General features: G+C 39.0%; 1 protein-coding gene across 1 annotated transcript; it reads right to left on the reverse strand.

Moving 5' to 3' along the window:
* Positions 1-6,173: 6,173 nt before the first annotated feature.
* Positions 6,174-44,738, reverse strand: C/EBP (chorion specific C/EBP). The gene is made up of 2 exons (XM_028173695.2): positions 43,699-44,738; positions 6,174-6,739 (listed from the first exon to the last, which is right to left on the reverse strand). The coding sequence occupies exon 1, from the start codon at positions 44,536-44,538 to the stop codon at positions 43,705-43,707; it is 834 nt and encodes a 277-aa protein (XP_028029496.1). The 5' UTR covers positions 44,539-44,738; the 3' UTR covers positions 6,174-6,739; positions 43,699-43,704.
* Positions 44,739-70,042: the final 25,304 nt, after the last annotated feature.

Raw genomic sequence — 70,042 nt, forward strand, 5'->3', positions numbered from 1 at the left:
ATAAAATTGCATAAAAAATGTTCTGTTTGTATCCTCATTTATTTATCATACACACACAGCTCCCATATTCGTCGTGTTGAGCATTAGTTGACTTAATTTTTTTTGTCAATTATTATTATCTATTTATCTATCCTTAATACATACTTAAACTTTTTTTCGTTTGGAAATTTATTATTTCTATGTTCGTGATTACAAGAACGTAATTTATAGAAAACTAAATTGACGAAGAAAGAAAAATTAAAGATAAAAAGACTTGTGATTAGAACAAGAATGTTTTTTCATGTAACTTTTTCTTTTTCTCCACCTTATCCCATTAGGTGAGGCCGGCACAGCTAATTTTTCTCTTCCATTCTCTTTTATCAGCCGTCATTTTCCCCTTTTTTTTAATTTAACAATGTTTGTACAAAACTTAATTGACGAAGAAAGAAAGAAAGGTAAGAATTTTTTTTTAATTAAAGTTAAAAAAATTGATTTTTGTTTAATTTCCCCGAAAAAATCTACTAGGACATCATGAAAATAAAGAACTAATGACATTGAATCGATGAGCGCACGTCAAAGATGGCGTGCACGCGGCGAAGGAAATAAAACTCTAATTCTATTGTTTACTCGTGATAATAATTAATGATTTTATTATTAGTTCAGACGAGGCTACGGGTCTTCCGGGTTTTGACGCCTCCTGAATGATTTGTTCCTTGTCATGTGGCGTACTGTAATGGTAATTTACTGAGGAAAATTAAACCAGAAATTATGATTTTCTTTCGATAATCGTGTAGATTTCAATGCCAAGTACTTTGCTGGACAATAGTGTTTAATTTCATCTTTGATTTTATGATCGTGGGCTTCTAGTTACGAAAGAGCATCCAGGGATTTTCCTGATAATACTTCGCTGTCGACAATAGATAAGTTAAGGCGCCTTTAAGCAAAATTCAAAATATTCTTGCAGTTAGATTATTTATTGCGACATCTCGTGTAAGAAACATGATTCTTCAGAACCAAAATTGTTGTTATTTACATTTTGTCAATTTTATTTGCAACAAAAACAAAATTTATTTACACTTTTGAGGAATACAAATTTTAATGCAGTAATTAATAAATTGCGAACTAAAGATTGAGGAATATTTGTCTAATATATAAATAGTTCCCAGTATATTTGTTTAGAATGTTTCTGATGTTGGGTTTCAAATCTCTGTCATATCCCATTTTTTATCTAAGTTCACGAATTGGTTCTGTGGTGAAGGAGTAATGCCGTGCAATAAAATTCAAGCCCGCGTTGGTTAGGATTATGTAACCAGGGTTGGTAGGGCACATAAAGATCTGACACGACTATCCTATCCATATTTGCCTTGAAGCATACACGTTTCGACAATATATGCAGGGCAGCTGCCAGGATCTGGATGAGAGAAGGCCAGAATTGTGCTCAGTGACGTGTTCAGAGATGCCTGTGACCATAAGTACATTGATATAGGCTGATGATGTGACGCGCTTGCCAACATGAAGGGTAATTAACACTGATGCGCCACGTTATTACGGATCCTCCCGATCCAATGACGGTTATTTTAGGTACCTCAAGCACCGGTCACCGTCCTTGCTGAACCCGTCGCTTGCGACGAAGGGCTATACGAGTAAATTAACACACAGACACAGCCTACTGAGTTTCTCGCCCGATTTTCTCTGTGGGTCGCGTTTTCGATCCGGTGGTAGATTCAGCGAAGCACTGCTCTTGTTAGCGTTAGTGTTATAAACACTTCCGGTTTGAGCCCCGTGAGCTCATCTACACGTTTGGGTGAAGCTGAAATAGCCTCTCAAGGCTATCAGCCTTAGGTAGGAAAAAATGAGAGAGAAAAAACTTATGCGATTGAGAAATAGACGAGTCTGCATTACCACTTAGTGTAGCTTATATACACCGCAAGTCGAATATCACACTCATTTGGACATCTGAGAAATTTCGTCCATTTCAACCACCTAAAAAAACTTAAAACTGCAGTTGGAGGTCCCCTAAATGAGTGCAGTAGAATGGCTTCGAGCAGGGAGAGATGGCGGGACATCGTGAGACGCATCAAGTCTGCCCCTTCCAACACTACATGACGATCACGACCACTCTGTCAAGAGTGACACGATTGAGAAGAAGACGAAGAAACCAACCACTGAGGCTTGGCCTCCCATCTCAACTCATTTGCCCATCCACATGGATCACCCCAATTGGCATTCCACATGTCTCCGTGACGTCAATGTTGCAAATAAGGTGACAATGACATATAAGGTGCAAACGGCAGCGAAATTGGTTTCTTTATAATTTAGCTTCAATTAATTTGCAACTCGCCAACAATTTTTAATAACGCTTGAAAATTGATTATAAAATTAGATATCTTGACTCGTTTTTCGACATTCTAAGCATTTTTGCGCCAAACAGTAAATTTAGCTAACAGGATCGTATAGACAATAAAACGTTGAAAATATTTAATTTATATGATACAACCCTAAGTATCAGAGCTGCGGTCCAATCATCCTATCAACTTCTAGTTTAAAATATATATATTTTTTTATGAAGGAGGGATTACTGGTGGCCCGGAGGTCTCTCCATTTTTACCAGGGCAGGTGGACGAACAAGGGCTGAGCCAGGAGGGGTGGGATTTGCTGATAGCTGCCCGAGCCCCTCCAAAGGAGGCTTAACAACTCAAGGGCTGCTGCTTCGCGAATGAATCTACTACCGAATAGGAATCGCAATTCGCTGTGAAGATCCGGCGAGAAACTCAGCAGGCTGATGCATGGCATGGGTTAGGTTGCACGTCAAACTTTTTGCCGAGTTGGACGAGTGTGGTTACTGGGGTTCCTTAGCCTGCTCCCTGTGTTAGAGTTGAAGGCGTCTGATGCAAGGGTCTGATGCAAGGATCAAGGTAAGATCGTGTCTTGGGCGTCGACGGTGACCTCAAACTATATTCCATTCTAAAGAATATAATACCTAACTATAATATTCAATTTAAAGTATTCTGTTTCGTCTGTAGGCTTCAGTAAGCTTAGCACGAGGTGGATCGCGAGCTCATCAATCTACTATTTTTTTTTGTTGCTTAGATGGGTGGACGAGCTCACAACCCACCTGGTGTTAAGTGGTTACTGGAGCCCATAGACATCTACAACGTAAATGCGCAACCCACCTTGAGATATAAGTTCTTCTCTTGCCCGCGGCTCGAATTAAGAAAATAAGCAACACTTTTAGGGGGCTGGGTGTACAACTTTTCAACAAGATCCCACTAAACGTTCAATTACTACCTGTTGATAGATTTAAGAAAACTGTCAAGGAACGTTTGTGCAACAAGGCATATTAAAAAGTTAAGGATTATTTACTAGATGGCACTACGTGGGAATGAGGCGTTTGCTCCTGGCCTTTTCATTTTTCATTATTATTATTTTTATTTATTTAAAAAAAAAAAGAAAATATTTGAGAAAGAACAAAAAAAAGCCCGCTGATTTTGTTTCGCCGGTTCTTCTCAGGACTGTGGCTTTTTTTGGAACCGGTGGTAGAGTTAACATTGTCTATACTAATATTATAAAGAGGAAAGATTTGTTTGTTTCGAATAGGCTCCGAAACTACTGGACCGATTTGAAAAATTATTTTTCCATTAGAAGCCGACACTGTCCCTGATGAACATAGGCTACTTTTTTTTTTTTTTTGTTTCATGTGTGTTTTAATGTTTCCGAAGCGAAGCGAGGGCGGGTCGCTAGTTATTTATATTTTGACATTCAACAATTGTGTCATACTGACATCTTAAGTTGAAATAAATGATTTTGATTTGAAAATTTTGAATTTAAGATCTCAGTATAGTTACAACGGCTGCCCCACCTTTCAAACCGAAACGCATTACTGCTTCACGGCAGAAATAGACTCACAAGAGGTCCTACCGTCAGTAAAATTGACATGTCAATAGAAATTCGTAGACAGCGGCCGGGCTGTGCTCACTGGCATTGCTGATATCCACTAGCATCGGTCGCCACTCATCATCAGGTAAGTCCAACAATAAAAAATCGCTAGTATTTTCATTTAATAGAAACGTATTGTACCTGGGGGTCATAAAATGAAAGAGTTCCAACTGAAGTTTCATTAGATCGAAGTCTTCTCGCCTTATTATCCCCCGTCAGATCGTGTGGGGTTCTGATCTGGTCTCCAAATTGCACTCGAAAGAGTCGCCTATTTCGTCACTTTGACTCCAAATAGAAGAACTGTCTATGAAGCACCGCCCAAAAGTAGAGCGTTCCGGAGCCCCTGCTGGTTACAAAAATCACTTTGGCCTGTAACTTTTTCCTTGCTTGTCTGCATCCACGAGTGAGTGTACTTACTGGACACATTATGCAAAAACAAACATTTTCTTTTTGAAGAGCAAACCTCCGGACCACTGTTATTTTAGTTTTTAGTAAAATTTTGACGCGGGAATAAATAAAAGCGAAGAAAATCATTAAATATTTATATATTAAATATAATTGCACCTATAACATCAATAGAATTTCCACTTATTACTAATTATTGTCGGAGATCATGAGACCTCCTTCTTATACAATAATCATAATGATTATGCGGTTTTTTTTTCAAATAAAAAATAAGTAGACATTTGTTTATGTAACTGAGAATGTACATGCGTCTCTCTTCTTAATCCGAGACATTCGTAAGTGCGAAAGAGACAGAAAATAAGTAGAATTAATATAATTTAGTATCAAATGTTTTATCTACATTCTGTAATATACATTTGTCTAGCAAAAATATTTTATCTCAAAAGTTCTCTGAATATATTTATGTTTTTGTAAAATTCTAATTATTGGACAATCTATCTGTCTTTGGCTCAGAAATGGAAAGATTTAATCTTGTAGCACCATGTGGACGAAAAGTTAGGAAAATAAAACACAAAAATAATAAAACGTAAAAATAGTCAATATTAGAGTATAAATTGATAATAATATATAACAAATAAAATAACAAACATTTTTGTATATCTGTATGAGCCTCAGACGTTACATTGTAAAAATATTTTCTTTCTATAAGGCCAGAAAGTTAGCTCGCCTCGTAGTGAGTGGCGTTACAAAAATATGACATGTTCCATTTTATTTATATGCATTACAAACAGGTCGTATTAGGACGGAGTGAACCTATAAAATTAATCTACACACTTCACAAAATAAAATAAAAAATAATATAATACCATCCATCCGTAGAATTAGTTTGAAAAAAATAAAAATTGTAGAGTGACATTTCTATAACAGAACTGTCAAATACTACCTATTCCGGATCAGGTATTATCGTTACACAGGCAATACTCGTAGATATTTTTGTGTCAGTGTGTAGATTTAAAATCTTAATCATTAGACTTGTAGGATTCAGTTTGGTAACTAAATGTTTCAGGACCCGTTTCGGAAGGGACGTCAGAAAAATAACTCAATTGTTTTTTTTTAAATGACGCCCTACATTTTTCATTTAACAATAAAATGTGTGATAAGAAATCTACAAACCGCGCTTGTAGCTAGCGACCCGCTATATTAAGTAGCAAAACATTAACTAATCGAAACAAAAGTGTCCCTTTTACGTCAAAAATCTTATCAATATAGAAGAAATACGTAACAAAAAAAAAACACGAAGGTACATTAATAGGAATAAAAATTTTAAGACTTCAACAAAAAAATAATTAATAGTTAATATTTTAATTCAATCGCTTAGCGTTAAACGTACAATTATATACATTAATTTAAATAATAATAAAAGTTAAGAAGGTATCAACAATAAAGTTACGGGAAAGAAAGTCGATTTAGAAATATCTAATGAAGTTTTAGGACAGATGCGTAATTGGCATTTGGTACCTAGTAAATAGTGTAGTAATAGGTGTTCTTACTTGTTATACTAAAGTGATATGCCTATTAATTCACATTAATATCATAAGACGGAAAACTATTTAACCCTTGCCAGAAAAGAAGAAGAAAAAACAATTATTCTATGGAAAAAAACATTCGATAACTGATCCAATATTATATACAACCAATTTACATTAAGGACTAAATTAATCTATTTACAATATAAAATATTCTTATCATCTAATAGAGGGAAACAGGATATCAAAAGTTATATATTTTTCTTTTTATAAATTTTCCATTATCATCTCAGTCATTTTTCTTTGACCAACAATGTACAAACATTCTTTGAACTGCTCATTATTATTATGTATATAATATCAGTCTCAATATTCATGAATGCATGACTGAAACAAATAGACCTATGAAATATTGCGTGATTTTTTGTTGTCTAAACAAATCTGTACGTACGTTTTACGATTGTGGTCGATCTGTTGAAAATTTAGCTAAACTAGCATCGTTTTGGCTATTATGAAATGATATGATGCGCGGTGAAAATCAGACTCTGCGTTGTCATAGACAGGGTTTTGTTTACAATGGCAGTGATCGTGCGAGAGCAACTCGTCCACCGGCCAACACTTTTGAGATCACTTCTTTAGGCCGAAGACTCGCTGGTCACATACAACGATAAGTAAGTAAAAAACAAGATGATTCTCTTAACTTTTTAGCCTCGATTAACAAAAAAACTTATCCGCTGTATAACCTAACCATGTATATGTAAATAATAAAATAAAAGTAAACAGTAAAAATCACATAGTTATAATTTCTTTAACTAAACTTGTCGTTTGCATCGAGTTTAGTTAATACTTTTATCACACGGAGGCGTCCATGAGGCTCCGCTGTATGACTCCATCTGAAGCAAAACAGAAAAGGTATCGTTAGAGAAACGCAAGAAGTCTTCAAAGAACAAAACAATATGGCAAACCTTAACAATCTGCTAAATAATTAGGTGACAAATGGAGAAAAGAAATTAATGTACCAGGACTTAATAAACAATAACAGCTAAAACATTGGAACCGCGAATTTGTTGGTAACCGAAAATATACAATACTTTAATCACTAAAAGAATTTGTAATCGACCGATTCATTGTTATTCGATGCAAAAATCACAACCATCGTAAGTAGGAAGTGAGCAAAATTCTTACCTAATAAATATTTCGGGGTTTTGGCGCGATTCGTAACACGAATTGACCGCCACAGACCTACATACTATTAACGGAGCTCAAAAACCCATGGTCCGAAAACAGTGTCAGCCATTGCATAATCACGGAAGATTGCTGACACACTTTCACAGGTTATGCAACTCCAAAATCTGTTTACGTAACAGCCCCAAAAACCTAATGTCCCACTGAGTTACATCATATTCACACTAATATCTGACGTCTAAAGTTGAATGTTAGTAGAAAGTATGCCGTGCGAAGCGGCAATACCTATCTATTCACATTGGCATAGATTTAAAGATCACTCGGTTTTTGTGCAATCTTTATGATTTAGAGGCGATTCATGGTTTGATTTTTGATATTGCCGAATTACACATCCGATGTTGTTCAAGATATTGGTGTCAATAGGATCGCTTAAGGTTATCTTTTACAAGCACTTGATAGGGCTATTTTGTAGGGAAGATAGCCACGATCTCCTTTGAAAGTAAATTCATTGTATTTCGATTTTTGAATAGAAATAATAAAAAGCAGGTATGTAAATAGGTTATGTCAGAATTACTTACTATCAAAGCACGTAAAGTAAAAGTTAAAAATATATTGTAAATACTTTAAATTGTTTTAATTTGATGTAATTTTACTGAAATTATTGTTTTTCTTTAAATAATTTAAAGAATGAAAGCACGAAATGTGAACAATGCCGCGTGTATCCGAAGTACCAGGGGATCATAATATAAAAGAAAGTAACATAAAATGGTATACGCTATCGGCTATCCCGGTCGAGTATGCACACGAGTGCATTACCCGCTTTCGGGTGCCGACCCGAGGGCGTTGAACCCGTGCTATGTGATTTTTTTATGAGTCCTCTAGTTGTGAACAACTTTTGAGTTCATGGCGTTTCTCATGCGGCGTAATTTTGTACAACAAGATCGACTTGTTCGCGTTATGGTTCATATTTTAAATAGCTGTTGATAAAGAAGCTATAAATAGAGTTACGTTTTGAGACACTAAGAGGTTTTAGCGGTTATTTTTAGTTCGACCTTGTGTCTAAATTGAATCACGATGTTCTGAGAGATCGTAATATAAATATGAAAAACAAGTAATCTCAGGATCGGTTGTCGCTATTATCAAAATACATAATTGTGCAGTAGATTATCCTCTCGCAGGTCTGCTGGAAGAGATTTCTTAAAGAAATAAGCAGTGCCTTTGTACATAATTTTCCTATTACTCTGTACTATGTCTTCTTTTCTGTGTGTACATAAATAAATAAAAAATAAATAAATAGATTAAATCGTTAAGAAATTTGGTATAAATAATGCTTCTTTTTTTCTATCAACAATTGTTTTCATATAAATACCCAAAATTTCAATGTAACGATAACGATTCTAAGGTACGCATGTGAATTGTTTATTCCACTATAATCTTAAAGTGTCAAAAAAGATCGGTGTCTATGGTAGCTAGAATCTTTACTTATACTCGAGAGATATTAACAGTTTTTTTTACATTATTTTTCGCCACGACGTTTTTTCCATCCACTTACGTTATGTCAGCATAATCAGGCGAGTAGGTGAGCTCATGGGGCTCTAACCTGATGATGTTGCTAAGACTCTAACACTAGCCCTAGCAAGAGTATTGCTTCGCAGAATCTGCCACCGGATCGGAAACGTGCTCACTGAGAAGATCCGGCGAGAAACTTAGTGGGCTATCAGTTCCATAGACAGTTCAAAAAGGCGAAAGGCGGCCTAAAAGGCACGAACGAGCCCTTGAGAAAGGATTAACGGAGGAAAATCAGAAATTGATCTACTAGGGACAAATGAGCGACAAGGAAGTATTAATGACTTGCGGAGATACATACTGAATAAAACCGAAATAACATAATTATTCTAATAATTAATAGTACTAAGTATGTAGCACGAACCCTCGAGAAAGGAAAATCAGAGGAGGAAAATCAGAAATTGATCTACTAGGGACAAATGATCGGTAAGGAAGTAGTTAATAACTTGAGGAGATACATATTGAATAAAGCCGGAATACTTCCATTATTCCAAAACAGATTTCACTCCGCTGTGACTGTCGCACGGTATATAAAAATTATCGCGTGGATTTAAAAAAAAGTATTCTATACAAGCAAGGGAAGACGTAGCGTGGGACGCCCACTGGCTAGGTGGTGCGATGACCTCAAAAAGTGGACAGCAAGAGGTGAATGAGGAAAGCCGAGACCAGGCTCAGTGGTGTAGATTGGGAGAGGCCTATGTCCAGCAGTGGACGACTGTGGGCTGATGCTGATGATGATAATGCCGATATAAACTTTGAACTTAGCGTCGGCACAACAAAAAATCGGTCAAGCCATTCTCAAGCGATGTCTTCACTCTCAAACATATGTGCCAATTAATTTTAAGCAAATCCAATTAATTTATTATATTCTTATCCATGATAAAAATTGTCCCATATGTTAATCTAGGTTATAAGATATTTATAAAGTATCTTTGTTCGAAATTTCATTCAAATACATTCAATAATTTTTACGCCATTAAACAACAAACATACAAACTTTTACATCTATAATATTATACACAGTACAATACATAGATTAGTAAATATTAGTATGTTATAAATTAGTATTGTTATGGATAATCTATTGCTAGTTTTTTTCTAACCCCTTTTTTTTAACAAAAATCATGAATGCAAGAATCGAATAAGAATAGGTTTAGTGGTTTTTTTAATTATATCTCCACTGTAGACATACGTGTCTATGGCCCACCTGATGGCGTATGGTTACCGTCTCTCGTTGACCTCTGTAATATCACAGCTAACCTCGATGTCTACTGCTGAACTTATATTCTCCGAAAATTTCTAACGTATATTTTATAAGCGGACGCCCCGAGAAATCGGAGTTCACATAATTTTTGTATCGACGCGTCACTGTCATCAGACCAGCGCGAGTGATGACGTAATCACGTCACACAAAAATAATGACACGCCTACTGTGCATCACGTATGATCGACATAGAATAGACAGCGCAGATGCGGCAGGTTCGTTTGAAATATTCGAGTTTTTGTGTAATGTGGCATCCGGCATACTGGTATTAAGTTTGATGTCAAAGCTGGTAGGTAGCCTTGAGAGACTATGCCAGCGTACCTAGCGAGTAGGCGAGTTCTCGGGTCTCTAACCAGATAACGTTGCTAACACTCACTCTAGCAAGAGCAGTGCTTCGCAGAATCTACTACCGGATCGAAAACGCGACCCAATGGGAAGATCCGGCGAGAAACTCAGTGGGCTATGTCTACGGGCTAGTCTACACGCGGAAGCTTTCGTCACAAGCGACAGCTTTGACGAGAATGGTTACCGGTGCGTGAGATTCCTAAAAGCACCGTTGATGACTACACTATTTCTAGATTTAAGAAGTCTTCCTAATTAATTACCGTTTACAATTATATTTACTGGTTAGTATGAGCATGGCTTAGTCATACGCAAGTTTTACCCGTAACTATGCCGTGCGTCTGAGATAAACACTAAATAAAGTCATAGAACCAAAAGGTCATAAGTCCATCGCCGACGTCACTGCAATATGACTCATAAGTCGTTTGAATACAGTGGAAAAAGGGAAGTAAGCTCTGTTTGCATGTTACAGTATTAAAATAAAATAAGGCTTGAATATTTTTAAATTAAGTTTAATTTGAATAGTACTAATTGTAAAGATCAAAAGGATATCCGAACTTTCAGATCTGGCATCAATATCGTTTATCGAATTCAAGTGTAATGAGCCTTCTACATATAAGCAGCTATTCTATAACACAGTGAAAGTGCGACGCGGTGATGCAGTCAATGTTGTCATTTGAGGCGCGTCGTCCCACGCGTTCGCACGTGTCGCGCCTTATATAATACGAACATTAATTATGTATGAAGGAAAAACTTGTCGTCCAATTTATTGAAGGAACATAAGAAACGATCTTTCGTCTGGTCATAGAATAAGACGACGATAAGATCACGATTATAAATTTGATAAGATTCGGTTATCAGACTCAAATAAGATCGGAATTATAATTCTTCAAATTTAATTTTTCATTTCAATGCTCCTACCTTTTTTGCTCTACCTATGCTGATAGCCTTGAGAGGCTATTTCAGCTTCTCCTTGACGTGTAAGTGAGCTCACGGAGCTCTAACCGGGAGTGTTGCTAACACTGGCCATAGAAAGAGCAGTGCTTTGCAGAATGTACCACCGGATCGGAAACGCGACTCACTGAGAAGATCCGACGAGAAGCTCAGTGAGCTGTGTCTATTGACTGATCAATAATGCCTTAGATATTAAGTCCGTCAATGTAAATATTACTTGAAGTGTAATAAATAAATTTTGCGTAGATACTAACGTAAGCCCGCATATTCTGTCTAGTTTGGCTACGAAGCGGCCCAGCAGCAAATAGCCGTAATCCGCTACAATTGGAACCCCGGCCTTATGTTTAGTTAATCCGACATTTTGAAGAGAATCAAAATCATTTCGCACTGTATTTCTTTATTATTATTCTATTTCATTCTCCCTACAAATTATCAGTATACCCAAAATATTTGTAAGGTGTTAAGGCATTCAAAGATTCCGTTACATAATAAAAATACATATGAAGTTAATAAAAGCGTATTGAAATTGGATCGATGTCCTTGGACCGTGGTTACTAAATAGCACAATGCTAAGTGTATAATAAACATGACTTTCAGAAAAACCTAAAAACAGGGGCACTTACTCAGTATCGAACCTGCGACCTTCTAAAAGACAAACACTATACCGCCGAACCACATGCGTGATTGCACAAAGAGGGAATGAGTTGCTCGCTCCGGGCATTTCAATATTGCAATAATAGTTACATTATAATACTCATTGTAAAAATGAATATTTAAACAAAATCTATTTAAAAAAAACTATTATTTAAAAAAAAAAGACATGCCCGCTGAGTTTCTTGCCAGCTCTTCTTAGGACGGAGGTTAGTTTTTGTGAATTGGCGGTAGTTCTTTTTGACGTTCAACAAGTATGTACTTTCATTTATGATGAATAATTTATTTATTTATTTTGATTTGATTTGATAACTGTAAGCATGAACGTATAAGAGCTGTTACAGAGACCTCCAATTCAAAGTGAGTCAAAAGCTTCAAGTCAAAGAAAAGTACAAGGGAAAGTTCGCGAAAAGCTCGCGCGAATAATAGACATCAACGCATGACCTTTTGCAGAAACGATAAACCGTCACTCACCTCCACTGACGAAGAACATCAAGGTTACTTAGTTAAGAATTTACTATTTATAAAAAGATTTTTTGTTAAGTTAGAAAAAGGAATGAACTCACAGAACTCTTTGTGTTAAATAATTACCGGAGACCATAATCGCAAAAATCCTCCACCCTGAGAAATCGGATCACCAAACTGCGTCACTTCACATAAGTGATACTATTCCTATTATATACTATTCCTGATATACTATTCCTCCGCCCATCAGACAGGATAGCGAGCGACGAGTCCAGCTTTCTCTAGCTGCTATGTCATTAGCTAATCTTCTCCAGTATCCTCCCATGTCCATTGATAGGGGACCATGAATATTCAATCCGAAGTCATCATTTTTTTTATTGCTTAGATGAGTGGACGAGCTCACAGTCCACCTGGTGTTAAGTGGTTACTGGAGCCCATAGACATCTACAACGTAAATGCGCCACCCACTTTGAGACATAAGTTCTAAGGTCTCAAGTATAGTTACAGCGGCTGCCCCACCCTTCAAACCGAAACGCATTACTGCTTCACGGCAGAAATAAGCAGGGTGGTGGCGAAAATCTTAGGCCAACTTTGTGCTGACGGCCTTTATACAATGCTACACCTCAATTGGGAACAATTTGTGTCTGACTGCGGGATTTCAACACTGACACAGTCGCATCAGCCGATACGGGGCGTCTTATCTGTTAGGCCACGGCGACTTCTGACTTTCCTTTTGTATTCTTTTCTTTTAAAGCCTATAAATAAATTTATGAAGTATTCCAACTATTTTCTCGTAGCGTTCGATACGCTGATTGTACGTATGGTTTATCAAATGCTAATGACCTAATTATTGGATGTTGATCATTATCCTACGAGGAATTCTGATGACAAAACATTGTAGTCTTCAACAAGAGTGCAATCTTTCAACGACGCCAACAAAGAATAATTCAGATAAATTCCGTGGTTTAAGGCTATGGATCACATTTTAGATTTAATATTTAACCGACTCTGTAGACATTGATGAGGTCAGAGACAAATTAAAAAAAAACGAATCGTTGCCATTATTGCAAGTATTATAATTTCTTTAACTTTGGAAAATCGAAGATATCATAAAATTATTTATATTGGCACTATTTTTTTATTTTCTAGCATAGATGGACGAGTTCACGGCCCAATTGGTGGTAAGTGGTCACTGGGGGCCGATAGACGTCAACTACTTCAATGCTGTCGCCCATCTTGAGACTAACTTCTAAGTATATGCTTTTACAGTACAACCCTCCCTTCAAACCGGAACGCATGACTGCTTGACGGCAGAAATAGGCAGGATGGTGGTACTTACCCGTGCGGACTCACAAGACGTCCTACCACCAAAAACCACATCGTATCCAGCATTACGAGAATCAAGTTCTAGAATTTTCCATTTTATTCACTAAAACAATATCATAAATGTATTCTTATAGATAAAACGGATCAACATATGACTAATGTGATTCTATAGGAATGCACTGATAATATGTCTGCGGTTTATTTCCATGAGGTCGCGACGTCAATTTTTCTCGTGACATTCAAAGGGAATGTGATAATGTCGTGACGACAATTTATCGTAAATGTCCAACAGCATTATAACTTTACAAAATTACAAAAATAACCAATTAAATGTGAATTCATATTTAAATGGTTCTATTTTTATTTGTACCAACTCAGATACGATACGACAATTTTATCGTGACGATCGAACGATATGAATCATCGATCGAATAGAAATGTGCACAAATAATTTTTATTTTAAACTAGCTGACCCGGCAGACTTCGTAGTGCCTTAATCGAGAAATAAAAGAGCTAAACTTTTGTATAAAATGAACTTAAAACAAACAAAAGGAATCCGTCCGACGGGGGATACATCAAAGGAAAAACAAAATTGTTATTTTTATTTAATTCCGAGCATTTTCATATTTATCTGGCTTTTAAACCTTCTCTGGACTTCCACAAATAATTCAAGACCAAAATTAGCCAAATTGGTCCAACCGCTCTGGAGTTTTAGCGAGAATAACGAACAGCAATTCATTTATATATATATAGATTTCAATCTAGTTGTATGATCTGAGAAATATCTGAAAAATTTCTCGACTCAGTCGATATTTTTTTTAGAGTTCCGCATTGTTTTATAAATAACTATTTTATTAAATAATACGTTATTTTTTTACATAGATGGAAGTTATGATTGATTGACAATGTCCCTGATTGACGGATCTGAGGAGTGGATCAGGGAATCTTTGAGTTGTTTAAACAAGCCATTACTGGTAGCGCGTAATATAAAATCTGCCCTAAATACTACTGGGTTCCGCTTTGAAAGGACATACGAATAATAATATGATATTTGGGTTCCGTTAATCAATTTTCCGTCGGGTTGTTTTTAAGAGCGCCCGTTCAGATAAAAATGAAAAAAGGTTTAGAAATCGAGATAAAAATGTGTATTCGCTCTTTGACCGCTAGACAAAAATGTACTTACAGTCGAAAAATTACAGACAAAAGAAAAAACAGACATTCAAAATCGTGATCAGTTCTATTAAGTTGTATGTCAATTTTGTGAGCATTTTTAGAATTAGTTTTATTTAGAGAGTTGATCTAAAACTTTGAGTTACAAGAATAGAATCAACGATTTTTAGTCTTAAATCATTGTTCTGAATAGATTGTTTATTGTGTTGGATGAGCCAGTTTTTGGTTAACCTGGGTTAATGTGGTTAGAACTCAGAAACCTTACAACGAAAATTCATCAATTTTCTCTAAGACAACGTCGGAGTCGGTATAAAATCAGCAGTCTGGATTCATGTTGTCATTTCTGTTTTGCGCGAAATGAAGGCTCTATGTGTAATGTCCATTTGGCTTATTGCTTAGAATGAAGTAGTCTGTAATGAAAAATCTGGTAATACTAAACCATCGTGTGGGATTGTACAAAATCTCTCAAATTCGCTATGTGACGACTGTCCCAATGATCACAAACTCGCCCTGCCAATAAATGATTGAAAACTTATTTTCTTCTTTAAGTATGCCTGTCTCAATACGAAAGTATCAATGAGATATGTTTGTTTGTTTGCACTGATAGTGGTATGTGTGTCACTGTTATCACAAGTTGCCCTAAATTTACGAGTGGCCACTTCAGTATAGTTTTTTTTATATATATATAAATATCGCGTAAAATAATAGTTGTCTGTTAATATTCCTGTAAGCGTATGGATTTTTGTTAGAGTTTTAAAGTATTGTTTAAAGTATTTATTTATTTATATTTATTTATAGATGGGTGGACGAGCTCACAGCCCACCTAGTGTTAAGTGGTTACTGGAGCCCATAGACATCCACAACGTAAACGCGCCACCCACCTTGAGATATAACGCATTACTGCTTCACGGCAGAAATAGGCAGAGGTCTTACTACCAGTGATTACGCAAATTATAATTTTGCGGTTTTGATTTTTATTACACGATGTTATTCCTTCACCGTGGAAGTCAATCGTGAACATTTGTTAAGTACGTATTTCATTAGAGAAATTTGTACCCGCCTGCGGGATTCGAACACTGTTGCATCGCTAGATACGAACGCATCGGACGTCTAATCCTTTAGGCCACGACGACTTCAAGAAGCCTAACCGACGTGGTGTTGATGTTTCAGAAGTGGCAAATAAAATTGTATTATTTACTGGTTGTGTAAATCGATTTAATGTTCATAATGACGTGTCTACATGATTCCTGTGACTATGAAAATGAATTTGATATCGAATTGTGAAATTGACCACACGGTTCTCGATTCGGACCTACATTTTTTTTAAACCATAGGTGTATATAGCAATTACAATCGTAATTTTATTGTACATGAAAAAAAAAAGTGATAAATATACTAGAGTAACATCCATTAATAATTTAATTGGCCATAAAAATCCAAGCCGCCAATGGCTAGGATTTTTATGGCAATGTTTAGGTCACAGATTTTTTTAATTGATTATGTTGGTGGACGAGCTCACGGCCCACCTGATGTTAAGTGGTCACCAGGGCCCATAGACCCGTAAATGCCGCCACCTACCTTGAGATATGGTCTCAGTTTTTACAGTACAACCGCTGCCCCACCCTTCAAACCGAAACGCATTACTGCTTCACGGTAGAAATAGGCAGGGCGGTGGTACCTACCCGTGCGGACTCACAATAGGTCCTACCACCAGTGATTACGCAAATTATAATTTTGCGGGTTTGATTTTTATTACACGATGTTATTCCTTCACCGTGGAAGTCAATCGTGAACATTTGTTAAGTACGTATTTCATTCGAAAAATTGGTACCCGCCTGCGGGATTCGAACACCGGTGCATCGCAACAACGAATGCACCGGACGTCTTATCCTTTAGGCCACGACGACTTCGACGAGTTTTTACAGTACAACGGCTGCCCTACCCTTCAAACCGAAACGTATTACTGCTTCACGGCAGAAACAGGCAGGGCAGTGGTACCACTCACAAAACGTCCTAAAACCAGTAAGCAATTCGTTTTATGTACCAGGATAGCATACAATATTAGATGTAGCGCTTTTAAAAAAAATTCCAAATAATCTCATTCCTTTTTACCGCCTTCGTATTACGTTCGAAGCTTCCAGAATTCAAAACAAAACGAACGAGCTACTAACGAAGGAATAACAACGGCCTCATTTCGTTTAGGGAAATATCGCAATTGTCAAAAAGCTGTTTCGCAGTTGGCCCTCATGCTCGACTCCACGTGACGGGACGGAATGCGACCGAAACGTGCACCCCGGATAAAGTTGAACCGGATAGGGAAGCCTTGCGAATATCCCGAAAAAAAATATGACCAAAAGAAATTTCTCCGCCTCTTTCCCAACACCGCGTCGGCGCGGGTCATCCTTAATCGGTTTTATCACTTATAGAATTTTGAACACGTAACTATAAATAATAATAATAAATAAATATTTACAATCACGCCACGTTAACTGGTCCCGTGATAAGCTCGTAAAGAACTTGTGTTACAGGTACCTGATAACGGAAATAAATGTAAGATTTTTATTATACACATACATATATTTAATATACATCCATAACCCTGGAAAAGCCATTTAAGTATATTTACCATATAAATATTTTCCCTTGGCGGGATTCGAACCCGTGACCCCCGTGTGTTGTGACCATGTCACTTACCACTACGCCAGACGGCCGTTAAGTCCTATGTCCTTAAGTCAAGGCACATCGATTCTTGAAGGTCACCGATGATATTTTGTGTATATAAACATCGCTATACCAGACGTCCGCTGTAATTAAATCCAGGAAAAATTTTCAGGGAATTGCCGAATAAATGACGTGATTTGAACTATTCTATATAATTATTAATACGTGAAGCAAAAACTTTGTATCCCTTTTTACGAAAATTGCGTGGACGGAGCAGTATGAAGTTTCCTATACTTATAAAGAATATAGAGAAGAAGTGCAGAATACTATTTTTTTTTAATTATGTCTAAAAAATACATTAAATCAATAAAAAAAAAACATTATACATACTAGCAAGTATTTGAGACAACACAAACATAAAAATATACTCTTTGTTTACTGTCAAATGTCAAATTTTTGTTATTGTTTAAAGTCTGTGGTCAAATTGAGAATAGATATAATATTGTTTGCCTTTAATATTATTTATCTATAGTGCAGTTTTGGCGAAATCTGTGACTATATTATAGAAGTATACTTAGTGTTTGACAGTAAAAGCATAATGTTTAAACTTATAATTCAATTAATTAAAGTCGAATTTCGACTACTGCGGGACCACTAGTTTACATAATTACGTAATTACCGGTAATTTCTGAGGTCCATGTAGACAGCTGGTCCTCGCGCTAGTCTACGGGAAAGGCGTTTAAAATCCCACACAGAAAGATATGTACATCCCGCCAACAAACCCGGTGCAGTCATTGCGTCCCAATTTAAAAAGCGAGACAGTCGTCGTGCCTCATCTAGTGATGCCTATGGGCTCCAAGATGACAGTTGGATAACTGGATAACAAGGTGAAATTGGCTATGTTTGTCTACTGATCTATAGCAATAACATTAGTGAAAATCTTTGAAGGTCCTCCACAGTCTTGCCCTTGGCATTGACGGGGTCCGTTACTCTACCAGTCGAAACAGCTCGAAAACTACACGTAACCTTCAGAAAGCCGTTCAGAACTTTCCTAATTTAGTAATAACACCGCGTATATAAACCGAAAGTCACATTAAAAGCGTCGCGCGACAACAAACGTGTGCGTGGGGCAACGAAGTTTCGGCGACGTCGCGGTCACGTTGGGACCGACGCGGCTTCAGACCTGCGTCCGGTCCACGTGGTCTCCGGCGAGGGCTTGTTTGGAACTTTCTCGTAAATAAATAAAACGCTGTACGAAAATGAAGTGAGGGCAGCCGGGTAAATTACACTTGAAGCCATCATGAAGTCTAAAGATTTTTTTTCGGTCAATTGTTCGCATGGACGTTGAGGTGTTAAGTGTCAGTTTTGGATCTTCGTAGACTCTGCAACTGCTTTGCGTCAGATATAGGCGGCTTGGCGGTAGAAGGTAAACCATATGGGTAAAAAATATCATTTGCGATATTACGGGTGCTCAGGGGTGGTTACGAAGCTCCCGACTCATCTGGTGGTTACTGGAGTCCATAGACATCTACAGCGTAAATGCCGCCACCCACCTTGAGACAAAAGTTCTAAGGTTTCAGTTTTTTAACAGTACAACGGCTATCCCACCCTTCAAACCGAAACGCATTACTGCTTCACGGCCGAAATAGACAGGGTGGTGGTACCGACCCGCGCGAACTCACAAGAGGCCCTACCACCAGTAATTACGCAAATTATAAGTTTGTGAGTCTGATTTTTATTACACGATGTTATTCCTTCGCCGTGGAAGTAAATCGTGAACATTTGTTAAGTACGTATTTTCTAGGAAAAATTGCTGCGTACCTGTTTGTACCTGCTTGCGGGAATTTTACACAGGTATAATCGCGTCGCTGGCTACTACTTCCACCGGTCATCGTTCTCGTCGAACCCATCGCTTGCGACGAAGGGCTCGGCGAGTAAATTAACCCACAGACACAGCTCACTGAGTTTCTCGCCGGATCTTCTCAGTGGGTCGCGTTTCCGATCCGGTGGTAGATTCTGCGGAGCACGGCTCTTGCTAGGGTTCGTGTTAGCAACGTCATCAGGTTTGAGCCCCGTGAGCTCACCTACTAGTTAAGGTTACGCTGAAATAGCCTCTCAAGGCTATCAGCTTAGGTAGATAACAAAAAAGCTACTACTATAGCGGGCGTCTTAACCATTAGGCCGACGGTAGTGCACAAGCAGTAAATGTATCTTCAATATACCTATATCAATAAGGATAGTTGACAGCAGAAAAAGGCTCATTAGAAATTATTGAACAGAAAAATATCTTACTTACATTAAAATTAACTAAGAACTGGTTAGTAAAATCGGAACAGTACTTAGCTGTGTGCTTAGTGAGTGGAAAGTTTGCCTACGTTTGCCGCTAGGGGCGCTGTTCCAACTGCATACAAATTTGAGTTAACTTTTACGCTATCGAGAACGTTAAAAAACTCGCACTAACCACACTGGCATAGTAACTAAATAGTTGAGTGTCGTAAAGATAAGCGTTACTGTGTAAGGCATGCGTGCACCGTCACGTGGTGACGTCGGTTCGTCTGTGGTCAGCGGGCCTGAATATACAGGCGTGTTTTTTTTTAAAATATTATATTATTATTTTTTGTCTATATTTTTCCACGAACCGATTTTGTGGTTTACCTATGAATAGTGCGTATTAGTTCTAAATATACATTTAAAAATTGTTTTTTGTGTTTTCAGATAATGATTTCAAATTTTTATAATTTTTAAAGTATATTTTTTTATATAAGGATTACTGGTGCCCCGGAAGCCGTTCCAATTTTACCAGGACATCTGAGCGAACAAAGGCTCCGCCAGGAGGGCCTAAAAGAAACTCTATGTGTAAAGATAAATCTAATATACAATACCACGGAGCGATTCAGATCTTTTTAGCCGACTTCAAAAAAGAAGAGGGTTATTAATCCACAACCTTTTTCTAGTGTTTCTCGCCTACTCCCATTTATATTTGACCAAGTTCCGACCAGTAGTTCACTAGTTATCCTTTATAATGCATATTTAATTGGATTCGAACCACATCGATGATATTCGTCGTTTTATTCAGAGGCAGTCCGTTTTTGATTTTATTAAAATTTTATATTTTTTTATTTTTTATTGCTTAGATGGGTGGACGAGCTCACAGCCCACCTGGTGTTAAGTGATTACTGGAGTCCATAGACATTTACAATGTAAATGCGCCACCCACCTTGGTCTCAGTATAGTTACAACGGCTGCCCCACCCTTCAAACCGAAACGCGTTACTGCTTCACGGCAGAAATAGGCGCGTTGGTGTTACCTACCCGTGCGGACTCACATGAGGTCCTACCACCAGTAACGAATGGTACATTTTTATTTTTTTTAATCTACCTCATAAGTTAAGCATAGCTTTAACTTTTGCGTTTGTCTAAATAAGAAATACGCTACGCCTATTTCGATTCGACCGTGCTAATATTGGATGTTAAAAAAAAAAAGAAAAGACTTCTCCTTAAATATTTTGCCGACATTAATGGATATTAAAAAAAAACAATAAACGGAAAGACTTCTCCTTAAACATTTTGCCGACATCTGAATTACGCACAAAACGGCGTGTCATTGAGTTATTTTAGTGAATATCAGTTCTTCCTGTGTTAGCAGCTTATCACAGTTATACGAACAAGGGAATTATAATTGTAAATGATATAATAATAACTAGGCTAATATATGAACGCTCAATTTCAAGTGGCCGACTGTCCAGCTGTGTGATCCGTATAATAAAAACTGTATGCAAAGTTTCTTTTATTGTTACAAATATTTTTCTTCTTTGTCTCAACCTTATCCCACTAGGTGGGGTCGGGACAGCGAATTTTTCTATTCTATTCTCTTCTATCAGCCGTCTTCTCAACACACTGGTGGTAGGACCTCTTGTGAGTCCGCCCGGGTAGGTACCACCACCTTACCCATTTCTGCCGTGAAGCAGTAATGCGTTTCGGTTTGAAGGATGGGGCAGCCGTCGTAACTATACTTGAGACCTTAGAACTTATATCTCAAGGTGGGTGACGCATTTACGCTGTAGATGTTTATGGGCTCCACTAACCACTTAACACCAGGTGGGCTGTGAGCTCGTCGAACCATCTAAGCAATAAATAAAAAAACCTCACTCCTCTCTCTCTCTCTCATATCGTCATTCACACACTCCATCCATGTCGTCTTCGGTCGACCTCTCCCCCCTCTACCTTGCACTACCATTTCCGTACATCTCCTAGTCACATGCATCTCCTCTCTACATATACAGATTAACTTATAGTACATGCAATAGGCAAGGGCTTGGCTCTATACCTGTAGCATCGTATTGCGTGCCGTAAGGTCGATATTAAAAAATACTAGTGTTCGTCCAGTGGTTGAAATTCGACCACAATTGAAGACATGAGTGGATGAAGGGGATATGTTATACAATTTGTTAAGTTTGAGAAAACGGGCCTCAAACCTTTGATTACTTGTAATTTTTCTTTGAACATTACTCCTTCATCACATGCATTTTTTTTTATTGCTTAGATGCGTGGACGAGCTCACAGCCCACCTGGTGTTAAGTGGTTATTGGAGCCCATAGACATCTACAACGTAAATGCGCCACCCACCTTGAGACATAAGTTCTAAGGTCTCAAGTATAATTACAGCGGCTGCCCCGCCCTTCAAACCGAAACGCATTACTGCTTCACGGCAGAAATAGGCGGGGCGGTGGTACCTACTCGCGCGGGCTCACCAGGTCCTACCACCAGTAGCAATTACTAAAAATTACCTTTAAACCTGGAATGTTAAGGTCTAATACGGTTTATGGGCACATAACACCTTGATTCAATGTAAAATCACTCAAAACGGTACTTAGCCCCTTCATCCACTCGTGTCTTCAATTAATCGAAATTACAAGTTTGTACATTATTATGGTTCTATTGTCATATTTCTATAATCATCATTGTTCTATAATCACAGATTTCGCCAAGGCTACACTATAGACAAATAATATTAAAAACAAACAATATTAATCTCTTCTCAATTTGACCACAGACTCAATAAACAAAAGATATGTAAAGAAAAGTATATGTATGTGTAAAATACACGGTAGTATGTGTAATGTTTTTTTTATTGATTTAATGTATTTTTTATGCATAATTAAAAAACAATATTAGCATTCTGTACTCCTTCTCTATGTTCTCTATAAGTGTGGGAAATTTCATACTCCTCCGTCCGCGCAATTTTCGTAAAAAGGGATACAAAGTTTTTGCTTCACGTATTAATATATAGATACTCTCGTCATATGAGTAAATTTCGCTATCAGATACACATGTATTTTTGTGTCGTTGATAGGCACAGCCCACCTTGTGATAAGCGGTTACCGACGCGTATGTGTTTCGTTAATGCCAAGGGCGAAACCAGATGGTGTTTTATTAATCTGTATGCCATTATTGGCTTGAAATGTTACCTTAACTTCAACTTAGTCACTCTCGTACAAAGAGAAAGAGAGAATGCTCTGCTATATAGACTTTTTTATTGCTTAGATGGGTGGACGAGCTCACAGCCCACCTGGCGTTAAGTGGTTACTGGAGCCCATAGACATCTACAACGTAAATGCCCCACCCACCTGGAGATATAAGTTCTAAGGTCTCAGTATAGTTACACCCTTCAAGCCGAAACGCATTACTGCTTTACGGAAGAAATAGGCGGGGTGGTGGCACCTACCCGTGCGGACTCACAAGAGGTCCTACCACCAGTAAGGTAATATTAGAGAATATTAATACATATATATCTAATTATGTTATATAGATGTAAATTTTGTTTATAAACTAATGTTTGTTTGTGATATCTTGTTACCAAACTCTTTATTGAACTGCGGAATTATAGGCGACAATATTGTTTACACTTGTAGAAGTTTTAAGTGTGTGGTACCCATTAGGCCAGTGGTTCTCAACCACGGTGTTGCGACACTCCGTTTTGTGGCAAGGCCTTGTCACGTGTGTATCCGATCCGCCGGAAAATACAAGCGCTTACTGGATGTTTTTAGTAAAACTAAAGTTAAGTAGATTAATTATGTACTATGCCTTCAACTATAAAACATTATGGAAGTAATCTATATATTAATACGTGAAGCAAAAACTTTGTATCCCTTTTTACGAAAATTGCGCGGACGGAGGAGTATGAAATTTTGCATACTTATAGAGAATATAGAGAAGAAGTGCACAATGCTAATATTTTTTTAAATAATGCATAAAAGATACATTAAATCAATAAAGAAAACGTTACACACACTACATACCATGTATTTGACGCACTCACGCATACATACTATTTATTGTCAAACTTTTGGTCTTGACGTCTGTTGTCAAATTGAGAACAGATTAAATATTGTTTGTCTTTATTAATATTTTTCTATAGTGCAGTTTTGGCGAAATCTGTGATTATATTATAGAAGTATAATAGTGTTTGACAATAGAACCATAATAATGTTTAAACTTATAATTTCAATTAATTATAGTCGAATTTCGACTACTGCGAGACCTCTAGTAATAATAAATAACTGAGAGCAAATCACGCGCGTATTTTTTTTTCCTAGCTAAGATGATAGCCTTGAGAGCTATCAGCGTTACCCTAGCGTGTAGGTGAGCTCTCGGGGCTCACACTGGCCCTAATAAGAGCAGTGCTTCGCAGAATCTACCACCGGATCGAAAACGCGACCCATTGAGAAGATCCGGCAGAAACTTAGCTGGCTGTGTCTGTGGGTATCACGCACGGTCATCCGGCCCTAGATTTGTTTACCCTCGGTTATGGATACCAGAGACTGCTATACATACTTATATACGTTCAAATATATACATTTGTAGATAATAAACATCCACTCAAAGAACAAAAGAACCTGTGACCACATGAACGTTTGTCCGATGCGGGACTCGAACCCACGAACCTCGGCGCGTTGGTCAGGGACACTGTCCTTAACTACTGCACCACCGATTCCGTGAAATTCTAAGTACGTAAGGATGTATGTATGCGTCGCTAAGTAAAAAAAAGTTTTGGAACCACTGCACTAGAGTAAGTTTGACGTTTGAAAAAAATACAGTATTTTCATTTTAATAGTAATTAAGAGTCGGGGTTGGATGTGGCATTCGTACCCATAAAAGTAATTGTATTTGACGACTTACGAAAACAGAAGGGAATAACCATTATGTGCCATTTACTTCACTTTTTCAATTTCCGTGTTTGACGTATTTTTTTTTTATTGCTTGAATGGGTGGACGGGCGTGAGCCGTGACGGGCTGTGAAGCCCACCTGGTGTTACCGGAGCCAATGAGAACCACCAAAGTGGTTACTGGAGCCCATAGACATCCACAACGTAAATGCGCCACCCACCTTGAGATATAAGTTCTAAGGTCTCAAGTATAGTTACAAAGGCTACAACCTTCAAACCGAAACGCATTACTGGTTCACGACACAAACAGGCAGGCTGGTGGTACCTACCCGCGCGGACTCACAAGAGGTCCTACTACCAGTAATAAAAGTACAATTATACTGTCCTAATACTCCTCACATATAAAATACATGTTATATAGTCCGTGTTTAAATTAATATTAACATTGTGAGATTTTTTTAATGCAGTTAACTACAAACTATGCCTATGTATGGAAGATGAATAGTTAATAATATTACCAGGTATAATAAGATGTGCTATGATTGCCTTTATAGTGTTAATTAAGACTTAAAATTCAAGGCATTCTAAAGCATTGTTTTTTTTTTTTTAAGCGTTTAATAAAAAAACCTTTGTTTTTTTCTGTTGAGGAATATATTATGTATATCTATACTAATATATCTATACTAATATAAATCTACAGTGGTTTTTCCGTTATAACTACTGAACTGGTTGCGCCAGCGTCATAACAAATTTGTGGATAGATGTTTTATAATAATATGGCAGCTATGACACTTTTCCCTTCCCCTTCCTCACCCATCCCCCGCGCCCTGGATTGGCTAGTACGAGCGACGCGGGCTCACACAGAAAAAAAAAAGATATGGCGGTTACCTAGCGCGCGCTCCGCATTACAGAAAGCAGTATTTTGTGATGTAATTATTGAAATGGCCTAAGACTTTATTTTTATACAATATTAGTGTCAGTGTATCACAGTGTCGTGCAAGAAGAAGATACACCAACTGGCTTCAAACACTTTTAGCAGCCGTGATTCGGACGACTCCATCCTCTCCAGGTACGGCGTTTTCCTTCACAATTTCCCTCGGGTTGTGTTCCTTTGTTTCTTCCCGCCACGACCCGAGAAAGTGTCATAGTTGAACAACGCAACTACAGTCCACTCATTTTTGTATTAGGTGACCGTTACAATTTGGTCTGCCAACCGCATAGCGCAACCATTATTTAGTGGTCCATTTCGAGCCGGATTCTGAACTTACATCGTCTCATATTAGTAATCTAGCATTATTTGTATTTAATTCCATAGGGAATTAACGCACCGCAATTAAATACTTATTTAATATAGAAGAAAAACCCGCATTTAGGTATTTAGTTGTAGGTAGATTTAGATAGCCTAGGTAAACGCCATCTTTCACACACATTCGCTAGACGCTGAATGCGTAGAAATTATATTTATTTAATTAGTTTTTTCGTATTCGAAAACGCATCATAGATATCGTAAGAGTTTACTTTGAACATTGTGATCTTGTGATTAGCTACCTTCCCATTATTTTTATGTTCACAAGTTATTCACTCGCTTCGCTAACCGCATTTGAACATACAAATACCTACCTACCAAATTGGTTTGTTTTGATTTATTTGAATGAATAACATAATACATACATCGTTCGTGTTTAAATATTTGTATGTTATTATATTTTATTATCATTTTTGATTTAACTAGGACAGAGGCATAACCTAGGTCGTTTGATATTGTCTGGTTGTTTTATTCTCAACGCGCCAATAATAGCAACTTTTATAGTAGTAGCTGACTAACTATTTTAAATATTATTATTATTAGTTTATAAGACGACGAGCGCTGCGCTTGCACCTCGCCGCGCGCCCCCTCGCCCCTGCGTCGTTCGTCCGCCCGCGTCATTTAGTTTATTCACAAAATTATTTGATTTCTCGCGCTGTTTTGCAGATTTTATTTTGTTTCTTTACCTACTTACTCTGGTTGATTAGTTTTATTTAAATTTTAAATATGCCGCCTAAATCTAATAAATCCGAGAACGATTTGAAGCTTTTGTACGCTAAGAGGGATATGATTTATTCACGCGTGCAAACAATTTGTGATAATGCACTTAAGATATCCGACTTAGCAATACGAGACTCATTTCTTTGTTCTATTGAAAACATAGACGATTTGCGCGCGGATTTCGAAAGTATCGTTCATAATATCAACGCATTGCAATTAGAACTAGATCCTGATTACGCCGTCAGTTACTCTGTTATGTCGTCGTTTGATGATCTATATTGCCGTATAAAACGTGTCGCTAAATCTTTAGAAAAAATACCTAGCGCCGGGTATTCGCAAACGGAACCTAAGTTCACCCGCGATAGACCTAGACTACCGCCTATCCACATACCCGAATTTAATGGGGACATCCGTAATTGGGGTTTATTTATAGATAGTTTTGAAAATACAGTAAATCAAAATGATCACTTAACCGATCACGAAAAATTACACTACCTAGTAGAAAAACTCACCGGCAAAGCCCGTGCGGCTTGCGCGGGAATTACGTTTAGTGCCGAAAACTATTCTTTGATTTTGAACACACTCAAAGCCAAATATGAAGATAAACGGTTGATAGCTACCGCGTACCTGGATCAGTTGTTCGAATTAAAACCTATTTTATCGTGTACCGAACAGAATTTGGAGAAATTCTTAGACATATTTGCATCATCTGTTCGGGCTATTAGAAATCTCAACGTCAATGACCTCAGCGACTTTTTATTTTTGTACATTGGCTTAAAAAAGTTAGATTTCGAAACTGTTCGCTTATTTGAAACGAATCAGGGTACTAAGGGTATTGAATTGCCGAAATTTAATGAATTGGAATCATTTTTACGTAATCACATAAGAATACTTCAGCGTACTACGCGACCTCACGAGGTCCCGAAAAGACAACCAGAAAGACATTTAGAAACGTCCTCAAGACCGCTTAGAACGACTCATAGCTATGTAAATACCGCGGCATTGCCTGCGTCCTTGCCCGCCAAGTCGACTTGTTTTCTGTGTAAATCTTATCATACACAGTTGTATCAGTGTGCTGGGTTTTTGAAATTGTCGCCTACCAATCGTTATAATTTTGTTCGCGCAAATAACTTGTGTTTAAACTGCCTTAGTGATAAACATCGCGTTGGTGTGTGTAATAGTAGCCATAGTTGTCGCAAATGTTCGTTGAAGCATCATACCTTGCTTCATTTTGATAAAAATAGTAATATAGTAGCCAATAGAAATACAAGCGCAGGTAATCAACCAATGTATGGTAACTCGTCGCTAGCAGCATCAAGCTCGGAGCACTCGCATGGTCGAACTCACGCTGGCGGCAACGCACGTTGTACGACACATCTCGCGCGTCCCGCGTATTCACCCGCGCTTCCCGCCGCTGCTGTCGCTGCCGCTCGCACAGACAGCTCCGCAGCTATCAACTCGGACGGCAACACAAATGACGTCACATTATGCTCGCTGTCTTCCGCTCGCTTGCCTACAACTGTTTTGCTTGCGACCGCTCGAGTTGTAATGGTTGATACTCATGGCAAGCCGCATCTTGTTCGCGCCCTTTTAGATAGCGCCTCACAGAGTAATTTTATTACTCGTGAATGCTGTCAACGTCTTGGATTAAAATATAGTAACCAGACTACGTGCCCCGTAGTCAAGGGCATAGGGGGGTCTACTAAGGACATCCAAGAGTCCGTAAAAATTAAATTTGAATCACGTTTTAGCTCGAATGTTTCATTCGAAATAAACTCGCTGGTTGTAGATAAAGTAACGGAGCAACTTCCTACTGTTTCTGTAGATACCTCGTTGTTAGCTAACTTTGATAGTTTGCCGTTAGCCGATGATACTTACGCCGTTCCAGGAGCCGTCGATATTTTGATTGGCGCTTCGATTTTCCCGCACCTCCTGCTGCCACGTAAGGTTCAAGGTCATTCGGCGAACCCCGCACCGCACGCTTTGGAAACTGTTCTCGGTTTTGTTATAGTTGGATCCGCACCCGCTCTTATAAATAGTTACTCGACCGTATCATACTGCTGCGCCGTTGAGCCGCCACTGGAGTCCACCGTCCGCCGCTTTTGGGAAATTGAAGAAGTAAATGTTCCGCTTGTTATGAGTCCTGATGATAAGACCGCTGAGGATATTTATTGTAGCACGACCACCCGCGATGAAAGTGGTCGTTATATTGTCGCCCTCCCCTTTAAGGGTGATACCTCTTCGCTTGGTGATTCGCGCCTAATGGCCGAAAAACGCTTTTTTTGTTTAGAGCGTAAGATGATGGCATCTCCGAAGTTGAAACAGGCCTACGACGATGTCGTCAATGAATATGTAGATAAGGGTGTCATCTCACCTGCTCCCGCTGTACTTGATGAGACGCAAAATGGTCCCTCTTATGTCATCCCGCATCATGGTGTCATTAGAGAGGATAAACTCACCACAAAATTGCGTGTTGTTCTAGATGGCAGTGCTAAGACTAGTACTTCTGTTTCTTTAAACGACATCTTGTATTGTGGTAAAAATCTTCAAGGTAACTTGTTTGATATTATCGTCAATTTTCGTTTATTTATTGTAGCGCTATCTGCAGACATTAGACAAATGTTTCTTTGTATTGGCATTCGGGAATCTGATCGTAGATTCCAAAGATTTTTATATAGGTTTTCCCCACACGAACCATTAAAGGTTTACCAGTTTAACCGCGTTTGTTTCGGACTTAAGTCAAGTCCGTTTCACGCGCTTCGCACTGTGAAGCAGTTAGTTCTTGATGAGGGTGATTCCTACCCCAAGGCAAAAGCTACCATCAATACTGGTCTGTATATGGACGACTTTGCTTATAGTGTAGATAGCGAGCCTGAAGCCATCGAAACAGCTACTCAAGTGATAAGCCTAATGAAGACTGGGCAATTTGACCTTGTTAAGTGGACGAGCAACTCTCAGGGTGTTTTGGACTGGATTCCGCCATCGCATCGTCTATCGACGGTTAAGGATTTTGATGTCAATGATACACATAAGATTCTCGGCTTGAGCTGGTCTCCCACATCCGATACATTCAGTCTCAAAATTAGTTCGACCCCGCCAACTTGTACCAAACGCACCATATTGTCTTGTGTCGCTCGCATATGGGACATTATGGGTTTTGTAGCACCTGTAGTATTATACGCGAAGCTTCTTATTAAAGAGCTTTGGCTTTCTCAGTGTGACTGGGATGACATCGCACCGGACAACGTGGCCAGATTATGGGCACGCTTTAGGGAAGAGCTTCCTTTACTCGAACATATAGAAATCCCACGTCATGTAGGTATCTCTCGAGATAGTGTAGTCACAATAGTGGGGTTCGCAGATGCTAGTGAGAAGGCGTATGGAGGAGTGGTGTATTTTCACGTTTGCAATGGCGACAATATTAGAGTTAGCCTTATTAGTGCGAAATCTAAGGTCTCCCCTCGAAAGGTCGTCTCTCTCGCGCGCCTTGAGCTTTGCGCTTTACTACTATTGACGCGGCTCATTGGTGCCATAGTCAAGGGTTGTAACAACCGCATTAATATTGATAGAATTGCTGGCTTTTCTGACTCAACCGTAGCTTTGTGTTGGGCTCATTCTTCTCCCCACCGTTGGGACACATTTGTTGCTAATAGAGTAGCAAAAATTCAGTCTGAATTATCACCTCAAAATCTATATCACGTAGCTGGAACAGACAATCCTGCCGATTGTCTTTCGCGGGGTTTAACCCCCGCTCAAATATTAGATCATCCGCTCTGGTTTCATGGTCCATCATGGGTACGAGATGCACCCTGTGATTGGCCAGTTAAGCTTTTTAATCCCGCAACTGTCTCTGAACCGCCAGAAGAAAAACGACACACTCTTGTAACTTCTGCGCCAAGAGAAGACTCAGTTATATTATTATTGGCTAGTCGTGTTTCGTCATGGTCAAAGTTGTTACGTTGCGTGGTATATGTTTGCCGCTTTGCTAAACTGTTACCACAGCAACAATACATAGTCGCCTCTGACTTTTATAAGGCAGAGCTTATTGTTCTTCGTGAACTGCAACGAGCGCATTTCGTTTCAGAAATTAGCAGCCTAGAGTCTAAAAAACCTTGCAGGCGTCCTTTTCAAAATTTGAAGCCTTTCTTACAGGATGGACTCATCCGAGTAGGTGGTCGTTTGAGTCAGTCCAACTTAGGATTTGATCAAAAACACCCCATAGTTTTGCCGCGTAAGGGCCACATCCTTGATTTACTGGTCGATTATTATCACAAACTTCACTGTCATGCTGGTCCCGATTTATTGATGTCAATACTTAGACAAAGATATTGGATACTTTCCGCACGTAATTTGATTCGCTCAAGGATACATAAATGTGTGCCCTGTTATAGACTTCGTCCGCGTCCCATCGCACCTGAAATGGCTGACCACCGTTCTTGTCGCGTTGTAGAAACCGCTAAACCTTTCGTGCATACTGGTACAGACTTTGCTGGACCCTTTAAGGTCACCATCTCACGTGGTCGGGGTATTCGTTCATCGAAAGCATATGTTTGTCTTTTCGTGTGTATGACCACTCGTGCTGTTCATATAGAACTAGCCAGTGATTTGAGCACGCATAGTTTCATGGCTGCTTTTAAAAGATTTTTATCACGCCGAGGTCCTGTAGGTTGTATGTACTCAGATAACGGTACAAATTATGTTGGTGCCAAACGCAATATTTCGGAAGTTCACGCTTTCTTGAACTCTAAATACTACAAAACTGAATTCGCACATATGTTAGCAGAAAATCGCATTAAATGGCAGTTTAATACGCCCGCCGCAAGTCACTTCGGCGGAAATTGGGAAGCAAATATAAAAAGCCTTAAATCCCATCTTTATAGAGTTGTAGGGTTGCAGATTCTCACTTTCGAAGAGTTGAGTACCGTGCTCACTCAAATAAAAGCCGTGATGAACACACGTCCGCTATGTAGGACACTGTCTGGCGACCCAGCTGAGCCGTTAGCTTTGACTCCGGCTCACTTTTTGTCGTTGACGCCGCTTAAATATTTACCCGCTAGAGATATTGACGAAGACAGGCAGCATATTCTCTCGCGTCACTCTCTTTTAGATCAATTAGTTCAGTCATTTTGGAAACGTTGGAAAACAGACTACTTACATACGCTACAATCGCGCCAAAAATGGAACACTCCATCCAACCCAATCGTTGTTGGAAAAGTAGTAATTTTAATGACGGAAAACGCGCCCCCGCTACATTGGCCTTTAGGAGTAGTGGAGGAGGTTTTTCCTGGTTCAAATGGAGTGATTAAAACTGTACGCGTTAGGACCGCAACCGGATCGTATCTACGCCCGGTTATTCGTCTCTGCCCTTTACCTAATTCACAATAGAATAACTTCACTATTAGATATAAGGTATTCGTTAGATTTAGTTTAATATACATAGATAACATAGATATAGATAGATAGATCTTCGCATAGGTTAGCTTTTATTTCTTGAAGGTAACCCTTCAAACTGGGGGGGAATGGTTGCGCCAGCGTCATAACAAATTTGTGGATAGATGTTTTATAATAATATGGCAGCTATGACACTTTTCCCTTCCCCTTCCTCACCCATCCCCCGCGCCCTGGATTGGCTAGTACGAGCGACGCGGGCTCACACAGAAAAAAAAAAGATATGGCGGTTACCTAGCGCGCGCTCCGCATTACAGAAAGCAGTATTTTGTGATGTAATTATTGAAATGGCCTAAGACTTTATTTTTATACAATATTAGTGTCAGTGTATCACAGTGTCGTGCAAGAAGAAGATACACCAACTGGCTTCAAACACTTTTAGCAGCCGTGATTCGGACGACTCCATCCTCTCCAGGTACGGCGTTTTCCTTCACAATTTCCCTCGGGTTGTGTTCCTTTGTTTCTTCCCGCCACGACCCGAGAAAGTGTCATAGTTGAACAACGCAACTACAGTCCACTCATTTTTGTATTAGGTGACCGTTACAATTTGGTCTGCCAACCGCATAGCGCAACCATGAACCATGCATCCGATTGACTTGAAACTTGGTATCCATGTAAAAAAATACATGTACTTAATGGATAGGCTAATAATATTTATATGAGTGTTGGACTCCCTAATAATAATGACAATAAATAATACCTAATGTTAATTTTAAATGCGCAGCGAAGCGGGCGAGTACGGCTATATAATAAATAATATATGGATTTAAAATTGCTGAATAAAAAAAATCTTAACTTTTTTATATATGAAATTGAAAATTTGAAAGAAGATGGTACCAGGTTAACATAAAATATCGGAGGTGTGATTCGGCGTCGTCACAGATTTCCCCGGACGTTACCGAAAACTTTCCAACATGGCCGTTGCTCCTGCGCCTGCGAGAATCGCGTCATGCAATATAGCGCCATGCTCAAATCAATTATTTTTGGTAGGTATTTATTTTGAGAATTATTTAATGAAAATCTATTTTATGTACATGCTAAACACGCGTTTTAACATAATCGCATTCGTTTTTATTTTTTCTATGTCAATAATGTTGTTTAGGAAAAATGTAACAAATTCCAAAATAATGAATGTACAGTAAGGAAGTATCGGTTTCTACAAACAATCTTAGAAAGCGTGACGGTTCACGCATCCCCCGTGATCACTGATGAGCACGTTACGTGTGTATTAAAAACTAAAAATGGTATTGTTCTAACATAGTAGAACATCAAAAGGAACGTTCTTAAGAGTATGCTGAAAATAGAAATGGCAGTGGCTCCGCTTGGCTCTTTAACCATGAGAGACTGACTGCCCTCCAAAGCATTAAGCATCCAACCCAATACGTAATTACTCTATACGAACTGATAAACTAGACCTCTATTCTGAACACCAATAACCGATATATCGAAAAGTCGTACAAGCATTAGTGTAGTGCGTGACATAAGGCGATCGTTTGACACACATACGAGTCGTTACGAAATACGGAGCGGGCTCCGTCTGGCACCACTTGTCCCTCCGCTGACCGACCCGCAGCATTCACTACCCAACCAACCACACTGACAGACATGAAACGGATTTTATAAGTCGTCGTGGCCTAAAGGATAAGACGTCCGGTGCATTCGTATCTAGCGATGCAACGGTGTTCGAATCCCGAAGGCGGGTATCAATTTTTCTAATGAAATACGTAATTGACAAATGTTCACGATTGACTTCCACGGTGAAGGAATCGTGTATATAAAAATCAAACCCGTAAAATTATAATTAGCGTAATTACTGGTGTTGGGACCTCTTGTGAGTCCGCACGGGTAGGTACCACTACCCTGCCTGATTTCTGCCGTGAAGCAGTAATGCGTTTCGGTTTGAAGGGGGGGGCGGTCGTTGTAAGTATACTGAGACCTTAGAACTTTTTCATTGTGGCGCATTTACGTTGTAGATATATATGAGCTCTAGTAACCACTTAACACCAGGTGGGCTGTGAGCTCGTCGACCCACGTAAGCAATAAAAAAAACGCGACATCAGAAATGCAAGCCGTGTAGCCACAACGACTTCAAATGTCCAAACTGTACAATCAGTGGCAAAGAATTCTAGACTATTCTAGATAAATTTTCAAAGTATTTATTATTTAATTATTTATTATTTACTTATTTATTATTTAATTATTTACTTAAAAAAGAGTTTATGCGAAACGAATTAATGTGGAAACAATATTTTGTAAATCTAGCGGTTTTTCGATTATGACGCCTAAAATTGTGTGGAAAATTTCTATTGCATAGCAGTCATTCGCCTTTTAATAATTTTATTTTGTAGTTAAAGGTCCTAGTAAATTTACAGAGCATTACAAGTGCATCCTGCTCTTGTTAAAACTCCAACAAGTTACCGTATCCGTTATTTGCTGAATATTCCTTCTGTTTTTTTTTTTATTGCTTAGATGGTTGGACGAGCTCACAGCCCACCTGGTATTATGTGGTTACTGGAGCCCATAGACATCTGCGACGTAAATGCTCCACCCACCTTGAGATAATAATATGTTATAATGTCTCAAGTATAGTTACAACGGCTTCCCCACCCTTCAAACCGAAACACATTACTGCTTCACGGCAGAAATAGGCAGGTTTTTTGATGTTTTCGAAAACTGGAAAATGCTTGCCGTTTCCAGTCGTACTTTTGCGCGGTCGCAAATAATTCATGCAGTTTATAATCGAGTTGTTCGTGACAGCATATCGAGTCGTATCGAATAAAATTGCATTTACATACGTGTTATTATAGTTTGAAGACACATATTTTGATGTCTATCATAAAACTCGACATGTACGGACTAGATAAATAAAATATATAGGTACATAATACAATTTAAACATTGCCACCCTTAAGATAGGAGGCAGAAGTGTGAACAATGAAATAGGCCACACAGTGATATAAACCTGTGCGGTCTGACAACACCAGCAATGACCGAGACAAAATATTTGGACTTTTTGGAGGGAACGCGAGGAGTGAAGTTGTGTGATTTGTTTTATTTTGTCTATTTAGTGTTTCCTCAGATTTAAATGTGTAATAACGGTGGTTTATTAAGTATTTAATATCTGTGAAAATGCACAAATGTGGGAAAATGAAACAAAGCCGCTGGACGTAACTTCTCGGGATCCTCCAAAAAGACCACTGAAAAAATTTCAGTAAATCACCACCATTTTACTGAGATTATATTTCATCCCATATCATCTCATCTCATTTCTTTGATTTCATCCCAGTTGATTAATCATCTTCATTTCATTTCATTCTTTTTCATAAAAATAAGAATGTAATATAAATTAAAATAAGACAAGACTCAAATGTCTTAGTTTCCAGGTCATAAAATCACTTAAAAAAAAGAGCCAAAATATTTCAGTTTCTCCGGATTAGAGCACTATAGTCTGTCAAATATAGCTTGATATGCGGGACACTTAGAACTTTTCGAATTTAAGCGATTATAGAAAGAATGACATTTGAAAATGAAATCGATTATCTTCTTTTTTTTTTCGAAATAAACCTGACTACAGAAATATGAGTCGCCAACTGTCTCGTGTATCATGATATGTTTAACAACATGTTTCTAACTTAATAGTTATTTACTTGAAATGCTAGAGATTAAACACCAGTATAGTATCTTATTTGAATATCTGATTTACGAGCGTGAAGCTCAAAATGTTAGGAATGACTCATTTTGGTTGTACGACAAACGCTGGTAGGTATAGGTTGTATCTTAGCATAATATTTAGCTTTTTTCTTCTACAAGTATGTAAGGATGATTTTTTTTTATTAGCACTAATCGATTTATTGGTTGATTTAATCGATTTAATAATTATTATTTTTTTATCGCTTAGATGGGTGGACAAGGTCACAGCCCACCTGATGTTAAGTGGTTACTGGAGCCCATAGACATCTACAACCCCTGTCCTGGTGAAACTGGAAAGGCCTCCGGGCCACCAGTAATTCTTCAATCATAAAAAAAAACATCTACAACGTAAATGCGCCACCCATCTTGAGATATAAGTTCTAAGGTCTCAGTATAGTTACAACGGCTACCCCACCCTTCAAATTGAAACGCATTACTGTTTCACGACAAATATTGGTAGAGTGGTGGTACCTACCCGTATGCTCACAAGAGGTCCTACCACCAGTAAAAATAATTTAAAAAAATATATTATTGACAATACACTATTTTCTAACATTTCATTAAAATCTTTACTTACTTTACTGTTTTATCCACTAAAATATATGAGGTATTATTTCAAATGAGTCGTCTATTATCAAAGGTGGCAATCTGTGCATTTGGCCAAAAAAATGTTATTGATATGTCAATACAGATTGATTTGAATATAATCGTCTCCTTCAAAGAATACGGTTCAAAACCTGCATTAAATAAAGGTTAATACTTAACCTGTTATTTATCTAAGATGTCGTTCAGAAGAGTTTTGTGACTGCCAATGGAATACAAAGTCAATAATTCGTTTTTCTGATTTACCACTAATTGTCCAAAAGTCACATTGCCGGCTTTGATAATAGTCGACTCAAATGCTCCAATATAGAAATAGGGACGTGAATTTAAAATGACAACCATAAAAATATCGCGCATCACACCGTCCAAAAACACAAAAGGCGCATATAAGCGAAAAAGTGAAAGTCAGGTCACACGCACACACGCACCGCGCTTATACACGCACCGCGCCCACACACCGGTATACTGACTTAGAATGATCTATCTTTTCTACCGACGGACAACGTGGATTCTGGCGTCCAAATTGACAGATGAGGTCCGAACTTTGAAACGCGAACTCACAATACCCAAAGTAATTTCAAACACTAAACTCAACGTTACGTCTTCATTACGCTATCAATTCGTGTAAAAGTTTGTTTATTGCATATGTTTTTTTTATTGCTTAGATGGATGGACGAGCTCACAGCCCACCTGGTTTTAAGTGGTTACTGGAGCCCATAGACATCTACAACGTAAATGCGTCACCCACCCTGGGATATAAGTTCTAAGGTCTCAGTATAGTTACAACGGCTGCCCCGCCCTTCAAACCGTAACTATTACTGATACCGTACTAATTACGTTGTTCTGATTTTTGTAACAACCATAAATTTTAATATAGGCTCGGTACATCCCCTTTTATGTTTACCAAAATCTTTCATATTTAAAATTAGTTAAGCACTTGTGGAGCGATTTTGGAGAATTAATAAAAAATAAATTTAAAAAAATGCGAGTTTTTTCTTTAATTAATATAAAAGCAATTTTATACAACACTGATGCAAGTACCAAAAAATTTTTTTCTAACAATCAGCTCAATACGTTTCATAGAATGGCTAAAAAAACTATATTCCAGGTCATTAAAAAAAAAAATTACTTGCATTCCATTTTGCCGGTCAATTTATTTTTCTTATTAAAAATCATTCTGTATTAAAACTTAAAACAATAACTGGCACAAACCAACCTGCCTGCGCTTCGTAAGCCGCTAACCCTAGTACATGAACGTACGAACTATTTATACAATGCTGAATCATTCGTTTGTGGGCGACTTATTTATGTCCTTAGATAAATATGTTAATCGATGAGAAAATGGCGTGTGAACTAAACAAAACGGATCCTAAGTGCAGCGGTCGTTGGTTCGACGCTGGTATTTTCCGGTTTTTTTTATTACGCATATTAAATTTAAGAAAAATAAACATTTGTTTGAAGGGTGGGGGGTGGTGGAGGCAGTCGATGTACTGTAAAAACTGAGACCTAAGAACTCAGGTCTCAAGGTAGGTGGCGGCATTTACTTCGTAGGTGTCTATGGGGTCCGGTAACCACTTAAAACCAGGTGGACCATGAGCTCGTCCAACCAATTAACCAAAAAAAATAATTAAACCTCTTCGGAAAACAAAAAACATAATTCGAAAAAAATCGATATACGAAGTCGTCATGGCCTAAGGAAGAAGATGTCCGGTGTGCCCGCATTAATCGATGCGACTGGGTCAATGTTCGAATCCCACACGCAGGTAATTTTTTTTTCTCACAAAATACATAATATTTAAAACATATTTTTCCTACCCATGCTGATAGCCTTGGAGGGTATTTCAGCTTCTTGACGTGTAGGTGAGCTCACGGGGCTCAAACCGGGAGTGTGGCTAACGCTGGCCCTAGCAAGAGCAGTGCTTCGCAGAATCTACCACCGGATTGGAAACGGGACCCACTGAGAAGATCCGGCGAGAAACTCAGTGGGCTGTGTCTATGGGAACATGTTCAATGAATGACTTCCACGATGAAAGAATAACATCGTTCGAATGATATTTCCTGAGATTTATTTAACAGAGTTTAAATGCTTTCAATACGTCTCTGTCTACTTACGTTAGGCTTGAAGATACCATTGTTTCCCAATAAGGAGCAAAATACTTTAAAATAAAATTCTTTGAACGGAAGTCATAACTAGGGCGCGTGTAGCGAAAATGCTCTATCAATGGAATCGATAATGGTCCTTTAAAATTCAGCATAAAGCTTATTATCGCTTGCAGCTTAAGCTTCGAAAATGAAAGTGGACGCTGACGGGTTTCGTACAAAGGTATTTGAATCAGCGAATCCTGTGGCTGTGAGGTTTTGGCCTAGCGGTAACAAAGGTCGTGATAAATCGCTCGTTTGAGACATGAGGTCGGATTCTTAATTACGTAATATAACGGCTTTCCTACCCTACAGGAACGCATTACTGCCTCACGGCAAAAATCGGTGGTAGAATCTGCGAAGCACGGCTCTTGCTAGGGTTCGTGTTAGCAATGTTGTCAGGTTTGAGCCCCGTGAGCTCACCTACTAAGGTTACGCTGAAATAGCCTCTCAAGGCTATCAGCTTAGGTAGGAAAAAAAACGGCAAAAATAAGCAGGTTGGTGATACATACCGGTGCGGGCTTACAATACGCGCTACCTCTACTGGTTGCCGGTTGACGAAAGCAGTGTGGTGGTAGAATATTCAGAAGACGCCGCTGATAATTCGCGTTTAAATCTAAGCTTTCACGTACCTAAATATTTTTTTTATTGCTAGATGGGTGGACGATCTCACAGCCCACCTGGTGTTAAGTGGTTACTGGAGCCCATAGACATCTACGACGTAAATGCGCCACCCACCTTGAGATATAAGTTCTAGATCTCAAGTATAGTTACAACGGCTGCCCCACCCTTCAAACCGAAACGCATTACTGCTTCACGGCAGAAATAGGCAGGGCGGTGGTACCTACCCGCGCGGACTCACAAGAGGTCCTACCACCAGTAAAGTCCATCCATCTCTCCATCTATAATTAAATTTAAACTAATTTAAGCGCTATCCATTCGTAATAAGATCTACTGTATGCAACGAAACTGTCTCGTGATATATGTCACGTTGGCATCGCATTTGTTTTGTCGTTAAAAAACGTGTTAAGAACCAAGCGGTGATTTATTGAAATTAGAATTTTATGTGGCTAGAAAAAGTTTCAAATTTGTGCGGGGATTCTCAACGTTGATGGTTTTTTGTATCTACTTCTCAATTCCAGTAGTTTTAAAAAAAAAAACGATTAACATACAAATCATTTTAATGAACTATTTTGGCGAGTATAGTATAATATTTAAAACAGTAAGTACATTTTGGTACTTCAAAATTTTATAGATTTTACTATGAGTAAGTTTTTTGTGTTTGAGTAGGTTTTTTGGCTATGATGTTCACTAAAATAATATAATGGGCCCCTGGGTAGCCATTTCTACATGTTTTTTATTTTTTTTAAGCCCTTGTGGGCAGATGAGCATACGGCCCACCTGATGGTGAGTGGTTACCGTCGCCCATGGACTTCAGCAACGCTAGGGGCAGAGCCTACCGCTTAATACTCTCCACAAGCCTCGTTTGGAGTAAGACATGCCATAGCGCTCGGGAAACACCGTGGAGGGGAGCTCATTCTAAAGCCGGATGGTACCTGTCAAAATTGATCTCTAGAAACGCACTGTAGATAACAACAGTGGCTCCAGGTATTATGAACGAACTCTACGCCAGTGACGGGCAGTGCGATGGTAAAAACGAGATGATGGTATTATCTCGAACATCAGTTTTATTTTCTATAACGGAACAACCCTAAACCAAGGTACCTAAAGTTCTAAGAAAAGATCACCTTAGATTGAAAACATTTTCTGCAGAGCTAGTATTGTGGCGGCCTATTCAACAATAATAAAAACTACTAACATTAATATAAAAGTTTGTATTTCTGTTAATTTTCAGGAACCGTTGCTGTTTTCGAAAAGAGTTTGAAGAACTGTGGTACAATCTACGACAATCTCACCGATAGTTTAGTCAACTCGTTTATCAGGCGTTAACTCACTGCGGGTGCTATGTACTGTGCAATCGGGCATTTTGCGTTGATTCATTTGCAATGCAACACAGAACATGACTGTTATCGACCATCTTAAGACAATAGCTTGAGGTGTCTATGAATTCCAATAATCATTTAGCATTAACGGGGCTGTGGGGCTGGATCACCCACCCAATAAAAAAACCTAACACCCATAAAGGTCGTACTCAAAACGTCCTCGACATTCACTCTATCCAGGAACATTTCGACGAATGCTCGAAATTAGACAGAGAGAGAGTATTCTTTATTGTACACCAAAACACAAATAAACAGTGCGATACATTAAACACAAAAGTACAATTGGCGGTCTTATCGCTAAGAGCGATCTCTTCCAGACAACCATCAGGTGAACAAGAATCATTTGGAAGCGAACTACGCGCGGTGTTTCAATCCAATGAAATACATGTGCATATATGTTTTATTTTTATTTTTATTGCCTAGATGTGTGGACGAGCTTACAGCCCACCTGGTGTTAAGTGGTTACTGGAACCCATAGACATCTACAACGTAAATGCGCCACACACCTTGAGATAGAAGTTCTAAGGTCTCAGTATAGTTACAACGGCTGCCCCATCCCTCAAACCGAAACGCATTACTGCTTCACGGCAGACATAGAAAAATAAAATAAAATGTACACATACATAAACACATACATACATAGATATATCCGTAAATATACATACAATTAATATACAAGATTAAATTTTACTGTCACCCGGGCGGTCTTTTGATTTAAAAATAAATTAAAATATAAGCAAAAACTACTACTATCATTAGAATAATCACATTTTTCAATAAACGTGAGCGAAACAGTACTCATAAATTATACTCGATATCATATAGGTAAATCTGACACTTGTTTCCTCACCTCGACTGAGGAATGTTGTCGAGCCATACCAAGTCGAGGAGATTGTTCCTAAAAAAACTAAGTTTTCTTGAATTAGATTGAGCAGAGTCGAGGAAGCTTACAGTTCTTTGAATATGCGTGATAGATCTTTGGAGAATGATCACTCTTAGCGCAAAACGCGGGATTGTTAGCTTTATTGTTGTATGAACGAATGTGTTCTTCACCCATTTCTGAATATTCAGAAGTTACCGTAACATATTAATGGCTATAGTCAGGAGGTGGACAGAGGCTGTCTGTTCAAAAAAAATTTAGATTGTTAGTTTATTGTCTTGTTGAAACTATCATCTATATATATAAAAATGAATTGCTGTTCGTTAGTCTCGCTAAAACTCGAGAACGGCTGGACCGATTTGGCTAATTTTGGTCTTGAATTATTTGTGGAAGTCTAGAGAAGATTTAAAACGTAGATAAATATGAAAATGCTCGGAATTAAATAAAAATAACAATTTTGTTTTCCCTTTGATGTGTCCCCCGTCGCACGGATTCCTTTTGTTTGTTTTAAGTTTATTTTATACAAAAGTTTAGTCCTTTTATTTCTCGATTGAGGCACTACGAAGTCTGGCAGGTCAGCTAGTTTAGAATAAAAACAAGATATTTAAAAAACAATCAACCAGTAGAAGCGAATTTTTCTTTATGAAAAAAAATCATATTCTCTCGAAGGATTGTTTGTCTCGTAGGATTAGTGAATAGAGACTGGACCATACCACGGGATCTAGGTTCGATTCCCTGTCCAAGTAATTAGTTCGGGGTATATTTTTTAATATTTTTTTAATGACGTCATTTTGCACAAACCAATATTATTAGTCACCTTCCTTAATTGTCATATTTACTTAATTAGACTTAATAGTTCGCCGTGTTAGATAAGTAAATAGAACTACTAGGTTAATTATGTGATTTTCTTTTGCTAAAACTTCGACCCTATCTCTTAAGGAAATCCGCATTAATAAATTTCACAGAGATGTCATGTTATTGACAGTGACTTATTGACAAAATTGAATAGGCGTTGTGTGAATAGAGTTTCTGGAAATTAATAGAATAATGTTGATCTCGAATTCACGTGAGACAAAGTAGTGCTGAGCTTAAACATATTTTACAGAAATTGCTAAAGGAATTTTTGAAAAAAGTACGTTATAACGACTTTAAAATAAAATAAAAAAGTAAAAATAAATGCTAAATTCACAGCAAAATAATTTTAAAGGGTTATTTTTAATGTAACTTATAAAAAAAACATTTTTTTAGACATAGGCGCTCTAAGACATCCGTACAGGTTGATACCTTGTACCTTTCTAATCAAACTGCGCAAACAGTCGGTATTCCGACGCTCCGCGCGTTATACGCCTTAATAGAGCGTCGATATATCGACAGATCGCGCTTAAAGAGTTAAGATCTCAGGAGACCACCTTTTCAGTATGCAAATTGCGGTGGAAATAACACATGATTTGTTCTATTTTTTCCTTGTTGGATATTTGCAGACACCAAAAGTGATAATAAAATAGCATCTACATACAAAAATCCCTAGACTAAGAGACAGGACATAATCTCTAAGCGGTGAATATAAGAGAAAAAAAATTTGAGAAAATATCAGAGTTACGCTGAAGCAAGATATTTCGAAGTTACATTCTTTATATGATGAACTTATTATTATTTAAGTGCGGGACAAAAAAATTTATTTATTTATTTTATTTATTAATAATAGCGAAACGAATGTCAAATTAAAAAAAAAAAAAAAACAGCAAATGTGGGAGTTCTGTATAAAGCCTATTATTGTTCGAAGTTGAAAACAAAGGATTTTTTCTCTGACACATATAAACTTAAATAAGCCATTTGACACGTGATTTTATTATGAAAATAGGCACGTGTGTCGAGAGTCATTGCAATCATGATTAATGATTTAACGTTAAGTTTTTAAACAAATCAAAGATAGCACGCGATTTATTCAAACAATACAAAGAGCTCAGATCGAAAGCGAATAGTGATGCAAATAGAAAATAATGACAATCCGCCATTTGTCAAATTAATGTTTTGAGGTCATTTATTAATGATCCAACGGACGGACTGCCTCGTCTAATGATTTCCGCTGAATATTTAGTTGAAAGAACTGCATCGGTCCTCGACGGGAACGATACGAAAATATTGCATAACGTTGCCATAAAAATAACAAAAACCCTTTCTTTACGCCGTGTGATTTACGACTTTTCATGCTCGCACGAAAATCCACACACACTCGCGGTTTATCGGGTCGAACACAGATGCATTTGCACGCACACTAGGGCAGGCTCGGTTGACATAACACGCACACACTCACCTATGGTCAAAGCGTGTGGTCCTGGGAGTGCGGGCCTCCCAGCTGCAGCATCGACCGGCACAGCTCCGTGATCTCCGGGTGGTTCAAGTTTATCAGGTGCACGTACATCTGCTTGTGGAGGCTCAGCTCCCCCGAAACCGCCTCGAGCCTCTTCAGCAAGGCCTCCTTCTCTCTCAGCAAAGTTTTCACTTTCTCTTCGACTTCGCGGGAACGTACTTTAGCCTTTTCCCGGGATTTCCTCACGGCTATGTTGTTGCGCTCCCTTCGCCTTCTGTATTCGTCAGTTCCCTTGTCTATTACTTTGCCTGAGGATCGTCTCGGAGGTGCCGGTTTGTGTTTCAGCAGAGGAGGAAGCAGAGGTCCTCCCAGAGGCGGTAGGGGAGTGAAACTTCCTGTGTAAGGATTGTTAACGCCGACTGGCGGCTGCGGATTGTATTGTCCTGTGTATTGCGAGCATGTGACCGTTCTTCGGAAGTCCTGCGGTTCTGGCGGCTCTTCTTTAATTGGGGGCGCCTGCTCGTGTGCCGAGCTGGCTTGTACTGGCGCGTAGGACGCTCCGGAGTGGACCGGTTGCGGCATGTACGCCAGCGTCGTCCTCGTGAACCGGGGCTGAGGCGATCGGCCTCCGGGTAGGATTTCCTGAAAGAGGGCCATCGTTTCCTCGCCCCGGAACTGATCCTCGATGAGGTGTTGCAGATCCAAGCTGATCTCCTGTCCATTGAGCTCGTCGAGTTCCGGTGGTGGGAAAGCCGATCTTTTATCCTCGACGACTTTTTTGAGGTCTGGTTGGGGAGGCGGCGGAGGCGCTGCCGCCGCATCGTACATCTGGGGAGACTCCATCCCGCCGCTCGGGCCAATCACGGGCCCAGCGGCGCCGGCGGCCCGAGCCTCCACGTCAAAGCACTGAGAAGCCGTCACTAAAGCACATGCACCGTGTGTGAATCCGTGCGGTCGGCGTGCGTTGCGCGTCGCGATATCACGTGCAAGTCAGCGGGTCTGGGCGAGCGCGCGTGCACTCGCGGCGGCGGTGTGGCGCGGACTGGGCGCCGCACACGCCGCGCGCTCTCGCAAGGTTGCCCGGAAGGAACCGCGGCGACCTGAAAGTTCGCAGTAAAAGTTTACGCGCACCACACACCACGCGGGGGTGATAATTGGACCTGCTTACCCCGTCAGAGTACATACAGACTTGCAGTCTTGCAAACCGCGGGAACCTTGCACTAAATATTAAAAAAAAAGTCTAGTGAGCCCGCGAATACATAAACTGCTAATTTAAGTGCAACAAACGCGTATTTCAGGGAAAAAATATTTAACCACACAAATATAATAAAATGATATAAAATTCTACGATTTGCTACAATATCTAATGTCAATTCGGAAGTCAATTATAGAATTGTCATTAATTCAGAAACCGTTTTTTTTTTAATTACCTTTTACTATGCTTATTATAAAACCAACAAATCAATCTTCGAATCACATGTCCAAGATAAACATACAACAGTTATAGCTGACCAAAAACGATTCTCATTAAATCTAAGAAATGTCCAAGAGATAGGTTATCTTTTGTATCAAATAGCTTCTCTATTGAAAACTAAAGAAATTCAAATACAAATTACTATTATCTTATAACAATTTCGTTGACTACCACGCGGCTGAACTTGAACTTAGGTATTTCCACAGAACATTTCCTTCGATTTGAAAACTTTCATCGAAAGGTTACGAATTGCCATCCCAAAATTATCGAAAAATAAATTGCCACACCCACGAATGTCCACGAAATCACTCTATCATCACGCATCCACGTTGCCAGTGATAAGCGGTAATCTGTATGAGATCTGACACGGGCGAACGTGGTCAATCACAGATGCGCTAGGTGCGATAAGTTTTTTTATACAGTTGCTTAATCTTATGAAACCCTAGTACACGACGACCGCTTTCGAAACATGAACGCCTGGTAGTTTTTTATTTATTTTCAAAGCCTGTAGTTGTTGCTATAGGTAGTTCCGCGCTGCTGTCCATGGGCAGCAACAACGACGACAAAAGATGACCTTTAATTAAATATATATCGATTATTAGGTATTTCAGTTTAGTTCATTTTAACGGCGGAATGTGCGAGGTAATTAAATTTGGATTTAGTAAAATTATCTAACTCAACTTAAATTGTGTAAAATTACTAATGAGATGAAAGCTAATAATAGCATAATGGGAATAATAATTATACTAAAATTTTTAATTTATATTTAAACAATAAGTTTTTTAAATGGAATTTTCCGTCATAAGTCAATAAAATTAAAATATAATTAACATCTAATTCACTACAAGAATTTTAAATTTACAATACGCAATTTTTACTAGTCTTACATTTCTAACAGCGGTTTGGTTATGTTAATAACCTTGTCTCTACATATAAAAATGATAGTATACTGTGTCTTAATACCACAATGAAAATGAACTTCCAAATCTATTTATTTATAACAGAAAGCGCTAACTGGTGGCAGGACCTCTTGTGAGTCCGCACTTGTAGGTACCACCACCCCGCCTATTTCTGCCGTGAAGCAGTAATCCATTTCGGTTTGAAGGGCGGGGCAGCCGTTGTAACTATACTGAGACCTTAGAACTTATGTCTCAAGGTGGGTGGCGCAATTACGTTGTAGATGTCTATGGGCTCCAGTAACCACTTAACACCAGATGGGCTGTGAGCTCGTCCATCTAAGCAATAAGAAAAAAGTGAAATCCGCTTATAAAAACATTTAAAACATATACAACCCACATCATATTGTATTACGCAGGCATTGTACAAATTAAAAAAATGTGTGTGTGTTTTTATTAACTAACTGTTTCTAGCCTTATATTTGTTTGTAAATCAAAACGTCAGACTTATTATTTTAGCTTTGTAAACAAGAATGGTCTGCGAATAATAATTACTAACGTTATTGTCTGTAAAAAAACTATAGTTTTCTCGTTTTGAACATCAAGCAAGAAATAACAGTGCTAAAATCGGGCCTCAAAACGGGAAGGCGGTTTAATATCCTACCTAAGCTGATGGCTTTGAGAGGCCATCGTAACCTTAACAAGTATTAGAGCTCTCATCTCAAACCTGACGTTGCTAACACTGACCCTAGCAAGAGCAGTGTGCTTCGCAGAATCTACCACCGGATCGGAAACGCGACCCACTGAAAAGATCTGGCGAGAAACTCAGTGGGCTTTTTTTTTTTTACTTTTATTGCTTAGATGGGTGGACGAGCTCACAGCCCACCTGTTGTTAAGTGGTTGCTGGATCCCATAGACATCTACAGCGTAAATGCGCCACCCAACTTGAGGTATGTTGGCACTTTGAATATTACTTCATTTGGCAGAGCGACTAAACATGGTAATTTCCTGATCTAGCTGCCAGGCTGCGTTGGAGCCCTAGTAACCTCCCCTCCACGAAGGGAGGCGCGGTGAACGGCCGACCGACTCTACGCTGTGATGCAATCCAACAACCAAACAGTCGATTTGTTGCAGATTGGCCACTGTGAAAAATAATATAATAAAATATGAATTTAAGATCACATGAAACTACGTGAATTAAGACTAAGATGAAAAACAAGGAACTAGGAACTTTATTAATGGTTGCAGGACGTCTTGTGGGGGTTACCTACCCGTACTGACTCACAAGCCCACAGCCCTGCCTATTTCTGCCGAGAAGCAGTAATGCGTTTCGGTTTGAAGAGCGCGGCAGCCGTTGTAACTATACTGAGACCTTAGAACTCATATCTCAAGATGAGTGGCGGCATTTACGTTGTAGATGTATATAGGCTCCGTTAACCACTTAACACCACTCCGCTCGTCCACTCATCTATGCAATAAAAAAAAGAAGTTGATATATTATACAATTTCCTAGCTTTCCTATAGGAAGAGGTAAACCTAAGAAAAGCGAAGACGATATGTGTAAGAGGGGAGTGAGCGAAGAAATTGTATATGATAGAGGAATATGGAAGGAGAAAACACAAAACGCCGACCCCAGGTGAATGGTAGAAGGGCAGGAGAATGATGATGATACTATTTCCTAGATAAAGGATATATATACTCTGTACTGACATAGGTGCGTATATAGATAATAAATAGTTTGCATTAATTAAATTGCGCAAATATTTATTTCTATTAATGTAAATGATTGTACAATGTAAATAGAGGAATAGTCATAATTTACATAACTTATTAGTTTGTTTTACAGGTAACCCTCCTTTCTGACGGTATTTTACAACACGATAAAGAGATTTTTGTTTTAAATTATTTAGAAAATTACATTATGCACTATGAATAAACAATATATAGCCATAGTCGAGACGTTTCATTCAGAAAATATACTCAGCTTTTTGTAGTGGCTTTTAGTGTCATATAACACGACTTCGCACAACACAGGACTTTTTAGGAACGTATCTACCGCGTTATAGGAAGGTTGGCTGTATAATTTATAATCCACTAGATCCCAACTAGGCTTTAGGTTAAGGTAGTTTTTACATTCATTTTTATTTTTGTTTTATTATTATTACATATTATTTTTATTTTATTCCGAAATTGTAGTTATTGTTTTTTATTTAATTTTGGTTAAGTTATATGAAATGTAGTTGTTAATGAATGTAATATGGACGGAAAATTTGAAGTAAATGAAATAAATAAAAATAATGATAATTCCGAAGCGGCCATTTCACATCGCGCCGCTGTCTCAGTGAGTGGGTAAGTAGGCGGACGCCAGCGCAGAAAGTGGTTTTGTGACGCAACCCGCGCCGCTAACCCAGTCACTGTGCACTACCAGACGCCAGCCTCATGATGTACTGGAACCGATGCCTGCGATTGTAAAAGGTTTTCTATCGCCTTCGAATGCGGACCAGCAAAAGAGGCTGGTAGTAGGCCGTGGCTCATAGAAAGCGGCAATATCATCATGCACTACCAGACGACGGCCTCATGATGTACTGGAACCTGTCTCCGGTTGTAAAGGGTTTTTTATCGCCTTCGAATGCGGACCAGCAAAATAGGCTGGTGGTTCGCCGTCGCTCAGGAAAGCGGCAATATCATCATCCTACCGCTGTTGAGATTTAGGCCACCTGTACACGGCCATGTCGTGATGCTTGGGAAACGCTATTTCAGCCTAGAACAGGTCGGTACGTGATGGATATGTGTTTGTAAATGACCAGTTGATCAGCGGTTCTAGAGGCGAAGGATGGTGACCTGTCACATATAGGTTTGGACAAGTAGTTCAACAATCTCTTTTTTTTATTACTTAGATGGGTGCACGAGCTCACAGCCCACCTAGTGTTAAGTGGTTACTGGAGCCAATAGACATCTACAACGTAAATGCCGCCACGTACCTTAAGATATAAGTTCTAAGGTCTCAATAGAGTTACACGCAAGACCTGGTTTTAAGGAGTCACCCTAGTCCCATGGAACTTAAAAACCCCAGCTCACCTATATAGCTCAATACGTTGTGTAAAAACGTAGCAGTCCTCAACCTGCAAGGTGTGACTTCTCCTCAGCACCAATAGGAATGATTGTGGTCATATGCGGACTAACAGACATCTTACCACCAGTAATTTCGCAAATTATAATGTTGCGAATTTGATTTTATTATTATTTTATTGTCTTTGTAGACAGACGAGCATACGATCCACGTGATGGTACTGGTTACCGTCGCCCATGGACGTCAGCAATGCCAGGGGCAGAGCCAAGTCGCTGCCTACCGTTAAGTATTCTTCACAAGCCTCGTTTGAAGAAGGGCAATTGAATTACTCGATATTCCTTCATCATAGAGATGATGCGTTAAGTATTGCATTACAAATAATTGTAAATAGACATGCTTTAACAAAAACCCGACTTCAAATAGAAAAAAAAAGATATTCCGAACCAAATGAATATACCTACACTAAAAACAATAATCATCGAAATCGGTTGGCGTGATATTGAGTTATTGAGTTATTCATCTATTTGTCGCGCACGTACTTAATGCAAATTTAAGACTTATATGGTTTTCTCATGTATACCATTATTAGAACTGAACTAATTGAAATGGGACCGTCACGGGAAACGTCAGCTTTCTAATAAAAAAAGAATCATCAAAATGGATTCACCCAGTCAAAAGTTATGAGGTAACAAACATAAATAAAAACATACAGTCGAATTGAGAACCTCTTCCCTTTTTAAAGTCGGTTAAAACTTATACCTACCTCCCTTGGAGTTATATACGTTAATTAAGCATTAACTGCACAAAAAGAGAAGAAAACTGAAATTGATCAGTACTGCCACATAAAAATACTTCTGAGAAGACACACGCGTGATGGTTTCTAACCGGCGAACCTGTGTCGGGTCACGTACATCGATTGGCCCCTCTGCACTCTCTCCAGATAACCTTTGCCTGTCCGTAACTATCATTACAATAATTTTTCGGTTGAACTAAATTAAGGCCACTCTTTTTTAATAGTTTTCACAAGTCGTGCATATACGATTAATAACTAGTTACTGTACAAACCAATGCACATCGCCCACTAAGCTTTAGAAGTCATCGTGGCTTAATGGATAAGACGTCCGGTGCATTTGTATCTAGCGATGCAACGGCGTTCGAATCCCGCAGGCGAGTAACAATTTTTCTAATAAAATACGTAGGTACTTGACAAATGCTCACGATTGAGTTCCACGGTGAAGGAATAAATAACATCGTGTAATAAAAATCAAACCCGCAAAATTATAATTTGCGTAATTACAGGTGGTAGGATCTCTTGTGAGTCCGCACGGGTAGGTACCACGCTCCTGCCTATTTCTGCCGTGAAGCAGTAATGCGTTTCGGTCTGGAGAGTGGGGCAGCCGTTGTAACTATACTGAAACCTTAAAACTTAAGCAAAAAGAAAAAAGGAAACTAAACTTCTCGCCGGATCTTCTTAGTGGGTCGCGTTTCCAATCCGGTGGTAGATTCTGCGAAGCACTGCTCTTGCTAGGGCTAGTGTTAGCAACTCCTCCGGCTTAAGCCCCGAGAGCTCACCTATACACTCTAACCTTAGCTGATATAGCCTCTCAAGGTAATCACAGGTAGGAAAAAAAAATCTTTCTCGGTCGCAAATGACTGCGGTACGTTTGTAAGGAAATAACTAGAAATACACGCAATATTGCCTCCAATCCGCGCAATCTTAGTCCATATCAATGTCGCAACAATAATAACTAATTAGATAGTTTTATTAGTCGCCTTTATTGTACGTTAACGTAATTATTACCTACAGACCAATTGCTTTTTATAACAAACTTTTCAAGCAAAGCATTAAAACCATGAAATTCTGTTTTTAATTGCTTTAAATTCGCTAAAACCTCCGGATAACTTATTAAAATATTCGGTAATCTTGAAATTGGTTGTGATCAATACATATCTGTAATTTCGACCAACTTTGAATCACCATTAAAGACGGAAAAGCCTACAGCTCGCTTGAAGGTAAGTGGTAACTGTCGTGAATAGCAGTGGCCGAATAATGATAACTAGTGGACACCCAGTAGTCGAAAATAGACCACAATTAATTGAAATTATAAGTTTGAACTTTACTAAGGTTCTATTGTCAAAATCATATAATAACAGATTTCATCAAGGCTTCACTATAAACATTTTTTTTTTATTTTTTTTTATTGCTTAGATGGATAGCTCACAGCCCACCTGGTGTAAAGTGGTTACTGGAGCCCATAGACATCTACAACGTAAATACGCCACCCACCTTGAGATATAAGTTCTAAGATCTCAGTATAGTTACAACGGCTGCCCCACCCTTCAGACCGAAACGCATTACTGCTTCACGGCAGAAATAGGCAGGGTGGTAGTAACTTACCCGTGCGGACTCCCAAGAGGTCCTACCACCAGTGTATGTGTATGTGTATATTAAAGATAGACAATATTAATCTCTTGTCAATTCGACCACAGACTTTAACGATAAACAGAAGAGTATTTATGCGTCTGTGTGTCAAAAACATGGTAGTGTGTGTGTGTGTTTTTTTTATAGCCCTTGTAGGCAGACGAGCACACAGCCCACCTGATGGTGAGTGGTTACCGTCGCCCATGGACTTCAGCAATGCCAGGGGCAGAGCCAAGCCTCTGCCTACCGCTTAAGACTCTCCACAAGCCTCGTTTGAAGAAGGACATGTCATAGCACTCGGGAAACACCGTGGAGGGGAGCTCATTCCGTAGCCGGATGGTACGTGGCAAAAAATACCTCTGGAAACGCACTGTGGATGACCGCAGTGGCTCCAGGTAGTATGGATGAACTGTACTCCGATGGTGTGTAATGTTTTTATGATTTAATATATTTTTATGCATAATTCAAATTTGCGCAATTTTCGTAAAAAAGGGTACAAAGTTTTTGTTTCACGTATTAATGTATAGATAAATTACTGATACCAGGACAACATAGCATAGCACTAGTAGATCTAAAAACAAAATTAGTTTTCCCGCCACGTCTCCTAAACCCCTCCAGAGTGTTTGTCACTGAACTAAATAACTCCGTCTGATTCACTCGCCATTGACCCGCGTATTTCGCAATACTAAGCAATTTGAGGAACTGACCGGTGGAAAGTTGCTAAGAATTTCAGATGATGCATTAATAATAAAAACCGTTTAAAATAATTCAGAGAATCGCACTGTATTTACAAGTTTAAATTATACTTAGCATTATTTTATATCGAATTATTAGTAGAAATTTAAAATGGTAACTGTAAGGAAACTTTAATAAATCACATTTTCTTTCGTCTAAATAATAAAAAGTATTTATTTTTTTATCTAAAACGTATGTATTAATGTCATGCCTACGAAAAAAAAAAGAAACCTTTCATCATCTCTCTACACTCGGGAATTTAAAATTCAAAACAGGAATATCATTCGACGAATTTAAAAACCTAATATGAAATTGACATATCACATTTTGACATAAATCGCGTCGAACCGAATCGAAATAATGCTTAAAATATTTAGATGCTATTCACAAGCATCGAGACTCGAATGTAGGTAACCGCTATGTACCAGGGCGTCATGAGCCGAACGTTACGCAATCGGCCCACTCTCACTTTCGCGAGCGGGCTGAGGCCGCGATACGAGCTTCGCCGTCCAACATCGTCCCGAGCAACCTACTATGGCATTCTGATCGCCTGGTACTATTGGTTTCGTTTTCTATCGCGTTCATATGAAGCGTGCGAATTTTTTTAATTTTAACTCTTTTTTAATTAAATTAATCAATTATTTTTTTATGTAACAATCAAGAATTTAATTGGGGTCTTCTAAATAAAAAAATAAAAACAACAAAAGTATTTAATTAATTTCTAGGTTTTAAGAGAATCATTAAATAAAGATGACGCTAACAATGGTGGTTTGAGGAGATTATTCAGCCGTAAGCCGCGGTATACCTGTGGCATTGTTGCCGCCAATGGGCGACGGTAACCACTCACCATCAGAAGGTCCGTGTCAGCACACGGTCCGTGCTTTGTAAGCAGATCAGCATCTGCCTACAAAAGCAACGTGAACACCTTAAACTAACTATGTAAGTTTATGCTTTAGTTAGTGTATTTGGGGACTCGATCGAATAGATAGTTGAATTTTACCAACAGCAATGCGGATTTTGTACTAATTACGGAGAGAATCCTTATCTATTGAGTTTCATATCACTTGATGTGATATCTTCTCCTTGCTCCGAACTAAATGAATTTTTATAGTGGTATTTATTATCTCTAAGACAGTTATTGTCTTTGTGACCATCTACCATCGGGTGAACCGTTTGTTTGTCTATCTCCAAAATCACTAAAGCACTTATACTGCGGCCCCTAACAATTTCTATACAACAGTTAAAAAACCTTTTGCATAGTAAATAATATTTTAAAACACAATCGAAATATCATTTTTTTGTCAGTTTCATTTTGTACAACAACAACAATACACACAAAACGAATTCAAATTTTAAGCGTCACATGCGAAACTAGCGAAAGTGTGTCAAACCGGCTCTATATCGTGGCCCGGACGGCATTTCCCGCTGCCTAATACAGCCAAGCCTTTGTATAGCTTGCATTATCTGTATTTTACTGGAATATTTTGTCTGCATTTTTACGTATTGGCGGGAATTTTGACGTTTGTTTTGCAGAATTATATTAACAATATAATTTTTTTTAGACTCCAATTAAAAGTAGGCTCTGATTATAATTACTTCCCGGGATATTATTTGTCAAAACCAGCATTTTTTTTTTTTTCAATTCAGATGTCATATTAAATTGTAGGTCAAACATATATTTTATGTTAAATTCTTTCGGTCGGATTATGGTTTCTTACTTTGTATTTTGCGTCAACAGGCCATCGGTCGTTTTCACTTCCGTGAATTGCGTTTTGAACAAAGGATTGTAAGGGCTGATTTACACAAGGCGAGATACTTTCTTCTTGTCGCTTTAGATGGGCTAACGACTTCCCAGGCCACCTGATTCTAAGTTGCAATTAGAGCTCATAGTTAATTATTGCCATCAATCACCTTGAGACATGAGGTCGAAGCCTCAATTTAATTAAACGACCTTCGAACCAGGAATCATGACTTCGCGGCTGAAATAGACACTTTGGTAAGATGCCGCCATTAATTATGCAAAATTCATACATTTTACGATGTTGTTCCATTATCCGATTTTAATTTCAGCCTCACTCGATACGAATATACCTGGCCTCTTATCCATTGGGCTATGGAATCTTCACGAAGCGAGATTTTCATATTGAATTACGTGGATACTTCACACCGGCCATTTCTTCTTCAGAGTTCATCTGTTGTAGGAGTAATTGTCACCATTTTTACACCTTTTTTTTTCGGGTAGGGGGCCGAACCTCCTACGAGGTCCCCGCGCAAGAGGGGCGTGCGGGGTATGTGAGACTCAACGATCTGCAGGTGTTGAGAGCAGATCGCGGGCCCAAGGATTTTAGGGCCCACCCACTAAACGATTCCCCTGCACTCTTACACCCGACGTCCGATCCCCTCCGAGGCCAGAACCCGGATGAGTTAGGGGGAGTTACCGCGGTCAACACTACAACCAGACGGCGCGGCTCACCCCAAGGACGCTCAGCTGACGGAGCTTTCGAGGCGAATCGAAGGCTCTGAAACGTCGGCCGTCTCGGTAACCATTTTTACACCTAGCTACATTCTTGTCTTGAGCGTTGGTAACGGGTTATACGCCAATTATATCTTATATCTCAAAATTGACAACAACATCCAGGCGGCTTGCTAAGTCTCTCAGAACTGCTTCATATCTGATTGCCGATGTCAACGTGATAGCCCGCTGAGTTTCTCACCGGTTTTTTGGGACGCTTAGGCAGCTGTGGGCAAATCACTTCCTCCTGGTGGAGCTCTTTTGTTCGTCACCCTATCCTGGTACAGCTGCAAAAGACTCCGGGTCACCAGTAATCTCTCAATTCCAAAAGAAGATGTACACGCGATTATCGTATCAATTCCGTCATAACTAAAGAACAGTCTAGAACTTAGCTCTCGCCTTTGTAGTATAATATAAATTTGAATTATTTTAATTATGAGTAAGACTGTTCTTTCCTGACAATCTGGAGGAAGTCTCTGCGTTTAAATCAGCCTTTAGTCTGAGAATTTCAAATATTTTTTCTTTGGAATACGAAACTTAACCTATAAAGTTCGATGCGAATGTTCGTTGTGAATTTATGAGTTTTGACTCCAGAATAGTTGGCGAAACTAGTCTAATTTAGTACGACGACACATGTGTTTGTAAGTCGAGCTGTATAAGAATTTTTATTTTTATTTTTTTTATTGCCCTTTTAGGCAGACGAGCATACGGCCCACCTGATGGTGAGTGGTTACCGTCGCCCATGGACTTCAACAATGCCAGGGGCAGAGCCAAGCCGCTGCCTACCTACCTACTATATGAGAAATGTTTTTATGTTGCTTAATTTAGAGAAGGAATCTTCAAGCGAGTTTATTATTATAAATATTATATTTATTTTCAACTAGCTGACCCGGCAGACTTCGTAGTGCCCTCAATCGATAAAGAAAAGACACATCAAGAGGACACATCAAAGGAAAAACAAAATTGTTTGTTTTTATATAATTCCGAGCATTTTTATATTTTCTCACCTTTTAAACCTTCCCTGGACTTCCACGAATAATTCAAGACCAAAATTAGCCAAATCGGTCCAGCCGTTCTCGAGTTTTAGCGAGACTAACGAACAGCAATAAATTTTTATATATTTTATATTATATATTTTATATGTAAGTATTTTTTTTAACGCACAAGAGACTAAAATATACTAAAAAAGCTTATACTAAAATATTTAATAATGATATAATTAGTTTAATTAATTTTGAAGTCGGTATTAAGTGAGGGCTCATTACCTATATTTCTAGCAAAGAATATGCGGGTTAGTTTTCGATACGAACGTGAGTTCCACATTGTTTTATTGCAATTGAACTAACACAGTTCAATTAGTGTAAGCTAAAAGTCAGAACATAATATGTACTTCTTTAGTTTACTGTAATGCGAGTAGGTGTTAAAGTTACAACTATTTAAATCGCCCGTACCCCGTATACTGTCTTCGATAAGGCTATGCGTCATGATAATTGCACCGGTCATCGTTCTCGTCGAATCCGTCGTTTGCGACGAAGGGCTCGGCGAGTAAATTAACCCACAGACACAGCCTACTGAGTGTCTCGCCGGATCTTCTTAGGGGATCGCGTTTCCGATCCGGTGGTAGATTCTGCGAAGCACGACTCTTGCTAGGGTTCGTGTTAGCAACATCGTCAGGTTTGAGCCCCGTGAGCTCACCTAATAGTCCGGCGACGCTGACATAGTCTCTCTAGACCATCAGCTTAGGTAGAAAAAAAAATGATAATTGCATTATCATTGCCGCCACTGACTACTCCCCGACTTCAGACAACGCAGGAGCCAGTCACCGTCGACGCCCTAGACACATCCTTAAGGATCCATCAGATCCAATAACTCTTGTATTAGACCCTTTCAGCTTTAGCATTAGGAGCAGGCTTAGGAACCTTGGTAACCGTACTCGTCGAAATCGGCAAATTAAGCCATACATCAGCCCGCTGAGTTGCTCGCCGGATCTTCTCAACGGGTGGCGATTCCGTTTCGGTAGTAGATTCATTCACGAAGCAGCTGCTCTCGAGTTGTTAGGTTTTCTTCGGAGGCACTCGGGCAAATCCAACAACTCCTGTCTGAGTTTGTGCTCGCCCACCTGTCCTGGTAAAACTGGAAAGGCATTCGGGCCACCAGTCATCCTTCTTCTTAAAAAAATCCGTATACTTACAACAAGTAAATGTTAACAAACATCTTGATTTTCAGAGAATCAAACAAAAAGTTTTTTTAAGAACTTTTACGTATTATTTAGAGGCCACAGAATGTGTAAATAAAAAAAACTATTATTGATAATTAGTGATTTCATTACTTCCTTTTGAAAAAAAAGTACCAGGAATGCAAAAACTTGAAAAGGTATGAACAATGACTCCACTTCAGTTTCATTTGTTTATATCCCAGCCGCTAACTATCATCCATTCCGTCTTCCATTCCATTATCATGACCTTTGACCTTCTATGTGTTATTCTGGACACTGCTTCCCTCCGTAATCACATCACATCGATTTTGTTAATTTTTTATACTAATGAATTATTTGTGTTAAAAAAACTACCAGGCTAACATAGATACGAGGAGGTAGGAGAGGTATCAAAATGTCGAAATGCGTGTTAGCACAATATGTAGATGCATAGGACCAAGGTCGTCCGCGCGCCCTGGGTCAGTGTGCCTCGACCGATTGGCCAACTAATTCTAATACTTAAGCCATTTATTGTATGCTAATTGTAACTCGTCTGCGGTATACATTTCATTCTTTTTCCTAACAAATCTAGCCGACTATTAAATTGTTAAACTGTTTTTTTATTACTGGTGGTAGGAACTCTTGTGAGTCCACACGGCACGCAGGCGGGCACCAATTTTTCACGATTGACTTCCACGGTAAAGGAATAACATTGTGTAATAAAAAATCAAAACCGTAAAATTATAATTTGCGTAATTACCGCTGGTAGGACCTCTTGCGAGTCCGCACGGCTAGGTGCCTGTCTCTGTCGTGAAGCAGTAATGCGTTTCGGTTTGAAGGGCGGGGCAGCCGTTGTAACTATACTGAGACCTTAGAACTCATATCTCAAAGTGGGTAGCGGCATTTACGTTGTAAATGTCTATGGTCTTCGATAACCACTTAACACTAAGTGGGCTGGAAGCTCGTCAACCCATCTATGCAATCAATAAAAAAAACTACTAACTTCGCACAAGGGTATGCATAAAATCCGTCCAGTATTAAATTTCATCTGACCCTTTTATATTAACATCAAAGTTTTCATCTTATATCAAAGGTTTCGGTATCAGAAAACATAAAATTCAAGACAAGATTAGTTGTGACTTGAGAAATCAATTCAAAAAATGTATACAAATGCCACTAGATATCTCGTAATATAGGAATGTATTTTTTTTTATTTCTTTATTTGGGTATCTCTATACTAGTATGTTTTTGATATAGAATGCGGCTTCATGGGGAACCGTTTTAGAAATATCTCAATAAATTATTAACACAGTAATAGGTTTTGTTTTTTTTTGGTCAGGAGGAAATCGCCGGACTTCCGCCCTCCCCTGGGGATGGAGGGCGGGGCATGTCGGAGTCGAACTGACTAAAACCTCCTGTCGCTCAACAACCCGCGTCCGAACCTCGCATGAGACAGAACCCATTAAAAGGCAAGGGGGGGGAAAGTGAAGCGTTTAGTGCGGAGCACATCTGTCCCATCACCCTCCCCCTCGGGACGCCGGACCAGCGGTACCAGTAATAGGTAACAGATTAATTAAATTATTACCATAATTTAATGTAATTTATGAATATTAGCTTTGAAATTTATTCGCTAAAACTACACTGATACTGGCTAATGATAAATGATTAAAAACTGCTTCTCCTTAGAAGCTTTATTCATATTGGGTTTTTTGTGGTCGTTATATTATCCCCGGAGTCAACGCAGCAGGAGAAGACCTGTTTGCCGTGTATACACCTGCGATGCACCGTGGAGAGCCTGAGAACCAGTCCTGAAGCGATGGTAAGGGGCAAGCGCAAGACAATGTCAAGTGGAGACAACTTGTGTGGGTGTGCCCTATGTAGGCAGCGGGGCACCCTATGACTACAACAAACATATTATCTCAATAGTTTCGAATATTTTATACTTTTCACGGCCACCGACGATTAAAGTCTTATTTGTCGATAATTAAATATTACGTTAGGTAATCAGAACAATATCCTAATGTCAAGATTAAGCCGTTGGAGTATTTATAATAATGTCTAAAACCCGTTAAAATCGATGAGTATATATACACTATATTATATAGTAAATAAAAATAATGGTTAGAAAACGCATAGGATTTGTTCGGTCTCAAAAACATTCAGAAAATTCGACAACAAAAACAGCATACCATACATACAGACATACCACTGAATTTATTCTTTATTAGTTAACAAAGGCAGATGACCGGCCCTCCTGCTGTAAAGCGACCTTCGTCTGATAACAATGTAACGTGACACTATGAATTTTCTCTCGCAAAATATTCGATTTTTACAAGCTTCTTCAGGACAAACATTATTTTGCACACACCTCTTATATATCCCTGCCCTGCCTATTTCTGCCGTGAAGCAGTAATGTGTTCAGGTTTGAAGGGTGGGGCAGCCGTTGTAACTATACTTGAGACCTTAGAACTTATATCTCAAGGTGGGTGGCGCATTTACGTCGTGGATGTCTACGGGCTCCAGTAATCACTTAACACCAGTAGGGCTGTGAGCCCGTCTACCCATCTAAGTAATAAACAAACAAAAAATATCATGTTCAAGTCAGTACCTTTTTTCCCGACCTATTCACTGGTAGCCTAAGAGGCTATTCCAGTGACGTCCGGACGGGTAGGTGAGCTCACGGGCTCAACCTGAGAGAATTAGCCAACACTGGCCCTAGCAAGAGCAGTGCTTCATAGAATCTACCACCGGATCGGAAACGCGACCCACTGAGAAGACCCGGCGAGAAACTCAGTGGGCCGTGTCTATCTATGGGTTAGTTCGCTCGTCGATCTCTTCATAATCATTAATAGAACAGAGTCATGATCTATATTTACGTCTCGCGAAATTAATAAATAAAGAAAACAATAAGACTATCATGACCTACATAAGAAATTCGATTTAAAATATTATATTTCTATTCAAAAATTATCAACTAATTCTACACTTATCAGAAAGTTATAGAAAAAAACTATAATAACACACACACACACACGGAACGTGTGACCCAAAAATTGTTGGTAAAAGATGCAAACAATCTCTTTAGGTTTGATACCAGAGTCGAAGTTGGGCACGCGATATCTAGTACGACCAATGAAAAGCTGTTTTCAATCCATTTTATACATAGCTAGCTGTACCCGTCCGCTTCGCTGGGTATTTAAAATTAACATTATTATTTCTCACCATTAACGCCCCCGCAACTGGTGTAGGGAGTCCAACACTCATATAATTATTAGCTTATCTATTTAGTACATGTATTTTCTATATATGGATACCAAGTTTCAAGTCAATCGGATGCATGGTTCAGTAGTTATAACGGAACATCCGTAAAAACCACTGTAGCTTTATATATTTTATGTATAAGCTATGAGGAAGGGATGTGCCTCTCTGAGTTCGACCCCCGATGCTAGAAATATTCGCTTCTTTAACGAATTCTAGTCTGTCCTAACTATCAACTAAAAGCTAATGATTTATCTAGAAAACAAAAACATTAAATTATCTATTATTCTTATTAATTTTAAACTATACAATTGGCACATATTGTGTTTATAAATTTGGTGTATTAAAAGTATTGGTGTGTTTTAATATATATCGATAAATTTATTCCAAGCAAATAGATATTTCTTCTGTTATAATGTTAGCACGACAATAGGTAATGGCTGCCGATCCTGCCGCTGATAATAGGTAGAATAAGTTAGTTTAATTTAAAGTAATTACGAATTCAACGTTTTCTTAGAGAAAGCAAACTTTTCTCCAGTGGTTGGCGTATTTTTAGTTCCTGTCAATAGTATTAGGCACGGTCGCATCGCTCGAGGAGCGTTTTCTGTTTATTCTCCTCCAAAATACTGGTGGTTAGGACCTCTTGTGAGTCCGCACGGGTAGGTACCACCGCCCCGCCTATTTCTGCCGTGAAGCAGTAATGCGTTTCGGTTTGAAGGGCGGGGCAGCCGTTGTAACTATACTTGAGACCTTAGAACTTATTTCTCAAGGTGGGTAGCGCATTTACGTTGTAGATGTCTATGGGCTCCGGTAACCACTTAACACCAGGTGGGCTGTGAGCTCGTCCACCCATCTAAGCAATAAAAAAAAGGTAATGTAATTTGACATGTGGAAAACCTGTATCCCTGACTGCTTCGACTGATAGGCAGGATCGTGGTATTCACCCGGGCGAATAATAATGTGTACCACCAGTAGTAGATGACAGTTTGCGATCGCATATAAGAAAGCTCGCTCGTTCGATTTTCAGTGCTTACTCTCCCTTAAACAGAATCCTTTGGGACTATAATGTCCACGGTAGCGCAGTCTCCGTTAATGTTCCTTCGGAGTTGTCCGATTGCGCTGAACTATTTTTAAGTGAAATATATTTTTTTAATTGCCTTTGTAGGCAGACGAGCATACGGCCCACTTGACGGTGAGTGGTTACCGTCGCCCATGGACTTCAGCAATGCCAGGGGCAGAGCCAAGCCGCTGCCTCCCGCTAAATAGATGTTTTATTCTAATTGTCTCACAACTTACAGGAAAAATCTGTCACGGATCATTTCCCAATTAAATATAAATTAATCACAAGCAATCAATCAAATGTAATCAAGTTTTGGTTACATTTTTTTTATTTTTGTTGTCAATGCACTGTCGTTGTCGATTGCACCTATAATTGAGGTTGACATCTGCCACGAACTTTTCTCAGTTTGTCAATGTTTTTTTTTGTATTGATGATCACTTTGTTGGTGCAACTTAATAAATAAATAATGCCCAGACAACGCTGCTGTTCATTGTCCGATCAGTCCTTTATCGCCTTTTAGGATAGGATGCTGTTCAAGCCTGATACCACCAAAATATATATTCATGCTTTGCTGTCAATCGACCAATCCTCCCGATCCACTAACTGTGCTTTTAGGTACCTCAAGCACCGGTCATCGTTCTCGTCGAGCCCGTCGCTCGAAGGGCTCGACGAGTAAATTAACCCACAGACATAGCCCACTGAGTTTCTCGCCGGATCTTCTCAGTGGGTCACGCTTCCGATCCGGTGGTAGATTCTGAGAAGCACGGCTCTTGTTAGGGTTCTTGTTAGCAACGTCGTCAGGTTCGAGCCCCGTGAGCTCACCTACTAGTTAAGGTTACGCTGGAATAGCCTCTCAAGGCTATCAGCTTAGGTAGGAAAAAAAAATCGACCAACTAAACCGGTACCATATATTATGCTATTTTATAACATCTTGACCTTATAAAATGTATTCAGGAGGGATGAAACAGGCGAGTGCGGCCCTGGGTCTTTCTATTAGTGTCTGCTCGACCTATTTAAAGGGATTGCAACATAGGGCCCGTGCGTACATGTGTGCGCCCTATCGACGCAGATTACCACGCTTCATTGGTATTTAATTGTACCTTTTTTTTTTGTTAATAATTTTGACATTTCAGATAAATATCGAGGGTGAAAGGCCAATTGGCTTAAGCGGGATTTTTGTAACTTTACACGGGGGCCATTTAAAGATTGAAAAATTGGAAAAAAAGTATCCATAACAAACAAACTTCTCCAATTATTTAGAATGGATTAAACTTAATTGAAGTGGATGGTAATACCAAATAAAAGGAACCTTTAATTACAAAGATAAATACTGCGTATATGCGTATAGCTTTAATGTTTTAGCTCAGTGTTACCGGTTAAGGCATCCATTGATCTTAAAAAACAAATTTTACAGTTATATCATAATCTCTATATATAAAAATGAATTGCTGTTCGTTAGTCTCGCTAAAACTCGAGAACGGCTGGACCGATTTGGCTAATTTTGGTCTTGAATTATTTGTGGAAGTCCAGAGAAAGTTTACAAGCTTTAAAATAAATATGAAAATGCTCGGAATTAAATAAAAATAACAAGTTTGTTTTTCCTTTGATGCCCCCCCCCCTCATCGGACGGATTCCTATTGTTTGTTTTAAGTTTATTTTATACAAAAGTTTAAGTCTTTTATTTATCGACAGAGGCACTACGAAGTCTGCCGGGTCAGCTAGTTGAGGAATAAATATTATGGAAGTGACTTATGAACAATGGGTGAGCCCACGAGTGTATGGAATTAGTTATTATTGTAATAAAAATATTTGGTATCAAAATCAATAAAAAGACAAGGCATGTGATTTTTTACGCGTCACTACCAATAATGCCCACTTCTTCCACGAATCGTGCTCCTCATGTTCCAAGGTGGGTGGGAGCATTCACACCGAGGTGTTTTCGGGACCCGGTAACCACTTAATAGCGGGCGCACTGTGAGCTAGTGCATCCACTTAGATCAGCGCTTCTCAACCTTTTTTCGTTTCCGTTAAATAGCTTTTCATTTATCAATAGGTATCCCTCCCCTGGTGACGCTATGCCTACTCCTAAAATGCGTCTCGTTTCTCTTAACATAGATAAAAAGTATAGGCAGACGACATACGAACCAATGTACTGTTTTTTACCGATTCAACGCTCATAGCAACTTACTAAGTTATCAAAGATCTATTTCTAACTACATATTGTAGACACAGTACATTATAGGAATGTTTATGTAAGTTTTTATAACTTCTGACTATTTCCGCTGTTACCGGTATTATATTCAAGTACCCTGAACGGGGTTCTGCATACCCCCAGAGGTAACCATACCCATAGGTTGGGAATCGCTGATCTAGAAGATCTTTTTTTTTATTTTGCACTACCGCTCTGCTGTCATTTTAGCACTTAATGAATCATTATTTGATCCTGCTAAGTCCCCGGCGTTCGAGCCGGCGTTTTCATTTCCGTCATTCACTTTTAATTACATTACCTCGTGGCTTAGTAGTGGTAGAATACCTCACACTGTTTGAGCAGGTTTGGTCTGACCGCATATCGCGTTCTTGCCTCGTGAATTTTCTGTCATCCTCGGGAGCAGTCTAAATTGCAGCGACCTATGAATAATTATAAATCAGAATCACCAGGGTGATGTTGGACGACTGGCATCAAACTATCAATAAAAATCTATACCGTGCAGACTCAAATCATTGTCGCCCCACGATAAATGCGGATTTTTATGTGTGTGTGTGTCTTAAATTTACGAACAAGTGCGCAGTATTTCTTTTTTTTAATATAGATATTTAATTATGAAAAGAACTCAAATTAAATATCGAAAGCTTGTTGCGTTTTAGACTCTTTATGAATGTATAATTTGATTTGTGTATTTTGTTGCAAATGTAGTTTTTCTTTTGCGAATTTCATTATAAGTAAAACTATGATCAAACGCCCGAAGATGATATAACAGTGTTGTTATAAAATGAAACACGAAAAATAATTTTGCATAGCTTATGGTGGTACGGCGCCTTTCTGCCAAGCAACATGTCTTTGGGTCCGATAACTTTTTAACAGCAAGTGGACGGTCAGCTTTTTTTTTGTTTTTTTGAGGCTGCCCTAGTAGGCAGACGAGCGTACGGCCCATCTGATGGTAAGTGGTTATCGTCGCCCATGGACTTCAGCAATGCCAGGGGTAGAGCCAAGCCGCTGCCTACCGAATGGTTATAAGTGATGAAGCTATTTAAAAAAAAAAGTACTAGGCTATCATAAATATAGAGGAATTATTTTTGGATCTATTGACATTGCAAACTATATTAAGAAGTCGAAAAAGAAATATTTGAATTTTTTTTATTGATTAGCGGCTACTGAGGCGAAATATGTAAATATGTGAATCCAGGACAGGAGGGCGAGTTCGGGTTCAGCCAGGACGGGTTGGATTTTCTAACAGTTCGAGCGCCTTCGAAGGAGATTTACCGGAGACCTGCGCAGCTGAAACGCAGCTGCTTCGCAAATGCACCTTGTTATATCTATATATTAATACGTGAAGCGATACGGTAGGCAGCGGCTTGGCTCTGCCCCTGGCATTGCTGAAGTCCATGGGCGACGGTAACCAGTCACCATCAGGTGGGCCGTATGCCCGTCTGTCTACAAAGGCAATAAAAAAAGAAAAAAAAAAGCGAAAACTTTGTGCCCCTTTTTACGAAAATAGCGCGGACGAAGAAGTAAGAAATTTTCCACACTTATAGAGAAAATAGAGAAGGAGTGCAGAATGTTAATATTTTTTTTAATTATGCATGAGAAATACCTTAAATCAATAAATAAAAACATTACACAAACTATCATGTATTTGAGACACACACGCATGCAAACTATTTATTTATTGTCAAACTTTTCTTATTGTCTATAGTATGTGGTCAAATTGAGAATAGATTAAATATTGTTTGTCTCTATTAATACTTGTCTTAAGTGTAGTCTTGGTGAAATCTGTGATTATAGAAGTATAATAGTCTTTGACAATAGAATCATAATAGTGTACAAACATTTAATTTTAATTAATTATAGTCGAATTTCGACTACTGCGGGACCACTAGAATTAATTAATTAGTAAGATTAGTAATTTATTAATACACAATTTTTTTGTGACACGCTCTTAATCAGAGACCACCAACTCACAATGGATGGAACCCCATAGATAATAATTGTCTCTGGGCTCACTCTGTTTCCCTCTACAATAATATAATATAACTTAACACTCCTCCTCCTCGAGTCGTGTTCCTCATGTCTGAGGGTCGTGACCACCATCACCCATGAGCTTCAATCTTAGGATCTTTTTTCACTTTCTTTTTAACTTAACACTAATTTATTTATATTTATTGCTTAGGTGGGTGGACGAGCTCACAGCCCACCTGTTGTTAAGTGGTTACTGGAGCCCATAGACATCTACAACATAAATGCACCTTGAGATATGAATTCTAAGGTCTCAGTATATAATAGTTACAACGGCTGCCCGACCCTTCAAACCAAAACGCATTACTGCTTCACGGCAGAAATAGGCAGAGTTGTGGTACCTACCCGTCCCGAAGTCAATCGTGAACATTTGTTAAGTACGTATTTCATTAAAAAAATTGGTGCCCGCCTGCGGGATTCGAACACCGTTGCATCGCTAGATACGAATGCAGCGGACGTCTTATCCTTTAGGCCACGACGACTTCCATTAAGTAAGGTAAGTGGTTGTGTCGCTCACGGATCCAAGATCTCTTAATAAACCTATTTGATAAAGGACCTATGATCCCAATCGGGATGTCAAACCTAAAATATCGATCGAAGACAAACATCCTTGACACGGTCACAGAGTTCGTTTTACGAATGAGGAACGTAGCGTCTCAAAATAAGTTATTTTCCGTAGGAAAAAGTCAGAAGTTAGTGTGCCAACCTAAAATACGTATAATTTTGTTGAACAATGAAAATGACTCACACGACGTTTTAATTAATCAAATTAACGAATTGATTTGTGTATTATTTTTATTGCTGTACATGCGCAGTTGAGACATGAGATCTATTGAGGTTCGCGGGGACCCGCTGGGCGCAAGCAGCGCAGGACCGATCGTTGTGGCGAGATCTGGAGAAGGCCTATGTATGACAGTGGACGTCTATGGGCTGATAGAATAGAACTGGTGCAGTTGTTCCTTGAGAGAACATTTTTTATTGCTCGAGCAGGCAGACGAGCATACGGCCCACCCGATGGTGAGTGGTTACCGTCGCTCAAGGACTTTAGCAATGCCAGGGGCAAAGCCAAGCCGCTGCCTATCGTTAAGTACTCTCCACAAGCCTCGCTTGAAGAAGGATATGTCACAGCGCTCGGGAAACACCGTGGAGGGGAGTTAATTCCAAAGCCGGATGGTACGTGGCAAAAATGATCGCTGGAAACGCACTGTGGATGAACGCAGTGGCTCCAGGTAGCATGGATGAGCTCTACTCCGGTGGCGGGCGGTGCGATGGTAAAAACGAGATGATGGTAGCATCTCAAACAATTCCTTAGATCACTTCCCATGGAACATACGGTACACAATACAAAGGGAACCGAAGTCCCTCCGCAGACCCAGAGGTGCTTGCCGACGCTGGTCTAAATACAAATAAGGCGCAGATGGTGCACACGCACCAAGCTCTGATGACAATTGAGTAATTTTATAACTTCGCTCAAATAAAATTGTTTTTTTCTGGCCGTGGCCCGAATCTTCTACAAGGTCGCCGCACTTAGGTGGTGATGATGGATAATCCGCAGATTTTAGGAGCAGACCATGGGCCCAGGAACGGTATTTAAGGTCCTACCTAAAAAATTCCCGAACTGCAACCAGACACGTGGTTTACTTCAAAGATGCCCGACAGAGCCTTCGAGGCAAAACCAAGGCTCTGGAACGTCCGCCGTTTCGGTACAGCTGTCAGGCAGGAAACCCAGGTGGTGCCGCTGGTGTCCCGGGATGCCCCTCTAGTAGGAACCAGCCTGTCGGATCGGGCTAATACCATGACCAGAATCAAAAATGTTTTCTTCACCGATAAGTTCAAAGATTGACCAGCAAAGCTATCCGGCTGGCTAGGTTTGAATCAATAAATAATTTATAATAATTTCGAATCGACAAACAAAAATAATTTAGAATCTTGTTCCTCAAAATACCTCTTGTGAGTTCGCACGGGAGGTACCACCACCCTGCCTATTTCTGCCGTGAAGCAGTAATGCGTTTCGGTTTGAAGGGCGGGGTAACCGTTGTAACTATAGTGAGACCTTAGAACTTATATCTCAAGGTGGGTGGCGCATTTACGATTGTAGATGTCTATGAGCTCCAGTAACCACTGAACACCAGGTGGGCTGTGAACTCGTCCACCCATCTAAGCGATAAAAAAAAAACCGAAAGCGAAATAAAAGAGAAAATGTAACGCACAAAAATTATCTAAAATAGAGAAATAATCGCATCCTATCTTCATCGCAATCTCATCTTCGCATCGTCATTGCATCTTCATCGCAGCGAAAATGATTGAAAGTAAAGTGGTAGCTTTTTAGCGAACACAAGAGATTATCAACCGCACCTGCAACCCACCAAAAAAATTCTGGGCTTAACGACAAGGGAAGATCTTCCACCGAGCGAGGGAAATTTCTCGCTAGACATACGACCTAAATTTTATTGTTCGGAACTTCTTTCCAAAGATATCTTGAAAATGTTGCTAGCGATATCCGGGAATCTATCAAATATCTTGTGTTGTGTGGTAGCTACTGCAGAATGACAATGTTCGGATCCACATCCGTTTGGTGGAAAATCTTCTCTTTTTCCGTAAGTTACGTACATACGTAGTTTTCGTAAGCTGTAAGATTATATAATTCGAACGATTATATTGTGGTTATATCTCGCATTTGCTGATAATAGTTTAGAGTTCTTGATGGTTTTCGTATCCTTTAAGATTAAACCGCAAAAACAGCTTTAATTAGATGTTTATTTTGTTTATGGTGTTTGACAAATCAGACAGGTATACCTACTGCGTTACGGGACCACTGCAGTGGCCATTTTGTTTTTTACCTGTAAATGGCTCCCCTGTAAAGTTGCAAAGATGTCGCTCAAACTAAATCACCACTCCATATTTATACCACTTAAGCGTACTTAAAATGATTAATAATTAATTAATTAACAAATCCTCTCTTTTCTATCTTTAAGAAAAAATTGTGAAGTACCAGGACATCATAACGACGTAAGAGCTTTGAGGCTGCCATTAAAACATCGACCGTGGCGGACCCAATTTCTATCGGTTACTTCGCAAAATGACTGACCGCACGGAACGCGACCGAGATAGCTTATGTAATGAATAATTTACCGGGTCTTGTTCGTGTTGGATGGTTTCATCTAACAATCCAACAACTTCATCCAACGGTAGGCAGCGGCTTGACGGTAGGCAGCGGCTTGGCTCTGCCTCTGGCATTGCTGAAGTCCATGGGCGACGGTAACCACTCACCATCAGGTGGGCCGTATGCTCGTCTGCCTACAAGGGCAATAAAATGTTTTTTCAGTAAAATACTTTTTATTGTTAATAACACAAAATTCACTTTGATTTTTGAATGAGCCGTTGTTGAAATGTCTTTTATTAAAATTAAATTATCGCTGTCATTTATTTTAAGATCTCACGGGTCGCATGTAGTCTCTAGATTAGTCTAGATATACGAAAAAGCTGTCGCTATTTTGGACATTTAGAATTGTTTCGGAATTTTTCTATTTATCGATGGACGGTTTTCATTCATTCATTCGTTCATTTTCATTCATCGGTATTAGCTGCGAGGTATCCAAGAAGATCAATTTGGTTGTCTGGGTATGGTTCAGCGCTGGAAAGAGCTCCACTCCTGTTGTTTATTCAATATTGAGAGATATACTTTTTCAGCAAATGAGGTTTGAAAGTATGTGGGACGATAAATCTTAAAATTTTGAATAGGTGTTCCATTTTTGTTTCCCTTACGATAACAAGGAGGCAAAAACTATTGACTAATGTCATAGATACAGTTATCTAGACAAAAAAAAATCGTTGTTTGAAATATTTTCATTTTTATTTACTTAATTTAAATAACTTGCTCGTTAATGTGTAAAGTCGTCCGTATAAAATTTTGCAACATTTACATAACGAAATTGGATTTTTGGCAGAAATACTCTCGATAACGTTCCGGTCCATTTGGCGGCGTTATTTCTAATGAGACTTCACTTATACAATCATTTGAACCGCTCATTTTACAGTTTTTATCCGTACAATTGAAGAGATAGTTAAAAGTTTCAAGAATAGCTGCTGGTTTTTGCGGGTTTTTTTAAGCTGGAGGGAAATAATAAAAAGTATTATTGTGTTAATATATAAAATATATTTTAGTTAAATTCCATGAAATTTTTTTTTATTGCTTAAGTAGGTGGACGAGCTCACAGCCCACCTGGTGTTAAGTGGTTACTGGAGCCCATAGACATCCACAACGAAAATGCGCCACCCACCTTGAGATATAAGTTCTAAGGTCTCAAGTATAGTTACAGTTACAACGGCTGCCCCACCCTTCAAACCGAAACGCATTACATATTGCTTCACGGCAGAAATAGGCAGGGTGGTGGTACCCACCTGCGCGGACTCACAAGAGGTCCTACCACCAGTAATGAATATTTTTTTTATTAAAATTATTTGTGAAGAAAACTAGATTCTGGCTTTCGAT

This window comes from Bombyx mandarina, chromosome 20 (genome assembly GCF_030267445.1).
Source record: "Bombyx mandarina strain Sakado chromosome 20, ASM3026744v2".
Lineage (NCBI taxonomy): Eukaryota > Metazoa > Arthropoda > Insecta > Lepidoptera > Bombycidae > Bombyx > Bombyx mandarina.

Coding starts and splice junctions, on each gene's coding strand:
- C/EBP (XM_028173695.2), bottom strand. CDS start 44,538: ATGGAGTCTCCCCAGATGTACGATGCGGCGGCAGCGCCTCCGCCGCCT.